The sequence below is a fragment of the Cajanus cajan genome, chromosome 10 (assembly GCF_000230855.2).
Source record: "Cajanus cajan strain Asha chromosome 10, NIPB_CcT2T_4, whole genome shotgun sequence".
NCBI classification, from domain to species: domain Eukaryota; kingdom Viridiplantae; phylum Streptophyta; class Magnoliopsida; order Fabales; family Fabaceae; genus Cajanus; species Cajanus cajan.
The window spans coordinates 46,391,170-46,457,658 of record NC_138526.1 but is presented as its reverse complement, the minus strand read 5'-3'; the positions used below and the strand labels follow the sequence as shown (position 1 = coordinate 46,457,658).

Below are 66,489 nucleotides of genomic sequence, written 5' to 3'. Positions count from 1 at the left end.
GGACCCGCGCGTCGAGGAAATACGACGTGGTTTCGAGGTCCAAGATGTCCGCTGAGGAGAAAGATAACTTGGCCGTGCTAGAGAAGTTACCGCGGTCGCTGCCGTGCCGAGATCTTGTTCGGCTACATAAATCTACACAACCTCTGAACAATTTAATTGGTATAGCATCTGTCTTTCGTTTGAATTCCTGCGTTAGCATTGATTTTGACTAGTGTTTGTGCAGGTATCATGGCGAACTACGCTGATGATTTGGATATTCACGCTTTGATCCAAGGCCGAACTGTAACAGCGCCAGCTCCTCAGGGAGAGACTCGGGCTCCGGCCCGCGAGACGGCTCAGCCACCTTCGCAGTCGAAGGGCAACCAGGATGCTCAGAGGGCGAAGGCTGCCAAGAGAAAAGCCGAGGCTGAGGCCGAGGCACGCAGGCGGAAGCAACAAAGGCTGCATATACTGGTGGCTCCCCAAGGGCTTGTAAGTCCTAGCTTCTTGGCCTCGAACGTCAGTGCTTAAGATTACCTGAGTCAAGATTTGACTTTAGAAATGGGACAGTCGATTCTGGGACAGATGACATCATCTCATAAGTGGACCTTTTTCTGCGAGTTGCAGGCTCGGTCTCTGGCCTTGGCTCAAAGTATCATGATGCATCCGAACGCCGAGGCCGACGCACTGCGCTGACAGCTGGCCGAATCTGAAAAATCCGTGCAGGAGACCTTGGCAGCTTTATCGGAAGCGCAAGGTCACGGGAAAAAATGCGAGGCCGAGCTGGACCGAAGGAGCCGCCAAAATGACGATCTTACTCTGAAGGTTCAACAGTTGGAGCATCTGTTGAAGGTCGAGGCTGAGAAGTCGGCCGCGCTGTTGAAGGAGCTGGAGGTCGAGAAGAGAGAGTTCGGCGCGTACAGGGAAAGGGCCAGGAGCAAGGTTTTCTCTCAGCATGAAGCCGGCTTCGCCCAAGCGACTCGACAGGCTCGATATTTTGGAAATCTTCCGTCAGACTTTCAATTTGACATGACCATGGATTTCCATCGGGGAAAATATGTCAATCTGACTCAGATTCTGCCGAACGAGCAGCCGGATACTAAGTTCCTGTTCGCCCTGCGGCCGAACCTATTAGCGATGGCCGTGTGCAGGAAGAAGTGGCCGAGGAGGAACCGGTGACTGAAAGGGAGCCCGAGGCGCAGGCTTAGGGCTGTTTTAATGAACTTTGTATGCTGGGGTCGGAAGTACCCTTTTTAATTCTGATTTCGGGCCATTGGAGCCCCTTTTAATTGTTATTCGGGGCTGTTAGAGCCCTTTTGCTTTTCAATTCCATCTACTTTGTTTTCCCCCATGTATTGTGTTTCGAAATAATCATTAATATAATTAATTGTTGAGTCACCTCCCTAGCCGAGAGATGTCTCGGGAGGGAAAACTTGTTACACAATTAAAGTCGCATCCTTGGCCGAGAGGAATCTCGGGAGGGAAGACTTGATGGAAGTCACATCCTTGGCCGAGAGAAATCTCGGGAGGGAAGACTTGATGGAAGTCACATCCTTGGCCGAGAGAAATCTCGGGAGGGAACACTTGATGGAAGTCACATCCTTGGCCGAGAGGAATCTCGGGAGGGAAGACTTGATGGAAGTCACATCCTTGGCCGAGAGGAATCTCGGGAGGGAAGACTTGATGGAAGTCACATCCTTGGCCGAGAGGGATCTCGGGAGGGAAGACTTGATGGAAGTCACATCCTTGGCCGAGAGGGATCTCGGGAGGGAAGACTTGATGGAAGTCACATCCTTGGCCGAGAGGAATCTCGGGAGGGAAGACTTGAGAGAACAGTTGCGTAAAAAATAAATTGGTCATAAATAATTGGAATAATTTGTCATTAATGATTAGATGCCTCGTTAAAAACCTTGCCAGCCAAAACCTCTTTTCCCAATTTTTTGAGAGGAGAAAAAACTGGTCTAAGGAAAAGAGTACATCTTAAGACATTTATACACGTATATAAAACAAAATCCTAGCTGTAATAGGTCTTCAGGTGGGTAGAATTCCATGTCCGAGGGATGACCTTGCCGGACAACTCTTCAAGTTTGTATGAGCCGTTATTGAGAGTGTGTCGGACTCTGAATGGACCGTCCCAATTTGCCGCTAGCTTCCCTTCTGTTGGGTTGCGTCGTGCTGAGCCGGCTGACCTCCAAACAAGATCGCCTTCCTGGAAGCTCCTTGGTTTTAGCTTGGAGTTGAATCGCCGAGTCATTCGTTGCTTACATGCTTCGGCAATGATTTGAGATTTCTCTCGGACTTCACCAACTACATCTAGTTCGGCCCGGATTGCGGCGTCGTTGGACTCTTCGTGGAAGTGTGTCCGGCGGAAAGAAGGTTCGCTGCCTTCAACTGGAATCATAGCATCTGTACCGTATGCTAATCGAAACGGGGTTTTCTTTGTACTAGATTGGGGTGTACACCGGTACGCCCAAAGAACTTCAGGAAGCTCTTCGGCCCAAGCTCCCTTGGCCGCGCCGAGCCTTTTCTTCAACTCAGTGAGGACAACCTTGTTGGCCGCTTCGGCCTGACCGTTCGATTGGGGGTGTTCAACGGATGTAAATCTGTGCCGAATGCCAAGGTTTTCCAAGAAGGTGTTGAATTTCCTATCCGTGAACTGAAGCCCATTATCGGAGATGATTGTGTAGGGGATGCCAAACCGAGTGATGATGTTCTTCCATACGAACTTTTGGACTGGCGGCCGTAATGGTGGCTAACGGCTCGGCTTCGATCCATTTGGTAAAATAATCAACGGCCACTACTAGGAACTTGCACTGGCCTTTGGCGAGCGGGAACGGGCCGAGAATGTCAATGCCCCACAAGGCGAACGGCCAAGGGGCGCTGATCGAGTGGAGCTGCTCGGTCGAGGCATGTATTAGGTTGCCGTGTTGTTGGCATTGCTTGCACTTCTTCACATATTCGGCACAATCGATCTTCAAGGTCGGCCAATAGTAGCCGGCCCTCAATACCTTAGCTGCTAACGTCCTTCCTCCCGAATGGGATCCACAGATGCCTTCGTGAATTTCTCTCATGACGTATTCGGCTTGCAGTTGGTCAATGCATTTTAGCAAGGGTGTAGAAAACCCTCGCCGATACAACTCTCCGGTTACCACGTAATAACGTGCCGCCTGGGTTCTGATTTTCTTTGCTTCTACTGGATCGGCCGGCTCCGAGCCGTTAATAATGAAATTCATGATATCGGTCATCCAAGAACCTGGAACTTCCTTAACTGGCATGCATTCTTGTGGGATGCTGGATGTGGGTAGTTCCAAATGGATAGTTGACCGAAGCTGTCCTGGTTTTTTGCTGCTGGCCAGTCGGGCTAGGTAATCCGCTCTTTCGTTGTTACATCGTGGTGTGTGTCGGACTTGTACATCATGAAATTGATTATTCATTCCCTTGTACAGATGGTAGTATTTCAATAGGTTCACATCTTTAACTTGAAAGTTGTCATTGACCTGTTCGGCCACCACTTTCGAGTCGGTCCAACATATGATTTTTGTGGCACCCATCTCAACAGCCAATCTCATGCCGGCAAGCAAAGCCTCATATTCTGCTTGATTGTTGGAGGTTTTGAAACCGAATCGCAGCGATTGCTCGAGGGTAATACCGGACGGGCTTTCCAGGATTATGCTGGCACCGCTTCCCTGCCGGTTGGATGATCCATCTACATGTACGGTCCAGGTATTATCTTCGAACTAGCTGAGTGGTGATAATTCGTTGACGAAGTCGGCCAAACTTTGTGCTTTGATGGCTCCCCGAGGTTCAAAACGGACGTCAAACTCAGACAGTTCAATCGACCATGCCATCATTCAGCCGGCCAGTTCTGGTTTTCGCAGTACTTTAGCGATCGGACAATCTGTTCGGACCACCACGGTATGACTCTAGAAGTACTGCCGAAGGCGCCTAGCCGCGTATATGAGTCCCAACGCTACCTTCTCCAACAGTTGGTATCGCCGCTCGGCATCTTGAAGCACTCGGCTTATAAAGTATATCGGTTGTTGTTGGCCTTCTTGTTCCTCTATCAGCCCGACACTTATGGCCTCGCCCGAGACCGCTAAATATAAGATTATCTCTCGGCCGGGTGTTGGCTTGGTCAACACTGGGGGAGTGCCGAGACACTTCTTGAAGAGTTGAAACGATGTTTCGCATTCATCCGTCCACTAAAATTGAGTTGCTTTTTTCAGAAGGCCGAGGATCGGCCTGGAGGTCTCGACCATACATGGTAAGAAACGAGACAACGCTGTTAGTCGTCCTGCCAACTTTTGGACTTCTTTTAAGTTGGACGGGCTTCTCATGTTGATGATGGCTTGGCATTTGTCTGGATTGGCCTCGATGCCTCGGCTTGACAGCATGAAACCTAAGAACTTGCCGCCTGAGACGCCGAATATGCACTTATCAGGATTAAGTCTCATCTGGTGTTTCCGAAGTGCATGGAAGACTTCGGCCAGGTCCGTTACGTGGGAAGATGTGTCGGCCGATTTGACCACCATATCATCTACATAAACTTCGATGTTTTTTCCAATCTGATTGCCGAAGATCTTATCCATAAGTCGTTGATATGTGGCGCCAACATTCTTCAGACCAAATGGCATTACTTGGTAGCAGTAATTGGCGGATTCTGTGACAAATGCCATCTTGTCCTCGTCCCGGGGATACATTCGGATTTGGTTTTAGCCTGAGTATGCATCGAGGAAATTTAGGAACTTATGTCCAGCCGCGCCGTCCACCAATCGGTCTATGTTCGGCAACGAGTAGGCATCCTTGGGGCAGGCCTTGTTCAAATCTGTGTAGTCAGTACACATTCGCCATTTGCCATTTGACTTCTTCACCATGACGACGTTGGCCAACCAGGTGGTGTACTGGATTTCTCGAATGAAACCCGCCTCTACGAGCTTGGATGCTTCTGCCTCCACTGCTTTTTTCCTTTCTTCCCCCATTTTTCTTTTTCGTTGGGCAACCGGTTTTGCTTCTCGGCACACGGATAGCCGATGGCACAAGAAGTTCGGGTCAATCCCCGACATGTCGGCTGGTCGCCATGCGAAGAGGTCTTTGTTTTTCCTATCGACGCTTTCGATTTCACGCCTTTCGGTATCAGACAGGTTAGACCCGAGATAGGTGACGTGTTGGTCGGTCGGTCCGATAACAATTGGATGTCGATCCTCAATCGGCAAGACCCTCTCATCCTGCTCCATTCGAGGGTCGAAGTCCACTATCGTTTCGAGGTCTTGGGGTACCGAGTGCACACGTTTGACTCTTCGTGGTTCGGTCGTTGTTAAGTCTCAATTTTACCTCTTTTTGGATGAGGCTTATTGAACAAATTCCACTCATCCTTTGAACCATTGCAATATAATTGTTCTCTTTTTGGTTCATTTTGTGTGCAGATATAACTAACCCAAATTTAGCTAACAATACCTTAATACATCTCATTTTTTGTGCAGGTATTGAGCTAGAGACTTGAGGATTGAAGACCCATAGGATTGGAAACCAAAGAGGCTAAGGAGCAGAGAAGAGGTGTTGCGCCGGGCGCAATAAGACCTGCGCCGGGCGAGCAAAGCAGAGTATTTCGTCTCTGGAAACCAATGCGCCGGGCGCAATATGAATTGCGCCGGGCGCGTGTCTTAAGGCAGAAAGTTTGTTGGGAAGGCTTCGCGCCGGGCGCCAAGACTTACGCGCCGGGCGCGGAACCCTAATCTGATCTCCCAGGCCCGTATTTGAAGCCATTTTCGGGGGAGAAACCTCCATTCTCACATTGGGCGCCTCCAGGAGCTGTGGAAGGGATTCCCAGGGCTTGGGATCGTCCGTGTGCGGATCTTTCCTTCGGTTCTTCACTTCCTCTTCCATCTCTATTTTGTATTTGCCCTCTTTGTTGAGTGGTTTCACCCATTTTGTGGGGTTAGATGTAACCAACGTACTCTATTGTAATCTTTACGGTTTTAATGATGTATATACATGTTGTTTTATTCGTTGTTGTGTTTGTTTCTATTCTTAATGCTTGCTTTGGATTGATCACCCTTTGCATGATTTAAGGTTCCATGGGTATTGGAAAATAACCTTTGAAACTAGTTCTGAAACATATGCCTAGTGGTGATTGTATCTAGGGATAGAGCTTGACCCATTAGTAGTCTTAAACCCTAGCCCGTAATGCGGGTGTAGATATTGGGTACTCAAGGGATTGATATTCAATATCCGCATCTAGGCTCTTTCTCTAAGGGATTAGGTTTGAGTAAACTTATGGGTTGACTAAGCAATGAATTCAACAAGAGATTAAGGATACATTAGTGTTACGTTTGGTGAAATCTGACCCCCACAACCTCACAAAACCATTACCATTTCTACCCTTTTCCACTCACAAACCATTATTTATTTATAGCTTTCATTCCAGTAGTCATGCTCTTCGATTCATATACATGACGAACTACAATTTGGAATCATTCTTTAGTCACGAATAGTCATTAAATGCTTATTTTACCTTCTAATCCCTGTGGATACGATATTTTTACTACTTGAACGGCCGGTATACTTGCCGTGTTTGAGACCGTTGATGGAATTAAACTAAATTTCAATTATAACAAAAGTACTTCAACGGAAATCTCAACAAGTTTTTGGCGCCGTTGCCGGGGATTAGAATGGCAATTTAGTATTTATAGCTATTTGTGATTTAATCCCTTACTATTTTTGTTATTCTTTGTTAGCAATGAATTGTTGGAGCTAACCTGTGTACTCTAGTCTTCAGCTTTCTCTTGTATGCAAGGTACTGCTCAAATTGGATTCACCAATCCTTCTGAGTCATTTGTTGAGCAATCATGAGATTGCACACGGGGCAAAAAGGAACAAGAGCAACAAGAGGAGAAGGAGAATCAGAGCACTTCAAGTTGGTCACCGTCAGGCTCGGGACAGTAAACAAGCGCTTCCTGGGAGGCAACCCAGAGATCTGACTTTGTTTATGTGTTTGTCCTTTCATTCTGTTGTAGATTTTAGTGTTAATGTTTGTTATGCATGATTGTTTTTTGTACACGTTGTTTGTGTTATATGTTGGTTTGTGGTATGTATTGTTTTGTGTTAGATGTTGATTGTTAGAATCATGCTTGAGTGGGTAAATATAGGGTACATCTTGTTGGGAGTGTGAGGAAGAGGTAACTCTGTATCTAGGTGGAAATCAGGCCTTATCTCAAAGTAAATTTAGGCAAAACTGACCATATCAGGGTTATGCGCCCGGCGCGCTTCACCTCGCGCCCAGCACAAGACTCGAATTGTGGTCTCTGGAACCCACCACGCCGGGCGCGTTTAACGCACGCCCGGCGAGATATCAGATTTTGAAACCTCGTTGATTTTTACTGATATTAAGCCCGGCGCATCTGTGTTAAGCCCGGCGCACCACATTCCTGACAGCCCATATTTATCTGTTTTCAATCATGTTTCTTTATGTTCTGTTGTATGTTGTATGTTTGTGTGCTTTATGTTGCATTGTTATAGTTCATTTCCGTGTGCATGCATGTTGTGCTTAATTTTGGTCTAAGGATATTCTCCATTTTTGCTATATTTGCTTGGTCATCACTGTGTATAATTTTTGTGCTCACCATGTTCTTTCATGAGTACACTCTGCAATCACTTCTGGTTACCAGGACTTTCAGGCGTATACTGGTTGGCCTGGGGACCAGGCTCCTAAGTTTGGGGGAGTGGAGCTGCTGAGGTTGATGGAGTTGATGATGGTGGAGCAGCTCTTGGAGATGATGATGACCAGACCCCATAGATGGAAGCAGACGGAGCCTACCTTAGTTTACCTTTGTTATTGCAATTTACTTTTCTGTCTTTTATTTTCAGTATTTAACTGTTTTTATATATAGTCTTTTTGATGATTACTCTGTTGGTTCTTTTTGTGAATAGTCTGCCTTAGCATGGTTTTTAATCTTGTTGATACTTGTTTTGCTTGTGGTCGATTCTGGATTATAGTTTGCTTGATGTTTATGGTGTGTGTACCTTAGACATTTTCAAGTCACATTAGATCTTTAGTTCATGACTAGTTGCATACGGGTTTCAATGTTGATCATAGAACTGAGCTGAGTTTGATAGTTTGTGGATGCATAGCCGGGTGAGGTTTGAGCCCAAACACCAATGAGTAAACTACACTTAAGTTGCATGATAGACTTTGCTTGAGTTTCCCTGGTGGTTTGCTTATGTTGTGCATTTATATGATCAAGGCATTTATATTTCCATATTTTGTTAACCTTCTAAGCCAAAAAGCCATATCCACTTTCCACTTGACCCATACCTTCCTAAGCCTAAACACCACACCTTCCACTTATCCCAAACCATAGAAAAATTAACCATAACCCTTGCTTTGGTTAAGAGAGCAAACTGATGACATCAAATAAGTTTGGGGGAGTTGAAGAATGGGAAATTTTGGGAAGAAGAAAGTATGTGGTCAGCCATTACAAAACAAAATAAAAAAAAAAAAAAAAAAAAAAGAGAAAAACAAAGCAAAACAAAAACAAAAATATTAAGATGCAAAAATGTAAATATGCATCTCATAAAGGCTAATGGCTTGGATCAGGTAAAGGGCATGTGCCAAATTGTTGTAATGGGGTATGGAGAGGGACATCATTGTAAAATCTTATTTGCTCTCTTAAGCTATAGCACCTTCAATCTTTGAAAAACCATAAAACTGCTACCGCTTGACCCTGCTTGACCCAGATTGCCCTAATAAAGACCTTGTGATAAGTGTCTGCATTTGTTTTACCACTGGTTTCATTTGGAAACGAAGAGCAAAGTTGAATTATGTGGCGTGAGTAGTAGACTAGAGAGAAACACTCACCCTGATACACTAGTGTGCATAGAGAGAAACATTTTCCTAGTGAGGATGCATACACAGATAGTCATTACTCTTCTCAGCTCTTTGATCTCTTTTGAAACCTTTGTTTGCACCTTGTCATGTTCTATTGCAATAATTGTGATTGGAAATTCATCTGGGGTTCATGCTTGCGAAAAGAAGATACAAGTGAACTAGGATGTAGAAATTGACTCACTTGCATTGTTTGTTATCTGCTAGATTAATTACCTTTTGCTTGAGGACAAGCAAGGTTCTAAGTTTGGGGGAGTTGTTAAGTCTCAATTTTACCTCTTTTTGGATGAGGCTTATTGAACAAATTCCACTCATCCTTTGAACCATTGCAATATAATTGTTCTCTTTTTGGTTCATTTTGTGTGCAGATATAACTAACCCAAATTTAGCTAACAATACCTTAATACATCTCATTTTTTGTGCAGGTATTGAGCTAGAGACTTGAGGATTGAAGACCCATAGGATTGGAAACCAAAGAGGCTAAGGAGCAGAGAAGAGGTGTTGCGCCGGGCGCAATAAGACCTGCGCCGGGCGAGCAAAGCAGAGTATTTCGTCTCTGGAAACCAATGCGCCGGGCGCAATATGAATTGCGCCGGGCGCGTGTCTTAAGGCAGAAAGTTTGTTGGGAAGGCTTCGCGCCGGGCGCCAAGACTTACGCGCCGGGCGCGGAACCCTAATCTGATCTCCCAGGCCCGTATTTGAAGCCATTTTCGGGGGAGAAACCTCCATTCTCACATTGGGCGCCTCCAGGAGCTGCGGAAGGGATTCCCAGGGCTTGGGATCGTCCGTGTGCGGATCTTTCCTTCGGTTCTTCACTTCCTCTTCCATCTCTATTTTGTATTTGCCCTCTTTGTTGAGTGGTTTCACCCATTTTGTGGGGTTAGATGTAACCAACGTACTCTATTGTAATCTTTACGGTTTTAATGATGTATATACATGTTGTTTTATTCGTTGTTGTGTTTGTTTCTATTCTTAATGCTTGCTTTGGATTGATCACCCTTTGCATGATTTAAGGTTCCATGGGTATTGGAAAATAACCTTTGAAACTAGTTCTGAAACATATGCCTAGTGGTGATTGTATCTAGGGATAGAGCTTGACCCATTAGTAGTCTTAAACCCTAGCCCGTAATGCGGGTGTAGATATTGGGTACTCAAGGGATTGATATTCAATATCCGCATCTAGGCTCTTTCTCTAAGGGATTAGGTTTGAGTAAACTTATGGGTTGACTAAGCAATGAATTCAACAAGAGATTAAGGATACATTAGTGTTACATTTGGTGAAATCTGACCCCCACAACCTCACAAAACCATTACCATTTCTACCCTTTTCCACTCACAAACCATTATTTATTTATAGCTTTCATTCCAGTAGTCATGCTCTTCGATTCATATACATGACGAACTACAATTTGGAATCATTCTTTAGTCACGAATAGTCATTAAATGCTTATTTTACCTTCTAATCCCTGTGGATACGATATTTTTACTACTTGAACGGCCGGTATACTTGCCGTGTTTGAGACCGTTGATGGAATTAAACTAAATTTCAATTATAACAAAAGTACTTCAACGGAAATCTCAACAAGTTTTTGGCGCCGTTGCCGGGGATTAGAATGGCAATTTAGTATTTATAGCTATTTGTGATTTAATCCCTTACTGTTTTTGTTATTCTTTGTTAGCAATGAATTGTTGGAGCTAACCTGTGTACTCTAGTCTTCAGCTTTCTCTTGTATGCAAGGTACTGCTCAAATTGGATTCACCAATCCTTCTGAGTCATTTGTTGAGCAATCATGAGATTGCACACGGGGCAAAAAGGAACAAGAGCAACAAGAGGAGAAGGAGAATCAGAGCACTTCAAGTTGGTCACCGTCAGGCTCGGGACAGTAAACAAGCGCTTCCTGGGAGGCAACCCAGAGATCTGACTTTGTTTATGTGTTTGTCCTTTCATTCTGTTGTAGATTTTAGTGTTAATGTTTGTTATGCATGATTGTTTTTTGTACACGTTGTTTGTGTTATATGTTGGTTTGTGGTATGTATTGTTTTGTGTTAGATGTTGATTGTTAGAATCATGCTTGAGTGGGTAAATATAGGGTACATCTTGTTGGGAGTGTGAGGAAGAGGTAACTCTGTATCTAGGTGGAAATCAGGCCTTATCTCAAAGTAAATTTAGGCAAAACTGACCATATCAGGGTTATGCGCCCGGCGCGCTTCACCTCGCGCCCAGCACAAGACTCGAATTGTGGTCTCTGGAACCCACCACGCCGGGCGCGTTTAACGCACGCCCGGCGAGATATCAGATTTTGAAACCTCGTTGATTTTTACTGATATTAAGCCCGGCGCATCTGTGTTAAGCCCGGCGCACCACATTCCTGACAGCCCATATTTATCTGTTTTCAATCATGTTTCTTTATGTTCTGTTGTATGTTGTATGTTTGTGTGCTTTATGTTGCATTGTTATAGTTCATTTCCGTGTGCATGCATGTTGTGCTTAATTTTGGTCTAAGGATATTCTCCATTTTTGCTATATTTGCTTGGTCATCACTGTGTATAATTTTTGTGCTCACCATGTTCTTTCATGAGTACACTCTGCAATCACTTCTGGTTACCAGGACTTTCAGGCGTATACTGGTTGGCCTGGGGACCAGGCTCCTAAGTTTGGGGGAGTGGAGCTGCTGAGGTTGATGGAGTTGATGATGGTGGAGCAGCTCTTGAGATGATGATGACCAGACCCCATAGATGGAAGCAGACGGAGCCTACCTTAGTTTACCTTTGTTATTGCAATTTACTTTTCTGTCTTTTATTTTCAGTATTTAACTGTTTTTATATATAGTCTTTTTGATGATTACTCTGTTGGTTCTTTTTGTGAATAGTCTGCCTTAGCATGGTTTTTAATCTTGTTGATACTTGTTTTGCTTGTGGTCGATTCTGGATTATAGTTTGCTTGATGTTTATGGTGTGTGTACCTTAGACATTTTCAAGTCACATTAGATCTTTAGTTCATGACTAGTTGCATACGGGTTTCAATGTTGATCATAGAACTGAGCTGAGTTTGATAGTTTGTGGATGCATAGCCGGGTGAGGTTTGAGCCCAAACACCAATGAGTAAACTACACTTAAGTTGCATGATAGACTTTGCTTGAGTTTCCCTGGTGGTTTGCTTATGTTGTGCATTTATATGATCAAGGCATTTATATTTCCATATTTTGTTAACCTTCTAAGCCAAAAAGCCATATCCACTTTCCACTTGACCCATACCTTCCTAAGCCTAAACACCACACCTTCCACTTATCCCAAACCATAGAAAAATTAACCATAACCCTTGCTTTGGTTAAGAGAGCAAACTGATGACATCAAATAAGTTTGGGGGAGTTGAAGAATGGGAAATTTTGGGAAGAAGAAAGTATGTGGTCAGCCATTACAAAACAAAATAAAAAAAAAAAAAAAAAAAAAAGAGAAAAACAAAGCAAAACAAAAACAAAAATATTAAGATGCAAAAATGTAAATATGCATCTCATAAAGGCTAATGGCTTGGATCAGGTAAAGGGCATGTGCCAAATTGTTGTAATGGGGTATGGAGAGGGACATCATTGTAAAATCTTATTTGCTCTCTTAAGCTATAGCACCTTCAATCTTTGAAAAACCATAAAACTGCTACCGCTTGACCCTGCTTGACCCAGATTGCCCTAATAAAGACCTTGTGATAAGTGTCTGCATTTGTTTTACCACTGGTTTCATTTGGAAACGAAGAGCAAAGTTGAATTATGTGGCGTGAGTAGTAGACTAGAGAGAAACACTCACCCTGATACACTAGTGTGCATAGAGAGAAACATTTTCCTAGTGAGGATGCATACACAGATAGTCATTACTCTTCTCAGCTCTTTGATCTCTTTTGAAACCTTTGTTTGCACCTTGTCATGTTCTATTGCAATAATTGTGATTGGAAATTCATCTGGGGTTCATGCTTGCGAAAAGAAGATACAAGTGAACTAGGATGTAGAAATTGACTCACTTGCATTGTTTGTTATCTGCTAGATTAATTACCTTTTGCTTGAGGACAAGCAAGGTTCTAAGTTTGGGGGAGTTGTTAAGTCTCAATTTTACCTCTTTTTGGATGAGGCTTATTGAACAAATTCCACTCATCCTTTGAACCATTGCAATATAATTGTTCTCTTTTTGGTTCATTTTGTGTGCAGATATAACTAACCCAAATTTAGCTAACAATACCTTAATACATCTCATTTTTTGTGCAGGTATTGAGCTAGAGACTTGAGGATTGAAGACCCATAGGATTGGAAACCAAAGAGGCTAAGGAGCAGAGAAGAGGTGTTGCGCCGGGCGCAATAAGACCTGCGCCGGGCGAGCAAAGCAGAGTATTTCGTCTCTGGAAACCAATGCGCCGGGCGCAATATGAATTGCGCCGGGCGCGTGTCTTAAGGCAGAAAGTTTGTTGGGAAGGCTTCGCGCCGGGCGCCAAGACTTACGCGCCGGGCGCGGAACCCTAATCTGATCTCCCAGGCCCGTATTTGAAGCCATTTTCGGGGGAGAAACCTCCATTCTCACATTGGGCGCCTCCAGGAGCTGCGGAAGGGATTCCCAGGGCTTGGGATCGTCCGTGTGCGGATCTTTCCTTCGGTTCTTCACTTCCTCTTCCATCTCTATTTTGTATTTGCCCTCTTTGTTGAGTGGTTTCACCCATTTTGTGGGGTTAGATGTAACCAACGTACTCTATTGTAATCTTTACGGTTTTAATGATGTATATACATGTTGTTTTATTTGTTGTTGTGTTTGTTTCTATTCTTAATGCTTGCTTTGGATTGATCACCCTTTGCATGATTTAAGGTTCCATGGGTATTGGAAAATAACCTTTGAAACTAGTTCTGAAACATATGCCTAGTGGTGATTGTATCTAGGGATAGAGCTTGACCCATTAGTAGTCTTAAACCCTAGCCCGTAATGCGGGTGTAGATATTGGGTACTCAAGGGATTGATATTCAATATCCGCATCTAGGCTCTTTCTCTAAGGGATTAGGTTTGAGTAAACTTATGGGTTGACTAAGCAATGAATTCAACAAGAGATTAAGGATACATTAGTGTTACGTTTGGTGAAATCTGACCCCCACAACCTCACAAAACCATTACCATTTCTACCCTTTTCCACTCACAAACCATTATTTATTTATAGCTTTCATTCCAGTAGTCATGCTCTTCGATTCATATACATGACGAACTACAATTTGGAATCATTCTTTAGTCACGAATAGTCATTAAATGCTTATTTTACCTTCTAATCCCTGTGGATACGATATTTTTACTACTTGAACGGCCGGTATACTTGCCGTGTTTGAGACCGTTGATGGAATTAAACTAAATTTCAATTATAACAAAAGTACTTCAACGGAAATCTCAACAGTCGTATCGAGACGGGGTAGCCGGAGGCTAGCAAAGTAACATTCCCTAGCCGCTTTCTGATCCGCATGGACCGTGATAATTCGGCCCGATTCAGAAGGAAATTTCATGGCTAAGTGCGAAGTCGACACGATAGCACCCAACCTGTTGAGGGACGGCCTTCCGAGAAGGATGTTGTATGACGTGTTGGCATGCACCACCACGTACTTGACCGGAATGTCTCGGGCTTCGGTACCGTCGAAGCAAAAACGAGTAGATAACTTGATATATCCTTTGGTTTGGACACGTTCACCTGAGAATCCAACCAAGGGCTCGTTGTAGGGGATTAGCTCAGCCTCCGGGATGCCAAGTTGCTTAAAGGTATTCCAGTAGAGGATATCGGCCGAGCTACCTTGATCGACCAACGTTTTCCGAACAATGCAGTTGTGGATTTCGACACTGATGACCATGGGATCGTCCTGGTCTGGATCAATACCTTTAAAGTCAGCTTCGGTGAAGGTGATGGTGGGCAGTCTCTGTCTTGTGCGTTCGACCGCGTGAACGGTCCGAACGGCTCGCAGATGTCTCTTTTGTGCTGAGGAGGTCGGGCCTCCGCCTGCAAATCCACCGGCGATAGTATTAATGACCCTTCGGGGTTGAGTTGTTGGTTCCTCTTCCTTTCGATCCCTTGACCGGCTTCGTTCCCTATAATGAAGCCTGTCGGATCTGTTTCGGTCGGACTGATCTTGGCGATGTCGACGATCGTCGTATCGGGGAGAACGAGGTCGATCGACAAATCGTTGGAGTTGCCCTTGTTTTATTAAATCTTCAATTTTGTCTTTCAGGGCTGCACATTCCTCAGTCGAATGACCCCGATTGCGGTGGTATCTGCAGGATTTGGTTGTGTCGGCACGCGGGGGAGTTGACGCTCGTTTTGGTACCGCCAGGACTTCCGCCGCAAGCGCTTGGTCCAGTACGGTCGATCGGCTGGCGTTCAAGGGAGTGTAGTGAGTGTATCTTGGTCCGCGAACGGGCTTTTCTCTTGGGACCAGGTCTTTGGGACGACTGCGGTAGGAGTTTTCGGTCGGCTTCTCGGCCTTGGGCGCTACCTCTGCCCTGGCTTGGTTGCGGAATTCCGCGAGCTCCTCCATTTGCATGTACTTGTCGGCGCGGCGTCTCAAATCATCCATGTCGGACGGGGGTTTTTTGCAGATGCTGTTGGCAAACGGTCCCGGCTTCAAAGCTGTAGTCAAATGATGAAGGGCGACGGCTGGATTGAGGTCTCGGATTTTAAGAGTCGCTTTGTTGAATTGGCTCATGAAGGTCCGAAGAGATTCCTTCTTCTCCTATCTTATACTCACCAACGCGAGGGAGGTCAAATGGTGGGGTCGGCTGGTGGCAAACTGGATGGTGAACTGAGATGCTAAGGTGTTGAAAGAGTCGATCGAGTTGGCCGGGAGACGAGTGAACCAACTCAATGCTCTTCCCTTCAACGATGTTGGGAAGATTCGGCATAAGGCAGCGTCGTCTGTGGTGCTGAGGGTGACTTGGGTGAGAAAAACGTCTACGTGCTCGTCGGGGTCGGTAGTCCCGTCATATTTATCTATCGGAAGGGACTTCCAGTGATCAAGAAGAGAGGATTGCATGATGTTAGAGGTAAAAGGATGTCGGTGTGCTCCAGCCGGCGGAGCATACGCAGGTCGGCCGGCTACTTGGGCAGCCGAACCATGGTTTCCTGGAGCTATAGTGGAAGTATGGTGGAGAGAAGTGTGGTGTTCGAGCGAGTGGAACGACCCCTGGGTGTGAGTCAGCTCGGAGGGCTTCCATGTGGGATCTTTTTGGTTTTTGAGGGTAGCATTCTCTTCCCTCAAGGCTGCCATCTCTCGGGCGTCTTTCTCTCGTTGCTGTTTCATGGCGGCCATTTCCTCCTTTAGTTGTCGTACCATCTCGGTCATGTTAGTCTCGTCAACCGTCTCGGCGTTGTCCGCCTCAGATTGGTGTTCATCTTCGGATCGGTGATCTTCGGTGTGCGTTTTTCTTGTCTTTGCCATATCTTGTGCTCAGTTCGTCTTCTTCAAAAGCTATCGGTTCAGCCCCACGGTGGGCGCCAAAATGTACCAGTCAAAGGGTACACTCGTAATCTTCAAGTGGGAATAGGGCCGAACGAGAACTCCAGATGGATGCTTCAGAGGGGGGAGGTACCTGCAAAAGGTACTCCGACGCTCAAGTCAGGACAAACACGAATATCTAGGATAATAATTTAACAGTGACATACCTCGCTACGTGTGACCTATTTATAACACCTGACATGGGCCTGAGCGTAGTGGGCCTTCTCTGACACTCACCAAATTAGGTAATACGATGTTAATCGGCGGGTTAGGCCTTAATTGTGCTTTGTCCCTTGTTAATCATGATCGCTATTCTAGTTACTCAATGTTGACTTTTGGCCGAGCCGGTACAAAACGACCGAAACATTTTCTCTCGGCTTCCGGCCGAGCCAATAGGGGTGGAGTACAACTTTCAATTCCTTGCCGAGCCGAATTGGTATCTAGGCTGCGTCGTGTTACGTGTCGATCCACGTGGCCGATCCACGTGGTCGATTCATGTGGTCGGGCCGAGGTGATGTTTGGGCCGCGTCAATATCTGATAGGTCATGACGTGCCGATCCACGTGGCCGAGAGGGTCCTTCCGGTACACACGACAAATGTTATTAATGGGTACTCAATAGGTCCCAATCCAAGTGTAAAGTTTTTATAACGTTTCATGTTCATTATATTAACTTGCATAATGTTTAATGGTTAATGCTCATTTGTTGCATCTTTAATTTTCAGTTGTACCAGTTATATTTGGGTGCTGATTTTCGGCTCTCAACGTTGGATGAACGTTCAAATTATAAATAAAAGTGGTTTTACAATTTACATTTTTTCTCATTACTTTTTTTCTTCTTCTCTAACGTTTTTCTTCCTAATGTTGGTGTGTCATTTTTTGTGTTGATGGATATACAATTTCTTAACTTTTACATCTAGTGTTCCGATTTCATTACTCTTAAGTTTATGTTTTGTGCTTTTAGATATAGTGTTTTTACACTTTCATCTTGTTTTTTTGCATTCTTATCAATTTCACTTGCTTCTTTGTATGTTATTTCCTTTAGTTTGATCCCATTTTTTTTCTATGGTTCAATTTCATTCATGTGTTTTGTGATTGTTGTTTCTATTTATTTATTTTTTCCACTTTTGGCTATCATTGGGTTTTGATCTTGGTTGATGCATATTTTGAATTATTGCAATTAAAGAGTGTTATGCAGTTGCTTAGCTTATTAAATTTGACAATCGGTGTCAAAAGTTTATAGATACATATATTTTGAAGCTTTTTAAGTGATTCAAGTAGTCTAAAGTCTAAACAAGTTGTTGGATATTGAAAAATATATTATAATTTGGTTCAACTAGATGTCAAAAGAATATCACTTATTTATTGGTTTTTAAAGACTATTCAAGCTATTAAAAATAATGTTACATATCTTGATAAAAAAAAGTTTGTTTTGATAAATTTTTACATTAAAGATAAATTAGTTTGTGAAACATAGATAACAATGATAAATTAAATTATAATGTACAAAATTTATTCCAACAAATTTAATATTGATTCTCACTAAACCAAAATCTAAGTTGACGTGTTAAAGATTTTATATGTTGTTCCTTTATATTTACATTCCAAATAATAAGAGGTTTATTTAAACCTATAACAGTTAATTGGTAAAATCCTTAACTCCCTACTTGATAGAGGGGATGAAATGGAGAGAATGGCAAGGAATAGGTGAGAATTATTTTGATAAAAAATAGGTAGAAAACAGAGTATAATATAATAAAATTATAATTGATTGGTAGAGTAAAATTATGTGAGAAATAAAGATTAATTGGTATTTTAAATTTGTACTTTATTGAGTTAAAATTTTATATAAAAATAAATAATATATAAAATTACCATTTTAACCTTTGATGTATTAATGTACGTTTTTTTTTTTATGTAGACAACACGTGAGGATAATAACATATTAGAATATAGTGTCATACACAACATATTTAAATATGAGATATCTATAATGAAATATAGTCTTATATATTCAATTACGATATACCATAACGAAAGTAAAAACTAGTAAATAGTCATAAGAAGTTGAACAAAAGAGAAGAATATTAATATTTTTAAATATAATTTTACTCAAATCCTCTAATTTTTTTAGGTAATTACTGTTAATATGGATATTACATAAATTTCACTTAAAATCTCCCTTTTCTTTTCTTTACTAAGCAAGATTGTCTTTTTATTGTTTCCCTCAAATCCACTCCCCTTCCCACTCATCCCCTCAAATTCATTTGTATTAAGCAAATAGTAAAACATATATGTCGATATGTCAATTGTCAAAAACATGAAATAAGTCAATTAGGTTTCAAAATATAATTTTACAAAACAAAGAATTTGTATTGCATTTTGTCAAAATTACAAATATTCAAACAAGTATAAATTTTGACTTTGAATATGTAGCCTCCTTCTTCAAAGTTTATATACTACGTATTTGAACTTGTACACATCTGAATAAAAAAAAAACTGTTAAGGAAAAAAAAAGTAATATTTTATCTGTGTGAATCCCATATATAATGTTTGTATTTCAATCAGTAAAATTAACAAATAATATTAAATTTGTAAAAAAAAAATAGAATTTAATTAATGTTAAGGGAATGCTAATAAAATCGATTAATTATAAATCTAATATATACATATTATAAAGAAAATATATTTTGGTAATCATTATTTGGTTTTCACTTTTTAATGAATGATTATACTCCTTAAATGTAGAAAAAAAATCTTATATATTCATTAAATATTTATGTATAACTTTTAATATTTGTTTGTGTGTAATTATTAGAGACAAAAATGTCTCGATCTCTCTAATAAAAAATAATATACATGATATTGTCATGGCTAAAAATAATCATTTAATTATCATATTTACTTTGAATATTAGTTTTTGTATGTTATATTACATTAAGATTAATTTCTATATAAAAAATGCAAATTTCAGTCCTATTATTATTTTTATTAATACATAATATTCCTTGTCATTGTATGAAAACCTTCTTCAAATTATCTTCATAATAACTAAATTCATGAATTGACCTCCAACAATGATTGAAAATAGTCGCTAATCTACAAAAAGTAACTATTAACAAGTGCGTGGAAGGAAATAAAACACAAATGAAGAAAGTCATATAGTAATGGTTGAAAAACTTGCTTTCTTTAGATAGTTCATATTGTTTGCAAGTATCATTGTCACAAATCACGTAGGTGAGTTTAATTTTGCCAGAGGTTGTGTTGAATACCTCTTTGTCTAGATGCACACCTTGGTTCCTTTAATCACCAAATTCGCCCATGGGTCATGCTATCACACACACTTTTGTGACTGTGTTAACATCTCAATAACTTTTATCAAAACAAATTATGACAACATTTGCTTCTTTGTTTCACTTTTTTTTTTAATAAACTTTTATTTATTTAATAATAATATATACATATAATTTGATACATGAATGAAACTTATATTAGTATACATTATTTAAATCAAATGTAACTATAACCATTATTATTTACGACTCAACTTTTTTTTTCACGTGAAACTGTTATGCATGACTCCATTTTCTTTTTCCTTAGTTTATAAAATTATATTATCATATTATTATTATTTTCTAAAATAAAATAAAAAGAGTTACAAAATAATTTTTCTCACTAGTTATTTTATTTATTTATTTAAGGTCACTATTTTATATAACAAGAGAAATGTGATAAATGAAACAGGAGATATTAGATATGGCGGGAAGGCAAGGCAATGACCACGTGCGTCTCGCGTGGACTCCCGCCAAGTAAGTGTAGAAACGGAGACTCGTTCGTTAATCACTATCACTCATCCTCGCGCCTCTCTCGTAATTTATGAATTTCACACTTTTTCTTCTTCCCTTTCAATTTTCCAAACCCTTGGCGCCAAACTAGCAGGTTAGGGTTAGGGTTAGGGTTCCAATGGGAAGCAAAGACAGCGACCACCACTTGTCCACCGTCCGATCCATCGTCGGTTCCGAATTCACCGACATGGAAATCATCAGAGCCCTACACATGGCCAAAAACGACGTCACTGCAGCAATCAATATCATCTTCGACACGCTCACACCCTCAAAATTCAAACCCACTCGCCCCAGCAATCCGCAGCCGGTTTCTCCTCCAACACCCTCCTCTCCCGCCGTCACCGTCGCCGCCAACTCCAACCATAGTGACGGCGAAGGACGCAGCGTTAATAACCGCGATGATTGGTGGTTCGTGGGTTGCGGCGAAATGACGGGTTTGTCCACGTGTAAAGGGAGGACTTTAAACTGCGGCGAAACGGTGGTTTTCAAATTTCCGACGAAGACGCTCTCGGCTTCGCCTAAGGGGTTCGGACGTGCAGCGACTTGTTCGGAGATAGTTCGATTCTCCTCCGAAAGAGCTGGGGAGGTATTACGCAACGACGTCGTAACGTAGCTAGCGGTTGTTCAATTCAAATTGTGGTTTGAATAACGGTGTTTTGGTTTCGCAGATTGGTAGAATACCGAACGAATGGGCTCGGTGTCTTTTGCCTCTTGTGCGGGATCGTAAGGTTAGAATTGAGGGGCAGTGTAAATTCGCACCTAATGTTTTGGGCATCATGGACTCCATTATTTTGTCGGTGAGGTATACTTCGCATTGTTTATGGATGAAATTTTATGGTTTGCAGTGAATTTTTTTGATGGTGAAAACTGAATTCGGCTTTGTTTATGGGATCTGTGTCAGTGTATTTATCAACAGTTCGCTGTTTGGCAAGCATCACCAGGTTTCTCTCAAGGATGCTGCCAACTCCACGGATGAGTCAGTGTTTCATCCGCTTCCAACTTTGTTTCGGTTGCTTGGCCTAAACCCTTTTAAGAAGGTGGTTGTTGGTCCTGTGTCACCTGTTTTTCTTTGCTATTTTTCCTGAACATATTTAATGTAATTGGTATATTCAGTTTGAAGCTATATTTTCTTACTGCCTGTGTGGAGTTAACTTATGTTGTTGGATAAGGTAACTCTCTAGTAAGTCAGCAGAAAGTTTTACTTAGTTATTGACTTGCATCATCACTTGGTTTTTAGGCAGAGTTAACTCCTGGTGATTTCTATTCCAACAAGCGTCCTCTCAGCCAAAGGGTACAAAACTGTGGATTTAATTGCTTTGTGACTATTTCTGCAATCAATTTTCATGGTGCCTTTGTTTAATAGGAGAGATATTCTCTTCAGGTCCCATCACTACGTGCCAAGTCTGAGTATCCTTCTCAAAATGGTCACGAGAATGACAATGAAGATTCCATTTCAGAAATTGATGTTGAGAACATTGTTGGTGTTGGATCAAACTCAGAGTTAGAGGTGCTGTATTCTGATGGCAACATGCACTGTTCTACTTATTCTTATAAATGGTGGTGCAATAATCTTTAACAAGATATTGTTGTTCAGGAAATGGATCCCCCTAGTAATCTTCTGTGTGAACTGAGGCCCTATCAAAAGCAAGCGCTTTATTGGATGATACACATGGAGAAGGGACAAGCTATGGATGAGACAACAACAACCCTCCATCCATGTTGGGAGGCATATCACCTGGCTGACAAGTATGTCTGTGTTTATCTGATATCATGGTTTTAAATTGTAGTTGCATTGTGACTACCAAATTGTGGACAAATGCATTAGATGTGGCCGTTATTGCGGTTGTGAACCCCAATTTAAAACCATGTTTAACACACACACACACACACACAGATAATCAATGAGTGATTTTGATTAAGTATTTGTGCTTGTACTTGTTAGGAGGGAGCTTGTTGTTTATTTGAATGCATTTTCTGGTGAAGCCACAATAGAATTTCCTAGCACCCTTCAAATGGCCAGAGGAGGAGTATGTTTCTTAAGGAGTTAACCCTGGAATTTTTTCTTGCTTTTGCATGTAGTTCAATGTTTGTAATGTATTATTTTATTGTGGATATGAAGATTTTGGCAGATGCTATGGGGCTTGGAAAGACCATCATGACCATATCCCTTCTCCTTGCCCATTCAGGAAAGGGTGGACAAATAGGAAGTCAACCCATAACCCAGACCTTTATTGAAAGCAGTGATGTTAGTGATACAGTGCACAATTTTTCAAGCATAGCCAAGAAGGCAAACAAGTTTGCTGGTTTTGATAAACTGGGGAAGCAAAAGAATGCTCTAACAAGTGGTGGCAACTTGATAATATGTCCTATGACTCTTCTTGGGCAATGGAAGGTATTTGAGCTGTCAACTTTTGCATATTTAGCTGTCTGGTTACAGCATTTCTTTACTTGAAAGTTAGTATCACACTATATTCAGTTAAGGGATGTATAGAGTTAGTCAAATACTTTATAGTTCTGAACATTTCACATTTCTCCAGGCAGAGATTGAAACTCATGCACACCCCGGGTCTCTGTCTCTATATGTTCACTATGGACAAAGTAGGCCAAAAGATGCAAAAAGTCTTGCTCAAAGTGATGTTGTAATTACTACATATGGAATCTTGGCCTCTGAATTTTCTAGTGAGGTAGTTGAAACTTGTTTGTCATCTATTTGCTTCATTTCTTAAGACTTATCAACTGCTGCATCTTTCTATCTATCTGATGTACAGAATGCAGAGGATAATGGTGGGCTCTTCTCAATTCGGTGGTTTAGAGTGGTTCTTGATGAAGCACATACCATAAAATCTTCTAAAAGCCAAATTTCTATGGCAGCTGCTGCTCTAATTGCTGACAGACGTTGGTGTCTAACAGGCACTCCTATCCAGGTGAACTATAATTATTTCTTACTCTTATTTCATGGCTGACAACTTTCTTTTTGGTATTTGTGGATTTATTAGCTAATTGATTTACCAAGAAATGGAGAATAAGAAATTTCACTCTAATCCTAAAATTTTACAGAAAATCACTACAAAATGCATTAACTTGATATGCTAGAAATCTTTGATTGCTCTAATATTATTTTGTATGATTAAGCTTATGAAATCATTAATTAGCTTTGACAGTGCCTTATGTGGTTTCCATCTTTGAGTTGTACAATTAGAATCTGTCCACGACATTGTAGTATCATAATTGATGAGGTTTTGCTCCTTCATGGTATGAGTCATCTTGCATCCTGGCTCAGTTGCATATTAATTTATTATTCATGTTTATATCAGTGTTGAATTGGACATGGTGTTTAAGCATGATAACCCTTGGTCTGTATTTCACATGTACCTTTCAATGCTGTCAAACCTTTAGTTTCTGTTTGGATAAACTTTGACTCTATTTAGATAAACTTCTCCATAAGCATTTCTAGGATATGAAATTTAAAAGAAAAAATGATATAAAGTTCTCCATAAGCTAAAATTAGCTTATATATAAGTTAACAAATATATTTTGGAGAAACTAATATGATTGAGCTTATAGAAATTAGTTTATGCACAAATTAATGTGAAAAGCTTTCTCCTTTAAGTTAAAAATCAGTTTTGGGATTTTTTCAGCAATTTCCAAGAGAGTACGTACTTCAGTTTTTTCTTGCAACCTGCTGTTCATGTATTTGTATTGGTGGCCTATTTTGGACTAGTCACGAGTCTCATGACAGATGTAGTTTTTATGCTTCCTGACATGGAGCCCTTTTTAATCTACAGAACAGCCTTGAGGATATTTATAGTCTTCTGCGGTTTCTGAGAATAGAGCCTTGGGGTCATTGGGCCTGGTAAGTTTATGTCTTTCTTTGTGTTGGATATGATATCTCTTTTGGATTATGTCCAATGTTTTCTTCTATTTCCCCCTTTTTCTCATCATTTTTTTTATTTAACTTCTGAAGGTCATTTTTGGATGGTGATGGTGAATAATGCTAGGTTTTGATTTTGATTTTTTTTTTTGGGGGGGGGGGGGGTGGATATGGTTTTAAACTCTACTTTTGATTCCATGTATCTAACAGCATTTAGAAAATTCTACAATTTAGGGAAGCAGCTTTCAGATATTTCCTTCTGAGGATTGTAACAAATAACAATGATAACAAGACTTGTACATGAAGTTTATAATTTTGTAGCATAAATCTTGTATAAGCTTAAGACAAGTGGTCTGACTGTCCTTTTTTACTTTGCTTTCCAAATTTCTGTTGGTTGATGATAGAATCAACTGGTAAAAAGAGAGATCGTGAAAGAAAGAAACAGAGAAAAAAATGTCTGCAAGGTTTTTATTGACCCCCTCGTTGAGCCACGCCAATGTTCAATCAAATTCAGTACACAAGGCAATTTCGAGAGTGCCCTCTCTCCCTGATTACAATCCTCTGTCCCCTCTCTCTTCCCTTATGTCTTCCTATTTATACAGTATAACAGTCCCTACAGAACTGTTATCAGTTAATTATTAAAAATAACTAACTGCCTCCCTTTTCCCTCCTAACATAGACTTGTTTAACCATAGGTCTCCTATCAGTTGATTACAATGGTATCTGTTGGTGAAGAATTCTATTTATGATTTGATTGGGTTTTTTAGAATAATTTTTCTAGTCAAAATCTGTGTAACATAATTGGAGTATGAAACCAAGTTGGATATCATGAATGTTTAGCGTAGTCATCTAATGCAAAATATTTGTTGTGGGTAGACATTTTATTTTAAGTAACTGTGATTCTGTTTATTACTTTGATTGTTTACTCTTTTTGTGTATGTGGATGGAGTACTGGACTGTGAAGATTTGTTTTATATGATTCAGGTGGAACAAACTTATTCAGAAACCATTTGAGGGCGGTGATGAAAGAGGGCTGAAGTTAGTTCAATCAATTTTGAAGCCAATCATGTTGAGGAGAACCAAACATAGCACAGATCGAGAGGGAAAGTCAGTAAACTGGTCAAAGACCTTTGCTATTTTAACATACAATTTATTCTATTAACTTATAATTTCTTGCAGGCCCATCCTAGTTCTCCCTCCAGCTGATATGCAGGTAATTTACTGTGAACCCACAGAAGCTGAAAAAGACTTTTATGAAGCCCTATTCAAAAGATCTAAGGTATTCTGGATTTCTAATCTAAATTTAATAATTTCACCTTACATTTTGGCACTGAAACAGTCACATTGATCCAACCTTTTTATGAAATTTATGCAGGTAAAGTTCGACCAGTTTGTTGAGCAAGGGCGTGTTCTTCATAATTATGCTTCAATATTGGAGTTACTTTTACGTCTTCGGCAATGTTGTGATCATCCATTTCTTGTAATGAGGTATGATGTCATACATTCCTGTTGGTATACATGATTATTGTACCAAAATTCTGCTGCCAGAACAACTTACTGTAATTGGAAGCATCTTGTCTGGTCATTTTTTGGTCTGGTTTGGTTAATTTTCAATTTCAGGAGAAATTTCAGTAGAAGAGACCTAAAATTTATATATGAACTCTGGCCTCTGAATTATATTGTATAGTAGTTACAATTTCCAAGTTGAATTTAGGAGTGGTAAGCTTTAGCATACTAAAATTGATCAGGATGATAATCCAATGATGAGATGTTGGATGATGGCAACATTGTGGAGGCCGGAAAGTGAAAACCAAAATCAATAACTCGAAAGTCGTTTTACATAATAGGTGTAATTGTAAAATTTTCTTTCTGACTTCACCTAAATTTTATTAATTTCTGAAACTGAAGACTATTAAGGAGAGAAAAATAAAATTTATCTGTACTAATCGAATTTGGAGGGGCATGGATTTTTAGAATGGAACATTAAGTCAGTACTTTGGTTGGTAATAGAATTGAAACTAACAGGTCTGTTTTTATAAGACTTTCTAAAGTTGGTGGCCCCTGCTCATTTAATTTTCGGGCTGTGGGTTCATCACAAACTTGTTTTATTTCTTGATATCCATATATATAAGATTTTTTTTTACTTTGTAATAGTTTGGTGTCTTTGATTGCATCAGAACAATATGCTGCATAGAAATGAGTTTGTTGTTGCATAGGATGGTTTTCTTAGCTTTGCTTGATGTTTGTTGGGAAGTTTGTTTGATGTAATGTGATTGAACTTTGAAAAACACTCGTGATTATGTTTTCTTTGTCGCTTGTACCTTTAAGTTGTCTTCTCTTCAAAAGCCTTAGCTTATTATCATGGTAACAATTGATTCATTTAGTCGAGGTGATACCCAAGAATTTGCCGATCTGAACAAACTAGCTAAGCGCTTCCTTAGAGGAACCTATAATGCTTCAGAAGGTGAAATAAAAGACGGACCTTCACGGGCTTATGTTCAGGAAGTTGTTGAAGAGCTACGCAAAGGGGAGCAAGGAGAGTGTCCAATATGTCTTGAAGCATTTGAAGATGCAGTGTTGACACCTTGTGCTCACCGCTTATGCCGGGAATGCCTCTTGGCAAGTTGGCGAAATGCTACTTCTGGTTTATGTCCTGTTTGTAGGTATTATCAAGCTAACCTATTAGAATATTGGATACCTTCTATTTAACTTTGACTGAAGAAGTTTAAAATTGTCTTTATTGCAGCAGTTATGTTACAAATTCTAAACAATATTGTTTCTTTTTACAGGAAAACGATTGGCAGGCAGGATCTTATCACTGCCCCTACTGAGAATCGGTTTCAGGTGGATATTGAGAAGAACTGGATAGAGTCGTGCAAGGTGACTGTTCTTTTGAATGAACTTGAAAATCTCCGCTCATCTGGCTCCAAAAGCATTGTTTTCAGCCAGTGGACTGCTTTTCTCGACCTCTTGCAGATTCCCTTCACTAGGTAAGATTTGTTGCTGGTGGAATCATATCATATCATATTCTAGGAAAGATGCTGTTGTTGTGGGAGAGAATCTGCGTGAATGTGAATTCTTCATTGTGTTGCAATATTACAATTCTTTCTAAGTTGATGTCTGCTTTGACGATTGCTATGATCTTGCAGCATGCTTCATCTGTTCCTTTAAAACCGTTAATGCCATTATGAGTGTAAATGTGTGATTACCTTTTTATTGGTTTAACACATTTTTGCAATGAACAATACCGATGAGGTTTGTTTCTTTGTGACTTTACACGTACAGGAGTAACATTTCATTTGTTCGTCTTGATGGGACTTTGAATCTGCAGCAGCGGGAAAAAGTAATCAAGCAATTCTCAGAAGACAGCAACACCCTGGTCTTGACATACTTCCTCATGCATTTGTTTCAGATCTAGACAGTTTAGTGAAACTGGTTCAATGCATTAACTATTTATAACCATCAGTACTTATTTCTTGCATCAGGTCTTGTTAATGTCATTAAAAGCTGGTGGAGTGGGTATAAACCTAACAGCCGCTTCTAATGCTTTTGTCATGGTAGGTGCAAACTGTTTTTTAACCAAATCACACGGGGATAAAGTGTAATAAATTTGAATTCGGATAATTGGATTTCTATTAATATTGGGTATGATCCGCATGATGTGAGTTAATCAAATTGATTGTGCAAAAAACTCATCCTCGACAAAGTTATTATTACCAGCATTGGGTGCATCTAAGAAGTCAAAAAGTGACCAAAATCACATGATCTTTAGTGGAGTGTATAATATATGCTCTCCCTACATTATTAAAATAAAAATCTTCATTACCCACTACCCAGACAATTACAACTTACCAAATGTGTACTTTTGTTGCTTTTATACAGCATTTTAAAATTTTAGGAACAAACACATTACATTACCTTGTCTCAAGTTATCATTGAGGATTAATTAGTCAGAGCAAAATATTTGCATCACGTTGTAATTTAAAGATTCAAGATTTAAAAACATCTTGTTTAGGGTGACACTATTCAAATTTAAATTATTACTGCTCAGCATTCACTAATTCTTTTACTGACTTCTGTATAAATTTATAACAATTATTATTTTGTATTCTACAGTAATTAGTTGTTTTAGATTAAAAAATTAATCTATACAATATATAGGAGTAAATAATTGTCATGCATATAGATTTCAGATAGCCGCATCAGAATGTTTTATGAATAACCTATCCAATATACAGTGACATTATTATTGACATTTGGAAAATATTTTTTAATTTTTCACTTTGGACAGGACCCATGGTGGAATCCGGCTGTTGAGGAACAAGCTGTCATGCGTATACATCGCATTGGACAAACAAAGAAGGTGGCTATTAAAAGGTTTATTGTGAAGGTACATTTAATATCCCATTTTTTGAAAAACTTGCGCATATTTAATCTGGTCCAGTTAATTGCTTCACTTAGTACAAGAAACCTGGTAGCGAACTGGTGAAGTTTTTGTGACGAAGCTTCTGGCTGAACCGGACTGCTACCTTTTTATGAAAATATTTGTTCTATAATATTTTTTTTAAAGGAAGTGCTAAAAATTTAATTAGGGCAATGCTTGCTGTATGAGATTGCTTTGTTGAAGAGAGTTAATTTGGATAATTACGTATCACTTGTCAGCACGTCTGTTTGGTGTCTATCACCAAATTATGTGAATTTTCACCTTGGTATCACTATCAAGTATTAACTTATTGTTGACTTGAATGTGGCATTTGTTCTCATGTTTAACACTGCAGGGGACAGTTGAGGAGAGAATGGAGGCAGTGCAAGCACGTAAACAACGAATGATTTCTGGTGCCTTGACTGATCAAGAAGTTCGAACTGCTCGGATTGAGGAGTTAAAGATGCTTTTTACTTAGACCATTGAGGCAGTACAAAAAGACATGTTTGCTTGCTGTTAGGTGCACCATCACTTCCACATTTTTTGCTTCTCCTGGTTTTCTTTTGTTCTCAAGGGCTGGTGATCTGCAAGGTAATTGTGACTTGTAACATGAAGGTGCTTCTTAGGCAGCATGTGTGCCAGGGACTCGTTATAGCTTGCAACTTACATAGCAAGATCAAGTTTAGTGCATGTCTTGATCAACACAATGCTCGAGACAGGCTGTTTGGAAGGGGAGGGGCAATTTAGATGAACATCTTTGATGTATATGGAGATATGCTATTGTTATGCTATGCTATGTTTGAGAGAGGGGAACGAGTGGAAAGAGAAGAAATGGAGGGACTTATTTCCCCTAGTTTGATATTTAAGTTAAAAAAATAAGGGGAATTCCCTTCATGTTTGGGACTTAAAAGTTAAAATGGAGGGAAGGATAAGTTATAAATTTAGATTTACAATACGGTTTTGTCAATCTTAAATTATGTCGAGTGTATATATGTAATTCAACAACTGTTTAATTAAAAATGAATTCTTTCGTCTAACCCCAATTCGGAGGTGAAGAATTTTTGGGTAGACATATTTGCTCTGTATCCTTTCTTCCCATAAAAAAAAAAAGAAAAAAGAAAAGAGCAACCGTTACACGCTTACAATACATCTTCCATGTGTACTTTTTATTTTAATATGGAAATATCTCCATAGTTATACATAAATTATCTCCATATTTAAACTTTTATATTTTAATTAACCAAGTTATAATGGTGTTAACGCGTGAGAATTCAATTACAAGATCTTTAAAACTCAATAAGATTCGTTATAAACAACTACTCGTTATACTTTTATCAATTAATTTTATTTGATTTAATTATTTTTTTATTTTTATAATTTTATAATTTTTATCTTTTAGTCCTATTAATTAAAAAGGTTCTATTTTTAGCTTTTTATATATATAATTTTTTTTTTGTCTCTGTTAACCTCTGCCTTCTACTTTTATAGGAATTAAAAAGGAAAGTTTATGTAATTATATTAACTAAAAGGAAACAAAAAATTTTGTATGTATAAATTAAAATGAAATATTTTTAATTAAAAGGACTAATAAGTAAAATTCATGAAACTATAAAGATTAAACGAGTAATTAAATCATTTTATTCTAACTCAATTATTTATAATTCAAATATTACTGTAATAGTTATGACAATTTAAAAGGAAAAAAAAGTTAAAATATTGTTACATAGTAAAGTATACTTGGAGTCAATTTAGTATTCTTAAGATTAATTTTTGCCCATTTAAAAATAATATTTAATTAATAAAAAATTATGTTTTACGAACACAAATTAATCTTTAAATTTCAACTTTAAACCCTAATACTTGATCATGAATAAAAAAAAAGTACAAACTTAAATATAACATACAACATACTCAAGGATGGTGACATAGACCAATCCGATTATACATTAGCGAATAATTGATAAGTTTTGGCATCAAGAACTATCTGCCTAACTGCTGCAACTGCTGCTATAGCTGCCAATATTGAGAAAGCAATAACAATAGTTACGTTCAACCAGAAAATGGGGCTTCGCTTGGATGGCTTAAATGTCACATTAAAGAAAATCATTGGCAAAATGAAGTCAAGTGGCATATAACAAAATGCTCCTATTAGCGAGTTTATGTCCCCAAAAAAGGGAAACATTGCTGCTATAGTAGTTGCAGTAACTACAGCTAATGATCGAGAAATCAATCTTGGAATTATATTGCGAGGAGAAAACTCGGGGCTTTCTGCGTCTCCAAATATTTGCTCTAGTATTACATTTGTTGGCTGCAAATACTCCTGCACCAAATGTTACAGTTCAATGGTGAACTAAATCCTATTTGAGGTAAAGAATGAGCATTTACTGTTTTTGGATTATGATTTAAAATTCATGGTTTGAGATCCAAAATTATGTTCAAAAACAACATAAAAATGATTTGTCAAACATGTTATTGAGTATTAAATTCAGTCTACACTCTCTTAACTCATGTTTGGTGTGTGTAAACTGTGACCAAAACATGCACTGAGGAGTGCTATAATGGGAATTAGGATGTTACTTACCACACCATTAGCTGATAGTTGGGCTATTGTGCAAATGTTGGGCATATAAATTAACCACTTAGGAGCCAAAGACTTGTTATTATCTATGAAGTTGCTAAAAATGAGGCCCTCAGCTTGATTTCCAAATGCCCAATAGCCAGAGATGGCTACGCTAAAGAAACTGAATGCAAGTACAGCATAACAAACACATAGTCCTTTCAGCATTTTCCCTTTAATTGGTGGTGCTAATGTTGCCTGTAGCCAAAGAAAGCGCAAACACATACTTTGATGGCATGCATATATTAAGAAGTTTTATATATAAGAGGGAACTCATCTGGCTGTTTCAAACCTGAATTTCTGGAATTATTCCGCTGCCACAAGTGTTGGCAATGATGGCAATGGCATTAGAGATTCCGAATAACCGATTTGCTGTATCACCTTTTACAGAATAATCCTTTTCTGGTCCATTTGATGAGTTTCCTAAATAAATAAACATTTGGAAAATTCAGAGAAAAGAGCACTCAATTGTAAGCATAGGTGCTAATTATTTAACTGGATTAATAATGAGGGAAAGGAAATACCAATATATATGGAAGCTGCAGTAGCACAAAGGCTATAGATTAAGCACATGACCAAAGACACCACATTAATATGTCTCAATGAGTGGAAAGATGGAATTTGTGCCAAAATCAGCATGAAGCATCCAAATATCACTACAAACTCATAAAGCTTCATAGTCCCATTTGGATTTGACAGCAGATAAATTGTCTGTAGTTGATGATACCATTAGGAAAAGCTATGCAGAATCAGTACATATTGGTCCATGTCTACATACTCATGCATTGAACATTTTTTTTCCTTTTGAAATTATGAAATTTTCATTTTTAATAAATATTCACTAACTTATTTTTCTAAAATGTAAAAAATAATTTGATATATTAATAGAAAGTTATTTTCCTTTTTTTTTTATACATTTTATAAATAGTAAATAACTCTTATTATTATTATTTTCATGCAAAATCTTACCCTCAAACATATGTTCAAAATCACATTTTTAAACTTAAGATCAAATAAAAGTGAGATGATATATACAGACTATACATATCCTAACAAAAGTTGTTCATTTCTTGATACAAGAGGGTGTAAATTATTTAACTATAAATGAAATGTTAGCAAGACATTCTCTAACACATTTATCTTAATACATTCTCTTATTAGTTATTGGTTAGAATTTATTGAAAATCATAAAAGAGTGTATTTAAAAGAGTGTGTCATAGAGTGTTTTTAGAGTTCTAGTATTTCTCTTAATTGTAATATCTAAATTAACAATGCTCACACCGTCAAACTTTTAAAACTTTATTTTCTGAATAAAATTCATCATGCATATTTGTTTGGTACTCTTTATTCTGATATAATTTTAAGAAAATATGAAATAATTTTTAAAAACACAAATAAAAATTAATTGAGTTTAATTCAAATAATTGAGTAAAATGCATGAATTGTTATAATCTCCTAATACGAAATTTGACTTTAATGGATAAAAAATAAAAAATGTATTTAAGTATTATACAATAAACTTTAGTTTAATATATTAGAAATAAAGGGATAAAAAATGTATAGTGATATGCACTAACCTTCATGCATTGTCCCCCAAGAATAGCACAAAGCACTTCATTATTATAGCACATTGCAAATTGAATTGGCCCCACAAAAAATCGACCCCAACGTGGACCTTCCAAGGTTAATAATATTGATACATCAGTTCTGAGCCCATTTGGTCAAACATGAGTATGAGTTGGTCCTAAAACTTAATAAACGTAGAAAAAGTTTTCAGATCAATCAGCTAGTGAGATGAGGAGTGAGGACCACCATGTTTGTATAGACTTCATCTTGAATTTCAAATACAGTGGATTCTAACTGTCTATCCAGTGATCGATGTTTCTTGTACCAAACATGAAAAATGCTTTTTACTCGCTTGTTTCTTTAAGCATTTGTCACATAGGCAGGTTATCCATCGATTTAGAGTAAGTGGTTTAAGACTAAAAGAACCTTGAAAGAGAAAGAATTGTTTAGATTTTTGGGTAAATTAAAACGTGGTAAAATGGTTCATATAAAATAGAAATTAAGATAATTATTAAAAGGAGTATAACTTTTATATAATATATAGATATTTATATTTATTATAAATGAAATATCAATATGCGTAACTTTTTTTTTTCACTATTTAGTAAATCATTATATCCCTTAAATATTGAAAAGTAATAACTTTTCATATTCTCTCCAAATAATTAATGATAATCATTTATTTCATTATCTTTTTTATTTTATTTTTAAAAATTTAAAGGTATGAAATGTCTCCTTTTTTCACTAATCTATATTTACATTATATATAAAATGAATGCTCTTTTTAATAGTCGTCTTGATCTCTACATTTAGTAGATCATTATATCTTTTTATTATTAAAATAATTAAAAAATCAAAATTTTTATCAAATCTAAAACTTGAATTCATGACTTTAGGGTTTAAAGACAAACTATAACACCAGTTAAACTAACATGCTTAATAGAGATATAAAATATCTAGATTCTATTAGTATATATAAAAAGGATAGTTTTAGTAACCACCCTTTTAATTTTCATTTTTTTATTGGACACTATTACCTTCAAATTTATACTACACAACATTTTAACAATTATTTTATCCCAAAATCCTCTAAAAAATAAATATATAGAGAGGTAAGAAGTGATTTTTTCCCTTACTAGTATATGACAATATGAATATAACTAGCCATGAGTCTATGATTAGAAAATAAAATGTTAGAATTGCACTTTTGGTCTCTTTGTAATATCAAGTTCATAATTTTGGTTTCTTTATTTTTAAATTTATAATTTTAGTTATCTCATTGAATATTCATCTATTGATCATTAAAATTACCAACACTCGTTGTGATCTATCATTATTTAAATGATACAATAAATAATATTTAATAATATTTAAACTAAATTACACTTTTAATTCTCATTTTTATATCATTTTACTACTTTTATAAGATAAAAATGAGAACTAAAAATATAATTTCACATAAATATTATTAAATATTAATTGTTATACCAACTACTTCATATCAAATTATAACTAAAAATACAATTTTAATGATTAACAAATAAACATTTGTTGGAAAAATAATTCAAATTTTTAAATATAACATTTCACCTAAATACAAATACTAATAAAGAAGCGTTTCTAATGTAATAATAATAATAATAATAATAATAATAATAATAATAATAATTATTATTATTATTATTATTATTATTATTATTATTATTTTATGATTAACCATATTATAATCACTTTTTTCTTCTTCTAAATTATAGTATTATTTTATTTTAATAAAAGAGTTGAATATATCCTTCCAGAACTAGCATGTTAATAATGGGGGAAGAAGTGTAGTATACCTAAAATGTCACGAGCCATGTCTCTGTATAGAAGCTGTCGATTTCCCAAATGAGCATTGTGCTCAAGGACCAGAGATATCAGATTAAATGAATAGAAACTGACCAAACCTCCAATTACCAAACAAAATATTCCACCCTTCCATCCTAGGAAGGTGAAAGTACAAGGAAGACTTAGTAATGATGGAGACACAATTGAAGTTATCAAGTGGTAACCACAGTGCATCCATGAACCTACAAGAAGTCATAAATGAATCGCATGTATAATCATTTTTTTTCAATTAAATTGCAGAATGTATGATACCCTTTTGTTTTTCATCCAGGAAAATGAAAATCTTGTTGCTTACTCCTTGTGTGCTCCAATTACAGAAACAATGAAATGCATGCAATCACAAAAAGACACTTAACAAAGTTACGTAACCATGTGTGAAATAGTTATACTAACGTAAAAGATTATTGTTTATCCTTTTCTATAATCTTCGTGACACTATACTTGTGGTCATTATTCTTGGAGAATACCAATAATGAAATTAACATTAATACACCACATATTGAACCCTACAAGATGACAGAAGTAATGAACTACTAAACATAAGAATGAAAAAAATAAAACTAAAAATGATTACTACCTTTTGATTTGAGGACAAAGAGAGTGCCTGCATCTTTTGGGTGGTGAAGTTGTTGCGAAGCATTATGGTTCTCTGTTTCATTAACTGTTGTTGAGGTTGGAAACATCCTACTCATTTCTCTATACACGCACATGTGATTGCAGGCACAAACAAATTAATGAACACAACAATATAAGTGAAGCAATTAATTAATTATCAGAGTCGTTAAATGGTGAAATATATATTAAAAAAAATAAACCTTAACCCTAAACATTTTATCACCTAAATACTTCATTGATATTTATTTTTTATAATAGAAACAAAGTGATGGTGACTGTTTTTAATGGCTCAAAACTCATTATTTATAGTCTGTATATATAATTATTACGACCACGATAATATTTTTTTATTAACATTTCTTTAAATTATTTTGTCTCTTAGATAATTCTATAATTTGCATCACTATTATGTTTTATAAGTTATTATGATTGCTAAATAAATATACACAAACTTATTAATTTATCAAATCTACATAAGATTATTTTTGTGGAAGATACTTGTAGTTTTGTAAAAAATAAAAATAAAATTCAAGCATCATTTAAGCAATTAATCTAGTTATTTTTATGAAATAATTTTCTTTTAGTAATTGTTTTATTTTATTCCTAACCTCTTCGTATACGTTCATATGATTTTTTTAAAAATAAATTCTTAGCTCAAATTCACTGTCTACATAAAATTCTCACAATAAAAACCTTTACCATGTTATGAATGAATTTAAAAGAAAGACTATTTTTGAAAGAAAAATGCAATAAAAAAAAAATCAATATACCGACAAAGTTGCAATTTTGCAATATATCACAAAAGTAATAGAGATGATACTTAACCGGTTAATCCCGTGTATTATTTCACTCTCAGCACTTTCACATTTTTTTTCTCTCTCACTTCTAAAGCTTTTTAGTTATGCTTTTGGATGATGTTCTTCATGTCTCACAGTTTCTATTTATAAAAGAAAAAAGTAACAATGTGGCAATTATTTCTCCGAAAATTTTTGCACCGCAAGCTATGCCTCTAGTTGATACTATTGAAAACTTTTAACCATTGTGCATTAAATTTATTGGTTGAACTTTCAAGCTTGTTTGGTCACACGGTACCTCTAGAAAAAGATATCGTGTTCATTTCCATGTTATATCCGAAATATCCAATATCTTGTTAGTTACTTCATAAATTAAACTAATATACTGTTAAGGTAATAATGTGTAACGTCCAATTTATATAATAATAAATATTTTTTTATATGATATTATCATAATTATAAAATTTTGAGAACTCATTACATGACATATCATTCTAAAAATATTTATAATTACGTATTATTTTATACATGTTTCATTTCTTCCATCTCTATTACAATAATTACATTGATAGTGAAAATAAATTTACAATTTGACTAGTATGATTGGCAAAAAGAAAAATATATGAATATAATCATATATCTTCAAAACGTAACAGAATTGGAAACAACATCCACAGCCCAGTTCCATTTAAGGTAGACAACAATAATAACAATTGTAAAATGTCCTCGAATTGTAGGTAGATCCATCTATTTGGTAATAAATTTAATTTTAAAAAACAAAGAAAAGTGAGGAGTGAGAACAATATCCAATAAATACAATAATTCAAAAGAATGTACAAAATTATTTATAATCAATATTGAACATATATATATATATATATATCATATATCAATTTTTCATGTTATAATAAAATTTGAATTATAATTGTAGTGACTAGTCAGGATAAATGAACACATCATAATATCAACCAACAAAAGGATATTTCACTTTAACCAACAAGAGGATATTTCACCTTCATTCCTTACTCATTTAAATTTTCAAGGTCAAACCTCCAACTACAAATAATTCAAACTTTATCTTCTATGGCCATAGAATAATATTTATCTTCATAAATACATGAAGAAATACCAACAAGACGAGTCAAAGATATGAAAATTATATTATAGTTGATGATAAAATATATTTACGTAAAAAGAATATATTAAATGTACCAGTCATATAAATAAAAATGACAATCATTGTAAAATAATTAAACAACATAAAATATGAACACCTTAATAATTATTATGGATAAAAATAATCATAGATTAAACAAATAAATGAGGTTAGGGACGTCTCACTAAATAAATATACATAAAATATAATATAAATAAATATTAAAGATAAAAAAATACCTTTAAATTTTAGAGGAATAAAAATAAAAATAAAATTATTTTATATATAAGAATCAAAATCAAAAATTTTTCATATTTTAGAAACTATAAACAATGATTCTAAATTTTAGAGGACTAAAAAACAAATTTTTTTTTATAAAGACTAAAATTAAAATGCGTTTATTTCATAGAAGTAAAAATATATTTAAATCTAAATGTAATTTGGTAAAATTATCAAACTTCAATTTGATGATTATAAAAGGATAAGTTTGAATAATGAAAAAAATAATAAATATCAATTAATTATTTTATGTGGAAATTATCATAATTTCATATTAAAATGTTATATGACTCACATTAACATATTTATATTATAGAGAACACCGGCTGAGTTGGTTCAAGGTGAGCCAGATAATAATGATATGGTGTGTTCAACTTGCAATGCAAAAGAAGAATGAATGACACACATATTTTTCTAGTTCAAAACATGTGTAACTGTAGATAGCTTGTTTTGGATGGTGAGGAATTCATGCATCTTTGCATGGTTTGATAAAAGAAAATTTGTTGCTGTTTAAAGGCTTAATATAAAATGCAAAAAAGGGACGCATGTTGTATGATTTACAATTATGAGTTATTTGGAAAGACAATACTTTCTTACGAAAAAATAAGATTTTTCTAAGATGTTGAAGATGTTGAAGATGTTGAAGGTCTTATCAACGAGATGGATTAAGAGCAAACAGAGTATTTCACATCCTCTATGATGGTAGTCAAATCACCCTATATCATGCGTTGGAATAGGTTCTTGATTTTTTAATCATGGATTTGATGTAATTTGTTTCGTCACATGTTTTTCTTTTGAGAAAAATGGTACATCGTGATGACTCTTCATGGATGGTTTTTGGTCGGCGTAAAGTCCCATCAAGAATCGAAATTTATTAACTCGTAAGGTCCCCCCATCAAGGATTGAAATTTATCTACTGGTGAAACCAAACCCGTCCAAATATACTTTTCAAAGATTTTGAAATTCTACATCCACCATCAACTTTTCACAGAAAAGATGAAATTTCCATTTCTATCATAATTAATTGTTTTCAGTACAAGTATACTTTTACCAGAAAACTAAACAAACCAATGTCAGTACAATCCTATTTTATGAAGTAAAACAATATTATAAAAAAAAAAATCATTTACCATGAGATCCTATTCGTATAGATTTAGTTTATAAAAATAGTATGATCATTTGTAAAAGTATTTTAATAACTGATCGTTGTTTTTTATAAGTTTATGAAAATGACAGATTTTCAAAATTATCTTAATGTGATGATTTCGGTGAACAAATTCATCATATTGTTCATTGGTGAACATGTGAAAAATAATTATTTTTATTTTTATTTTTTAAGAAGTTTCATAGACTAAACTCTAGTGATTCCTGCTTGATCTTCACTCCAACAATAACACACTTCCACAAACTCACTTGTTGAGGATGGTAACCTGTCGACTGCACTATGACTGCGGCCAAACTCGATGTAGGCAAGGTGGAAGCTGCATTTGTAGATGTTGCAGAGGACGAGTTGGTGGTGGTTACCCTGCATGCTTGATCTTATAATAGTGAATTTGAGTTTAACTCAACTCTACAAAATTGACTTGTAAAATGATGATTGTTTTTTACTTATATACTATTTAATTGACTAATCTCTAGTCGACGTAAGACTTGAATTTTTTTCAATACATTCCTTCACGTCTAACACTATTGGGCTTGGTACGTATTTAAATGGTTAATGACTCTTTTGAATGATTTAGGATAAGTAACCCATTTTAAAGATCTAGGATAGTCCTGATATCATTTTAGAATAGTGAATTTGAGTTTAATTCAATCCTATAAAATCGGCTTGTAAGGTGAGGATTGTTTTCCATTTATATACTATTTAATTGTCTAATCTCTAGTCGATATGCGACTTGAATTTTTTCCCATATTAGTGCAACCGACGTAGGGAGCCAGGCTGTGGGGGAGAGCAATGAGCCTTCTCTATGGTGGCACGGGGTTCTTGTGATAGACGATGTCGATGACGAAGTCTAATAGGGTTTTAGTGAAGGAAAAGGAAAGCCAAGGAATCTCATTCATGCAGCTTCCTTGTCAAAGTCAAAGTTTAATGTTGTTGTTGAAGTGGGCGTTCACCGAAAAGAAGTGTTACGGGTTTGAGGCTTACGTTTTCTCCTTAGTACTTGTGCTTTCTTCTTCTTTATCATGTACCTTCTCCTTCTTTGCCCCAGACCCAAATCATGTCTCCTTCATCTTGGCTCTTGGAGGGTTAAAGGTTATGTTATTGTTAGTGTTAATGTAGCCAAAAAAGGAGATTGGGATTGACAAAGTCGAAGAAAGAGATTAGGATTGACAAGTTTAAGAAGAGGTTTAAGGTTGACTGAGATGGCATTGGCGGTGATGAGGTTTTTTTGGACAAAATGATCAATAAAAAATAAAATTAACACATTAATATAATTTTTATCAAGAACAACATATGTTCCACCAGAGGATGTCACTGCTGCAGTAACTGATGCACCACTCGAGAATGCTCCTCCTACAACTATGGATCTTTCCTAGAAGCTTTGATTGTCTTGCTTCTTCCCTTCTATTTTTTGGGAAGGGAAGTTAACAATTTCTCCACTTCATGATACATTTTGTTGTCTTGTATTTCTCTAAATGATGCTTCATTTTTATTGAAGCAGATGAAATGTGTTACATCGTCAATGACAATCTTAAATGAGTTCCTTGTTTCAAGATTTTAATCAAATTGAGAAACTATGATTTTGACTCATATTTGTGTCATCAACTAAAAATTAATGATATACAATAGAATCAAGAATAAAACTCGAAATAAAATTGACTGTCAAACAAGTACTAAGCTATATCATCATCCATTATTTTCATCCGGACTCAATTTTCATATTTCTGAAGTTAGATATTTATTAAAGAAATAATGATGACAATGGTTTATAGAAAAAACTTAGAATATCGTTATGCGGTAAGCAAGAACAAAATTAGATATAAAATCTGACACACTCAAGGCTCGGGACTTAGCCAAATGTGACTATACATCTGCCAATAATCGAAAAGTTTTGGCATCAAGAACTATCTGCCTAACTGCTGCAACTATTGCTATAGCTCCCAATGTTGAGAAAGCAAGAACAATAGTTACATTCAACCAGAAAATGGGACTTCGCTTGGATGGCTTAAATGTCACATTGAAGAAAATCATTGGTAAAATGAAGTCAAGTGGAATATAACCAAATGCCCCTATAAACGAGTTTATGCCCCCAAAAAAGGGAAGCATTGCTGCTATAGTAGTGGCAGTAATTATAGCTAATGACCGAGAAATCAATCTTGGAATCAAATTGCGAGGAGAAAACTCAGGGCTTTCTGGGTCTCCAAATATTTGCTCTTGTAATACATTTGTAGGCTGCAAGAACGGTGAACTAGATCCTACTTGAGGTGAGGAAGATTAAGCAATTAGTGGTTTTCGATTATGATTTAAAAACCATGGAATTTGCCCATAAGAAAGCAAATTTTTTTGGAAGTTTAACTAAAATCATGGTTTGAGATCCAAATTTATGTTCAAACACAACATAAAGATGATCTTCAAACATGTTACTGAGTATTAATTATTAAATTTATCTAGACTCTCTAAACTAATGTTTGGTGTGCGCAAACTATGATCCAAACTTGCACTAAGTAGTGTTGCAGTGGGAATGGGGATGTTAATTTCTTACCACACCATTAGCAGATAATTGGGCTATGTGCAAATGTTGGGCATGTAAATAAGCCACTTGGGAGCCAAAGGCTTGTTATTATCTACGAAGTTGCTAAAAATGAGGCCCGTGGCTTGATTTCCAAATGCTCAATAGCCAGAGATAGCTACGCCAAAGAAACTGAATGCAAATACAACATAACAAACACACAATCCTTTGAACATCTTTCCTTTAATTGGTGGTGCTAATGTTGCCTGTAGCCAAAGAAAGTGCAAGCATGTGTATTTTTCTTAGAAGTTTAAACAAATACTTTGAGGGCATGCGTAGTATTGAGAAGTTTTATGTATAAGAGTGAACTCGTGTAGTTGTTTCAAACCTGAATTTCTGGAATTATTCCGCTACCATAAGTTGTGGCAATGATGGGAATGGCATTAAATACTCCAAATAAGCGATTTGTTGCATCACCTTTTACAGAATAATCCTTTTTTGACCCATTTGATTAAGTAGACATTGGGAAAATTGATTGCAAGAACATGTGCTAATAAATTAACTTGGATTATTAATGGCAGAAAGGAAATACCAATGTATATGGAAGCTGCAGTAGCACATGCACTATAGGCTAAGCACATGACTAAAGACACCATATTTAATGTCTCAATGAGTGGAAAGACGGGATTTTGACCCAAAATCAACATGAAGCATCCAAATATCACTACAAACTCATAAAGCTTCATAGTCCCATTTGGGTTCGACAACACGTAAATTGCCTATAGGAAAAGGTATATATGAAAAATTATTATCTGCTAAATATCTATGCACTCATGCATGCATCAAACGTGTTTTCTTTTTTAAATTTTGAAGCAGAAGAAAAGGGGGATAAAATTTCATTTCTAACAAATATTCCCTAACTTGATAATTTTTAAAATGTAAAAAATAAAATGATATGTTAAAATAAATTTAATGTCCTAAATTTTTGTGCATTTTCTTTAACATTATACAACTTTTAATTTTTTAAAAATAATCTCTTTTCTTTCCATGTAAATCTTATCCTCAACGAGATCCTCAAGATCACGTTTTTAAACTAATGATCCCCTATGGAAATAAAAGTAAAAGGTTATGATATATACGTAGATTACATTTTTGTTTACTAATAAAAAAATCCACACATATTTGTTTTTGGTACATTTATTCTGAAAAAACATGGAATAATTTTTAAAAAGAATAAAATCAAAATACCCATAATTATTTTAATATAGTAAACTCTAATTTAATATATATAAAAAATAAAGGGATAAAAAAATATATAGTAAGTAATATTTTTTCTCACCTTCATGCATTGTCCACCCAGAAGAGCACAGAGCACTTCATTATTGTAGCACACTGCAAATTGAATAGACCCCACCAAAAACCGACCCCAACGTGAACCTTCCAATGTTAATAATATTGATTCATTAATTCTAGGCCCATGAATTGGTCCTAAAACTTACTACTACACCATAGTAGTAGCAAAAATTTCAGATCAATCAGCTGGTTAACCATAAAATAATGATGAGTAAAATAAAGTATTATTTTACTTTAAAAAATGAATGAAATCCTTAACTAGCGTGTTAATATTAATAATATAAAGGAGTACCTAGAATGTGAAGAGCCATGTGTCTATATAGCAGCTGACGATTACCCAAATGAGCATGGCGTTCAAGAACCAGAGATATCAAATTGAATGAATAGAAACTGGCCACAGCTCCAATTACCAAACAAAATATTCCATCCTTCCATCCGAGGAAGGTGAGAGCATAAGGAAGACTTAGCAATGATGGAGATACGTACAATTGAAGTTATCAAGTGGTAATTAACTACAGTGCACCCATGAACCTACAAAATATCATATATTCTTGTTTCCTTGCTCTTCACATTCTGTCCACATTTTAATGGAAGATATAACCGAATTGGATTGGACGAGACCTATTGTCTTGTGTGCTAAAGAAATTGACAAATGCATAACTTCATTTCATAATTTATTTCCTCTTATCTTCACTCAAAATCTGAAAGGCACCTCTGACTCAATGTTTACTAGAATTGCTCCTTCCTGTTAACAGTGTCCAAAAGATGCATGAACTGAAGCAAGAATTTCAAGAAGTGAAGAGTTAATTTAGAGACATGGTGTTGAGCTCTCCCGCAGAATTGAAGACAAAAATTATGCTTTGTAGTTCTGACAGATCATGCTAAGTTATGTCACTGCTTGTTGTACATGTGTTGGAGGATATGGATTTTGATAGTGTTTTTTTTTTTTAATCATTGATTGATAGCATTTTAGACTTCAAGCAGTATTAAATCTGCATATGGTAGCTGATTTTGAATAGCTAAATCTGGTGATAAATCTTTTTTATACAAATCTCACGGGGTAGTGGCCTAGATTAAACAAATGGGATTTTATATGATCAAGTTATTCTTTGGTTCATTTTGGGGCAGTTCAGATTGGAATTGAAAATGAAAAATGTTAAAAGGGGGCATTCCGAGAATTGAACTCGGGACCTCTCGCACCCTAAGCGAGAATCATACCACTAGACCAAATGCCCGGTGTTGCTAATTGGGTAATTTTTCTAAACTTAATTTTTAAACTCGAACATATTAGTAATAAGAGTGGCTCATTTAACTCAAACGAGGTTAATATTTAGGGCTTATTTTTCTTGATTTGTAAATGGTAAGTGAAAAAAAAATGAAATAGTTGAGCGGAGGAAAATAATCTTTATTCTAGTCGTGATCTATCACTCAAATCAAAATTAACACTTTGTATTTTATTTACATTTTAATAGTAGAAGAATATTAGGAACCATGGCTTTATAATTATGTTAATTATGATTATGATATTAATTTTTCTTTATAATTACCACATAATTGTTAAAAGGCGTTCGGTTCTACAACTAATGCACTCACCTAACCATCAACATTATTTTAGTTGTAAAAACGCATAATTATATTAATTATAAGTTATGATAATTAAAATAGAAGTATAATGTGATGTGAATTAATTGCTGCAATGATTTTTTTTATAAGAAAGGTATAACTTTGGTACTACAATTACAACTTTATGTCTAAAGTAAAGATTGAACTTAGACTTTAATTAAGAAAATATATAGGTATCGTAATATTAAGCTAACAATTTTTAATAATTAATTTAGAAAAGATTGAGTATAGTACAATAATTTAGGTGATGAAAATTATTTTAATAAAGTAGTAGTAATTAAAATTTACTAAAATATTGGTGTAGAATATATTATAATAATTAAATAATATATAATCTGAATAAAGATAATACAAGTCATAAAAAAAATCGACTGATACACAATTTTTTTTTAAAAAAAATATGTAAATTGACATTATATAAATTTCATATTAATTTACTTTTGTAAAATATTATCTTATTTAAATATATTTTCAATTTATTATTTTTCATAAATAAATGAACATTCTTATTTAATTTTATATTATTTATCTTTTAATGTGAATTACTTCCAAAACAATATTACATTAAATTATATTTTTCAAATTATTCTTTTATATTTTAAAATTGGAATAATTTGTGTTAAATAAATAAATTTAAATTTATTAATTTTATTTATTTGAAAATTGTTACAAATCTTTTCTTGAAATTTAAAATTTTTAAAATATGTTTAAATATTTTTTTGAAATTGACAATAGTTGTATTAAACTAGTAATTTCAAATTTAATCTTTTCAATTGTTTTTAAAATTATAACTTTTTTCTTAAAATTTAAACTTTTAAAAATATAAAGAATGCTTTCATGTAACTGGAATAGTTAGAGCATTAGTGATATTAAATTAATAACTTCACTGTTAATTTTTTTTATATAAATGATACTTTTAAATTTTAAAATTATTATAAATATTTTGTTTTATAAAAATTTTGAGAATAGTTAGTGTTAAATTATTAATTTAAAATTTTGAAATTTTTATAAATGTTTTTCATAAATAAGGGCTTTTTTTTGAAAGAAAAAAAATGTATTAATCAGTGAAATTTGATGGTATTAGAAGGTGAGTTTTAAATGCACATTTATTCTCATAGCATTTAATATATAAGGGTTCAATTGTATTTTCAAATATTAATATTTTATATTATAAAATGTAAATAAAGAAAATTTGGCTCTTTATTATTTATTTTTATGCCCAAAATAAGGGAAATTTATATTTTATTTATTTATTTAATAAAAATTAAATTACATTTTTTTTAACGGAAAATTCTTCTTCTTTTTTAAAATACAAATATTGCATCGTCTTCCTCTCTTAAATTAAAAAAATAGTCTCTTCTTTTTTATAAATTTTAATATATAACACTTTATTACTTTTTAAATTGCCCATTATAAAAAAAAATATTATCAAAACATTCTTTACATTAATATTTTTTTTGTCCTATCAATCTTTTGAAGTCTAAATAATTTTTTTTTCTGTAAATTATTTGGATAGAGAACTGTTTTGATAAAAAACTTAAGATAATGGATGCAATTAAAAAAAAATTGTAATTAGTTGTTAATGGAGTTAAAATCACTAAATTTTATAGTTAGTTGTTAAACAGTGCTTATAGAGAAAAAAAAAACATCAAAAAGGAAGTTGAATAATGTCACTTGAACACTCACTTTTTGAAAATAATAAAATAGTAACTTTGTGAAAAAAGTGTATACAAAGAGATAAAAAACTGAGCATAAGGTATTCTTATATTATTTTGTCTTAATTATTGAGACTATGCATAGTTCTTGATTCAACCATATCAAGTTTCACTATCTTATGCAAAGAAATATGTATTCTCTTAATTACCAAACTACTTTTAGCTCAAATCTAAGTATTTTTTTATCTTCAAGCAACTATCCAAATATTCTTTCAACATAAAGTCTCTCAAAACATTAATAACCAAGTAATTTTTTATAGACAAACAAGTTTTTTTTTTATTTTTACAATTAAGTCTCTTCAGACTTAAAGCAATAAATACCTTTTTTTTACAATCAAATCTCTTTAGACTCCAAATAATAACACAAAGTTAAAGTTGGGTAAGTTAACTATGTTGTTTCATCTTATATATTAAAGACTTTTTAAAGAAAGAATATATTTTTTACAAAAATTGATCTCTCTATTTTTCGTTGTGTTGTCATCTCTTTCTTTTTGAGCTTCAAGCTCCCTTTTATAGGACTTTAATGAAGACGATCGTCACAAACTTTTGAGTGTCTCTCATAGGTTTGTTTCGTTTGTCTTTATCTTCATTCCTTGTAGAAAAAAGTATCTGATGATACATTAAATGCTTTAATCAAATAGTCACTTCTTATCTGATCAAAGAAACTAATTATCATCTTTTAGGTATTAGAAAGGTGGTCTCATGCGTGTCACAATTCAAAACAACTTTTTTTTGAAGATTTTTTTGATTCACGAGATCTACTTGTCTTTTTTTTGACACAAAGTATGTCTTTCTTTTCTTTTTGTCATTGTTGGTACCAAGAAAGTTGCTTTGCATTGATTTGTTAAGAAATATTTGGCATAAAGATTAAGTTAGTTATCAGATATCATAAATGATATTAATTCAAAGTAAATGTCTCGTAGATGAATCATTTCTCTACTAAATACTCATATCAAGATAACAGATCATCTTAGTGTATTCGTTTTACAAAGATCATTCGTCTTATTGAATAGTTTTAAAAAAATTATAAAACAAAGCATATATATTCGTTATCATTAAAATATTATAGTTAAGAGATCTAAATTCATTTTTTCGAGTGGAGCTAACTTAAGATAATGGAGTTGAGCTCACAATATAACTAATTGTTAATGGAGTCAAGGTCACCAAATTATATATATATATATATATATATATATATATATATATATGTGTGTATATATATATATATCTATATATATATATGTATATAATATATTACATAATTTTTTATTTTTATTTTAATTTTAATAACTCACGTTATACTTAATTATGCATTTTTATAATTTCTTACGAATTAAGTGAATGATAATTTAATAAAATAAAAACATTTTTAAAATTTTAATTAAAATATATTTTAATTTTTCACAATAAAAATATTTATTGATCTTAAGTTAAATACTCTAAATTATATATTTTAATACAATAGAAGAATGACAATATAATACTCGTATCTCTGAAAAGAGAAAAATGTAATTTATTTTATATTTTTACATAAAGGAAATGTAGTGTAATACTCACATGAAGTGTAATTTACATTTAACAATGCTAACTCGAATATACTAAGTTGTAATATATTTTAACATATAAGAGGAGACAATATAATATATACTCTTTTATTTTAGGAGAGAGTAATGTAATTACTCTTAATAGATTGTACTCTCTTTGTTAGATATAAGCAAAATAAAAAAAAATTAATATTTAACTAAAAGTTATATAACATCGTTTAATTTACTAATCACATTATAACAACTTTTTTTCTTAAACTACTCTTTTTAAATCTTTATATATAAAAAAACAAAAAAATATTAAAAATATAATTTCAATTAAATGAAAAGATATTTAAAGATGATATTATTAAATAAAGTAAAATTAGATTAAATTTACTTATATTTAAAACTAAAATAATGTTAATATAAAATATCTTTTCGTCTCACAATAACTATATTTTAAATTTTTTACAGATTAAAGACTACAATAAATGTATCATTTTTTTTATACTTCTACTAACTTAGTAAAATAATGCATTTTTTATCAATGAATGCATTACCTTTAATTATGATGGTTAAATAGTTTATATAAAAATAAATTAGAAAAAAGTTGATTAATATTACATTAAAGGAAAAAGGAAGTATTTTACACAGAATGAATTTTAAATGTAATTTTATTATATAGAGTTAATCACTTATATATTGTCAGTGTAAAGTTTTTTTACACTGTCAAATAATTATATTTCTTAATTGTGCCATGTCAGTGTTAAAAGTAAATATGTTTACAGTGACATAGCATAATTAAGAGATATAATTGGTTGCTAGTATAAAAAAATTTTATACTGACAATGTACAGGTGATTAACTCTATTATCTATAGCATTTAACAAGGTTCAATTATATGCTCGTTACAATACAATTTTCAAATTCCAACACTAACTTTTTTCAAACAGTGCTTTTACTACATTTAATAGAGGAGCACGCACCTTTGTAAATAAATCCAAACTATTCAATCAAGTTAGACATCTTAGTAAATAAATGCTATTTGAACTATTCATCGTTTTGTTTGCATCTCCATAAAATGTAGCATTTAGGAAGACTCTTTATTATACACCTTGTTCCTCATATATAGGAAAATGAATAGTGAACAACTTGACAATACATTAAAAAACTCAGCACACCTCCTTTAGGTGAGGTTATATTTGAAGCTTAATTCATATGTAAGTATCAAATATACAATATTTTCCCCTCATCTTCCTTTGTGAAAAATTACTTTATTTTTATTTTTGTTTCATTCAATCTTCATTTTCTATAAAAATATAACATTTTCTTGTTTTGCAATTGGCATTGTTGTCCGTAATAAGGAGTGAGACAACTGTGGGATATACATTTCTATTAGCATATTTGCTTGTACGTTCATCACACGTTTTTTTTTTTTTTTAATGATTTTTCATGTCAAATTGAAATTTGTAGAGAAACTATAATATAATGTGTTGTTTCAAGATTGACGTGAAAAATTATGACTAAAAACGTGACCAAATATGCGCTATATCAGTTACAACGTGTTCCATTCTCTCTGTATTTTTTTTTCTTAACATAATTTTGCATAATTTAGATTTTATTTTATGGTAGCAACATAAGAAACAAACACATCTCCATTTCTCCTATTTGTTGCAACACAGGAGAAATCTCCCCCCCCCCTCCCCCCCATCCCCCACTCCCTCATTTTTTTTCCTCTCCTTAGTGCACAAAATTATCTTTTTGTTAATTAAGATGAGAAAATCTTCCTTATTTTTTAGTTATGTTGTATAGACCAAGCTTTTGAATTTGATAATAGAAACACATTAATAAAAACCAGTGTGGAAAGAATTTGAATTTGATTGAGATTATTTTTTAAAGAGATATAAAAACTAAAAATTTAACTCTTCTAAAGTGAGAAAATGTATTTTAAAAAATAAAATACACTTATAATTGTTGATTATAATATTATAATTAAAATTTGTGATAAAATAAAATATAAAATTAAATATAATATATCAATGAATTCTTATTATACTTTATTTTTTAAAGGGCAATTTTCTCACTTTAAAAATGTTAAATTCAAAAATCGAAGTTATTATCAACTTATTCTCAACAATCTTCCTCATATATAGAGAAAAATTATTGTAATATTCTCTTAACATATATGACAGATATTATATAAATAGCTATATATGTTGAACTAACCTTTCATTTCTAAAAAAAAATATGTATCATAATACACTCTTTTATTATTTTTTTAATATTTTGATCTTGTATGTTTTATTTTTTATTTTTTTCATAGATTAATTTCTTTGACCCAAAAATAAGGCATAACCAAAAATTCTTACTTTATGATTTTGGAGTGTCACACTTAAAGAAAAATTATGGGGCCATACCATACCAGATGAAATCACGTAAATATTTTTTGTAATATAAAAGAGCAGAAGTTTTAAATCATGATTATTTATTTTTATTTTCGGAAAAGAATTTTAGATCTGTTAGAGACATATATAGTAAAAAGATTATAGAACCAAAATAAGAAGATACATTGATTTTTTCTTCTTCTCATTATTAAAGAGTATATTCCCTTGTAAAATATAAGGACTGATCTTAGAGTTTGAGTAGGCGAACAGCTTTTCTGCATAATACATAATTAATTTGACGTTAATTTAACTAAGGATTAAATTCAATTTTTGGAACGACAAAAATAAATATTCTCTGAAAAGAAAAAAAAAAATAACGGGAGTGGATCTTTTCCCTTGGATTTTCACTTAGATTTTATTCTCCCAAAATCTGCAGCACGAAAACTTGATATTATTAACTTTTTTCCATTATTTAATTATTCTCTTATGGTTAATTAAACGCGGAGATTTGAGCGTAAATAAGAGAATCCAAACCCTGACTCGGTTGAGTTAGATAGAGTCCACTAACACGAAGCAGTAATTTATTTAATTATTTAAATTCCTTTGGGTTGTAGTAGTAGTAGTAGTTAAAGAGAAATGGAGGAAGCGAATCCGAACTTGTTGATTTCGAAGTTGAGCGAGGAAGTGAGCGGTCACGTGCAGGTGGTATGGGAAATGGTGAAGGTGCCGTTGGTGGTGCCTCTGTTGAAGCTTTGGGTGTACGTGTGCATGGGAATGGCCATCATGCTCTTCGTGGAGAGGGTGTACATGGGCGTCGTAATCGTGCTCGTCAAACTCTTCTGGAAGAAACCCGAACACCGTTACAACTACAACCCCCTCCAAGACGACGTCGAATCGGGCTCCTCCAATTACCCCATCGTTCTCATCCAAATCCCAATGTTCAACGAAAAAGAGGTCACACTCACACCTACATATAACAATAATAATAATTCTGTGTTTCTCTTTGTTGCTTCGCTTCTGGGCTAATCATTGTTTGTGGGCCAGGTTTACAAGGTGTCCATTGGAGCAGCTTGTGGGCTTTCGTGGCCCACTGACCGTCTCGTTATCCAAGTCCTCGACGATTCTACTGATCCTGTCGTTAAGGTAAATGAAATGGTTTTATTTACTTTCGGTTTAGTGTTAATTAAGTAGTAGTAATAAGTAATAATAATTAGTGAATGGGATTTGATTGCAGGAAATGGTGGAGCGAGAGTGTGAGAGATGGGCGAGTAAAGGCATAAACATAACGTACCAGGTAAGGGAGAACAGAACGGGGTACAAAGCGGGTGCGTTGAAAGAAGGATTGAAACGAAGCTATGTGAAGCAATGCGAGTACGTGGCCATTTTCGATGCCGATTTCAGGCCCGACCCAAACTTCCTCAGGCGAGGCATTCCCTTCTTGGAGGGTAACCCTCAGATTGCTCTCGTTCAAGGTCGTTGGAGATTTGGTCAGTCACTCCATTACTACTCTTTAATTTCTATATATCGTAAGACTACGTTTGGTTTCAGCTCAAACAAGGCAAACTTCCCAACATTTGGAAACTTTCCTCCCACGTATTTCTCCATTTAGTTAGCTAGGAATGTGCTACCAATAAAATAAAGACACACTTAATGTTTGGACTTCAAATAAATTTGATATCATTAAGATATATTAATTAATAAGAAAACAAAATAGTTTTTATTTTCAAAAGGGCTAGTTTTGTCATTTTGAGTGGAAGGTTTGCAACATTGCCAATTTGCTTTATTTGGAAGATTTGTAGCCTTGTAGGATGAATCAATGAATTTTTTCTTGAACGGAAGATATTAAATATTTGACATAAGTACATAATAGCTACTGCTATTTTGTATGAAAGGATTGGTAAAAAAAAGTCAAATAACTTGTTTGACCAATCACAATGTATACGGCTACAATATAGAGTTATCGTTAAAAAAAAAAAATAAAAAATAAAAACTCATTTTCAATTACACGTGAATTCGTTGATTACGTCATTTTTTGTACTAGTCTTTTTGTATATTGACAAGGAAGAAGTACTAATCGTAGGTCGTACCATGTGGCTATGGTTCTCGACACTTAACCTGTCATCCTTCTTTCAGTTCTTTGCATCCACTACGTGACATATTTCTGATTGAGTCACGTGAGGACAACATAACTAATGTGTTTTTAATATACTTTTAGGAAGGATTGTGTTTTCCTCACATATATATATTTTTAATTGTGACCATTTTATACTTATTTAATAATTGGAAAATGATGCTTGAAGAATCCATGCTATAAACAAAAAGAAAGAAGAGAAATATGATGTTTAAAAAATGTAATATCGGTATCAAATGAGGGTTTGTATTGTTTGAGGGTTTAAAAAATGTTTCACATGCTTTGGTTAGACTATACATTTGGAGACTTTAAATTAAGCACTTAAAATTCTACATCATTTTTTTCTTAACCCTTTGAGCATTATAAAAACTATTAAAATTTGATCATGGTGTGGTTGATTTGTGACAGTTAATGCAGATGAGTGCTTGTTGACAAGAATGCAAGAGATGTCACTGGATTATCATTTCACAGTAGAGCAAGAAGTTGGGTCAGCCACTCATGCTTTCTTTGGTTTCAATGGTAATTCTTTTCGCACAACCTTCCAAACATGTTGACCTGTAGCACCCATGAGATAACAAGATAATGCAGCATGCATATCGTACTCACTGATCATTAACACCATTGCTGTTCCATGCATAACCTTAATTCAGGGACAGCGGGTATATGGAGAATTGCTGCTATTGACGAAGCTGGTGGGTGGAAAGATAGAACAACGGTGGAGGACATGGATCTCGCTGTTCGTGCCAGTCTTAGGGGCTGGAAATTTGTTTACCTTGGAGACCTCCAGGTATACATTCTTTTATACCCAAGCACCCTTATTAATTAATTCCAATCAATTTTATATACACACATATACATATATATATATATGATACATGGTTGTCCTTGATGTGCAAGTGTGCCTCAAATGAGGATCTCACATTAGATCCGGATAAATGTGTTGAGTAACATAAAAGTGATAAGAAGTTACAAACATCATGTCTTAAGATTGTTTGGATTAAGATATGGCGTTGAGTCCCCATTACGAGGTTTGCATATAAGTCATTGATGAAGTACTTCTCTCCTATATTTAATCCCCTCGTATTCATGTTTACAATTTGTTTTAGTAATGGTGTGTGTTTCTCATTAGTCATTTACAAAAACCGATGTATAGGCAAAAAGTGAGCTTCCCAGTACTCTTAGAGCCTTCCGCTTCCAGCAGCATCGATGGTCTTGTGGTCCTGCTAATCTATTCCGCAAAATGGTGATGGAGATAGCAAGGAACAAGGTTAGCTTTTATAATGCATGATATACTACTTCAAATTGAAAGGGAAAAGGAGTGTGAAAAACTAAAAGAAAGGAATTTCCTGACTTTTCATGTTTAATTTTTGCAGAACGTAAACTTTTGGAAGAAAGTTTATGTTATATACAGCTTCTTCTTAGTTCGAAAAATCGTAGCCCACATGGTCACCTTCATCTTCTACTGTGTCGTTCTTCCCTTAACAATTTTGGTCCCTGAGGTGCATGTTCCAATATGGGCTGCTGTTTATATTCCTTCCATCATCACCACCCTCAATTCAGTTGGAACTCCAAGGTGTGATTTGATCTTTCTGTATTTGCCATATTATACATCTTGGTTGTACCCCTTCATTTGTTCTAAATGCTACTTGATTTGAAACTTTGACAGGTCCATTCACCTGTTGTTCTACTGGATCCTCTTTGAGAATGTGATGTCATTGCACCGTACAAAGGCAACCTTGATCGGTCTGCTAGAAGCCGGGAGCGCCAATGAGTGGATCGTTACTGAAAAACTTGGCGACTCTGTCAATAATAGTAAGACCAAGAACAAGACCAATTTCATCAAAGCAATCAGAAAAACTCGATCCAAATTTGGTGAAAGGTCATTTTTCTTTTCAAACATGATAATTCATAATTCTATCTTTAATTGGCGTTATAATTTCAACTTCTCAATCACTTTGCTTAGTGTATCTGTCTCCCACTTTTGTCTCTTGTTTGGAAGTTCGGATTTACTCTCTGGCACTATGAAGGGGACAGGTTCTAGATGGCCACTCAAATAAGTTATTGAATACGAAATATGTCATTCTTTCCACTTATAGTATGACTAATTTCTTTTTAGCTTTATCGTAGTGATCAAGATTTCAAGATTCTTTGAGTAGGTTAATTATTGATTTATGTTTCTGTCACTTGCACATCACATAATATTTTAGAAGATCATGTGATTAAGTTATTAATAGCGAAGACCAAATTTTATGGCAGAAAGTTAGAAATGAGGAAATGCCAGGATAAAGTTTATTGTATTAGGATTCTAAGTTCTGACGAACATAACCACTGTTTTCTGTATTTAATACTCCCAATATATTCAGATGCAATTGATAAAGAAAAAAAAATCCTTTATCTGGTTTTGTTTGGCTGATGTGTAAGTTTTCTGTTACTTGTTGTTGAACATGAACAGACTTAATCTATTGGAGCTTGGATTTGCTGCCTTCCTCTTCCTCTGTGGATGCTATGACTTCATGTACGGCAAGAACAACTACTTTGTGTACCTCTTCCTTCAGACCATAACCTTCTTAGTCGTAGGATTTGGCTATATTGGCACCATTGTCTAGTACTTGTTGTGACAAAATCTTCAGCGATTTAAGTTTCAGACTGTTGAGTACATAACTAGTTTCTCTTCTCAATAAAATTTATTAAGATTTCTTCAAGCAATATAGTGTTGTTCCAAATCTAGAACAACTTAGAGCAGATTATTTTCATGTTGAGGATAAATGTATGATATGTAATTTGCATTGTTCTCCTTTAATCATAACCCAATCACAACCTTTACAACTTTAAGTATGCTGATATTCTTTGGTGGCAAAGTACCATTAGTTGTTATAACGTTTTATGAGAACATTTTATGTTTTTTTTATACCCGCTACACTCCTTTTTACTTGTCATAATTTCGGAACATTTTTTTCCTATTTAGATGTCATTTTTAAATTTCACCATAACCTTAATTACTCTCTTACCAATTATACCCTTCTCATATTTATTAAGAAAGTTAAAATATAAAAATTAATATAAGTTTATTATAGAGTTGAAATATAAAGGATCAAATTGAAAATTTGATAACTATTTTATTAAGATAAAAAAATATTATTTTCTTGATTTCTGCGCATAAATCTTCAAAGACAAACAAAAATAAATGGAAGTAGTGACGTTTTTAATCACGTTTTTTTTTTCTTTCTATAGCTTAATGTCCAATACATATTTACAATTTTTACATATATCTTATTTTCATTGTCTCTATTTCTATTCTCTTTTCTCGCATAAACTTTAAAAAATATATTTTGTAATTTATTTTTTACTGTCTACATATTTTTAAGCGCAATGTTATATACTTTATATCAAACACATATATCTTTCATTAGACTTTATTCAACATTATTTTACAATTAATTATTGAACACATATCTTTTGTTAAGTTTTATTAAACATTTTTATATTACAATTCATTAGTGATTTATCCCTTAATCAAATTATTTAAAATTCAAATTTTGGTTTAAGTCACTGTTTTTGATAATAAAATTTCTGTACTAATGTCGTAGTTACGTAAAAAGAATGTTACAATTCATTTATTTACTATACATCATTCTCAAAAAAAAAAATATTTATACCTTTTGATTTTAATCAAATTACATATAGTTTCTAATTTAATTAATCATTATAATTTACACTCGATATAAAAAGCTCTATACAATATATGAATAAAAAAATATCTCTCTATTCTATTTCATTTCATGTTTTAGTAAAAAAAAAGTGTTATTTTATTTTAATATTTATTTTTCAATATTAATCAAACATTAAATATAATTTTTTCTATAATAATTTTAACTATTTATTATGGAGTTAAAAAATATAAAAAGATAAAAGATAAAAAAAAAATCTAATTAAAATGAAAAATAAAAAATATTAAAAATTTCAAAATAGATTTTATGAAATATAAGATATTAATTATGTTGATGAATACTGTACAAAAAACTTTTAACATCAAACAATTAAAATAATTTAAGTGAAGAATAGAGTCAAAACATTTTAATTCAGAAATGAATTAATAGAGAATAAAAAATCACATATTTTCATCCTATCTATTTATAATATATATATATATATATAAAGGAACAATTTCTACTGTACCTTTTTTGTTCCGATAATTTTCTTCAATAAATTTTTATATGTAAATTTTATAAATTAAAATTAAAATTCTATTAATTATATAATATAATAAATCATTAATATAAGAAAATATAACAACATCATAAAATATCAATTGCATTAATTTTAAATTATTATAGTTTTAAAATAAAAATATTTGTGGACATTTATATGAATATATTTTGATATAAATATAATAGATAATTATATCATCTTTTAAAATTTTAAAAAATAATAAATTTATTATCAACACACAAAAAAATAATAATAAAATTACGAGACACAGATGATGCAACTAGTTAACTAAACTGGTAGAACCTGGGAGTTTGGAAGCCACTGAAAGTCACGTGCAGAAGAACTTAACCTTTTGGGCAAATCAACCAATTATCCATATGGAATTAATTTACATAATAGAAAGACCGTACCCGTCCCTGCACTATAAGTCTATAAATTCCCAATTCCTGAAACCCTAGGCAAGGAAGAGAAATGAAATGGAGTTGCGGCGTCGTCTCTCACTGTAACTTGTAATTCGTAATCGTAAGTCTCTCTCTCTCTCTCTCTTCTCTTGCACTCTCAATTGCTCATAGATAGATGAATCATCCCAATGACGAAAATTTTAGTAATCTGAAGGGGGCGTGGCGTTGAAAATCAAGAGTGGGACTCCCTTGTTGCTACAAAGGTTGAGAAACTCCTTTCATTTTCATGCCATGCCTACTCCCTAGTCGATACTTGGCATTCCGAGGGATTTCCTTTCCAACCCTACTTTACAACAACTAACTCAAACAAAAATAATCATTCCTCCTTCAAATGCCTTTCTTTATTATTAATCAACACTAATTTATTAATACTTTCTTTATTATTAATCAAATTTTATTTAAAATTGTAAATTTTGTGAGTCGCATTTTATTTATCAAGTCTTTTCTAATTTTATGATTCGGTTCATCAAAATTTGTAATTTTTAATTAATAATAAAAAAAAAGTATTAAGAAGAGAATATTAGAGTGAATGTCGTCGATTCTTCTCAAATATTTAAGTGAACATTTTGAAAATAAAAAAATCAAACAAATCAACTTTTGTAATTATAATCCAACGCAAATCAACCTATTTTAAAATTTAATTTCTTTAAGCCTAGACATTCATATACTTGTCACACATTTTTCAAATGACTAGTAAAAAACACTTGAAGCAAATTAAAGTTTAATTCAATATTTGTTGTCTCGCTTTCTTTTAGAAATTTTTAGCTAGGTCTCCAAACTAAAAATTTACAATTAGATCCTTCATTTTTTAATTTTTGCAATTTGGTTTTTAGAGTTATTTTTGTAAAGTATTTTTATAAATGTGAATAATGACACTAAATTAAAAAAGAAAAATGATGGAACTATTTACGAATTATTTTAATTTAAAACCTAATTTAAAAAATCTTGAAAAGTTTTGAGACCAAATAATGTATTAAACCTAGAATGAAAATGCATATGAATAATTTTACATAATTTTTCCAACAACAATTATTTTAGAAAAATTTGCAATGACCTAATCTTTTTAAATTATATTTTTAGTTTTTCAAGTAAGTACTAACATCTTTTGTTTATTATTTAAGTGACACTCTTATATAAAATAACATCATATATATATTATTAAAAGATAACATATTAATGTAAGTGTCAATAATTTAATGAGACTTGATATCTTAATTAATTTTAACTTATAAATTATATCTTAATTATAATGATTACTATGGTTTAAAAAATATACAACTTTAAGGAATAATTTTAAAAAATGAGCTAATAAATCTTTTTTTTGTTAAATTAAAGAATAATGAAAATTTTCATTAAAAAAACATAAAATTGTAAGTGATTCATAAATGAATAATAGACTGTGTATATGATTGTAAAATTGAATTTTTTATTTATTTTTATTTCTCTGACTTTAATTAATGAACTTATTTTAAGGAAGATGAAGGATTTTTAAAAATAAAATAAAAGATTTGTATCATTTAAATATATTTCAAAAAAGTTAAATAGAATTTTTTAATTATTTTAAGTAATCAATAGTATAAAATTTTCATCTTCATAAAAATAAAAAAAAATAAAAAAACCTCAAAACACTGCATTAGAAATAAACATTTAAATAAAAATAATAGCATATATTTTCAGGCTTATTAAGGACAAAAGTGCTGGCTGTGGGGTTCGAACCCACGCGCACTTATGTGCAGAAGATCTTAAGTCTTCCCCCTTAACCTCTCGGGCAAACCAGCTAACTGTTGTCATTTTGAAAGGTATTACTATAAATATAGGTCCCCAATAGTACTAGCAACATCAGAAGTCTCTAGAAATCAGAAAGAGCATAACCCTGAGCCTGAGGCTGAGCGTAGAAATCCGGAATTTGGGAAACCCTAAGGAGAGGTGGAAGAAGAGAAGTGAGATCACATCAATGGCGGAGCACTTGGCATCGATATTCGGGACAGAGAAGGACCGTGTGAATTGCCCGTTCTACTTCAAGATCGGCGCCTGCAGGCACGGCGATCGGTGCTCGCGTCTGCACACGAAGCCCAGCATAAGCCCAACGATTCTTCTGTCCAACATGTACCAGCGCCCCGACATGATAACCCCCGGCGTCGACGCCCACGGCCTCCCCATCGACCCCCGCAAGATCCAGGACCACTTCGAGGAGTTCTACGAAGACCTCTTCGACGAGCTCTCCAAGTACGGCGAAATCGAAAGCCTCAACGTCTGCGATAACCTCGCCGACCACATGGTCCTTTTCCCTAACCCTAACCTCTTTTTTCAATTCGTTTTTGCCTCCTTTTAAACGCCGTCGTTTTGCAGGTTGGGAATGTCTACGTTCAGTTCAGAGAGGAGGAGCATGCCGCTAATGCTGTTAGGAACCTCACTGGGAGGTTTTATGCCGGTTAGTTGTCTTCTTTGCTTGTTTCTTATGCGAATTTAATTGTTTCATAATCGATGACAAGAGAAAGTCGACAAGTAGAGATGGCAGCCATGTCCCTTAAGCTCTTTGGCTGTGTGTATGAAAGAGTATTCGTTAGGAGAAGTCAGTTCCTTAGACGAATCTTGGTGTGCAAGGAATGGTATCTGTTAGGAGAACTCAGAGCCTTTGATGAATCTCAGTATTTCAAAAGATTGGTCCTTGGCTTCTGGCTGGGATATTCTTGGGTTCATCCAGAGAGATGGGTAGGAGGTTGATGAATGGCAAAATTCTGTGCTTGTATTATCTGCTGAGCTGTGATGTTGAATCATTTTGAAGATTGAACACTGAATGTTGGTTTGTATGCTTTCAGGTCGGCCAATTATTGTGGATTTCTCACCCGTCACAGATTTTCGAGAAGCTACATGCAGGCAGTACGAGGAGAATACTTGCAACCGCGGTGGTTATTGCAACTTCATGCATTTGAAAAGAATTAGCAGGTAAGGTGGTGGTTTATTCAACTCATTCAGTTTTGGACTTGATTAATTCCACAAGGTTGAACTAAACATGTGAAGTACACTATAAAACTTAAAGCATAAATTTGTGTAATCAATGTAATGTGCAGGGAATTGAGGCGTCAGTTGTTTGGGAAGTATCATGGAAGGCGCAGCAGAAGCAGGAGCAGGAGTCCTTACAGGCATCGGAGCCATGAGGATCGGTCTCACCGCAGTCATAGCAGAAAGTATGATGACAGGGACCATCATCATGAGAGTCGAAGTAAGAGACGCAGGAGCTCAAGTCCTGGACGTAGGAGAGGACGAAGTCCTGGAGGAAGGAGGAACCATAGTCCGGTCAGAGATGGCAGTGAGGAGAGGCGTGCTAGAATTGAGCAGTGGAATAGGGAGAGGGAAGAGCAAGAACCTGGAAATAAGTCTAATGCTGAGGAAATCAACAATGGTGACAGCGGTAACACACAAAAAGCTAGCAAATTTCATGGGCATCAGCAGCAAGCACAGGAACAGCAGCCTTCTCATGAGGAATATTGATCTGTTTATTTGTTATGGTTTGTGTTCTCTCCCTTTTGTTTGCCTATTCATTTAGACCTCGGCAAGATATTTTATTCTAGCATAGACCACCCACAGCATAAATACAGCTCACCACCCATTTTCCACTGTGCAGGTGGTGCAGGTGCACTGCTCTAAGATATGGAATGTGTTTCCTTCTTTCTCCCTCCCCCCCTTATCATTTGGGATTTTTCTATTTATTTTTATCAATGATGTTTGGTTGTTTGTGTGCGGATGCTTGTGCTAATTATGCCGAATTATTTCACTGCTTTGAACCAGTTTTTGACACTCTTCGATGCTAGTTTTGTTGTGTATACACTCTCTAGTGTGATAGAATGTATTAAAAATGCTGAGCAGCTGACCCTTTTTTGTTTTCTACTGTGTATGAAGTTCAGCTTAAAATGTGTAAAGATGTTTTTTTTTCCTGCTCTGTGCTGTTCCTATATGTTTCTAATAATCCTCTAGCCAAGAATTCTTGTAGGTTCTATCTTTCAAAATATTTCTTTTTTGTTGTCATTTTCTGTTGATTACTTCAAAGGTGGTGTCAGTATTTTGCACTTCCCTGTCGTTGTCAGATTGCCAAATAGCCTTACGACATCCTTGCTGTGTAGTCCTTAGAAAAATAGCCTCCTCTCTGATGATTAGAGGCTCGTAAATTTTTTTCCATGACCTTAACAGGGGTGTCCCTTTTCACAATTGGCTAATTATTAACATTCAATGGGTCTTGCATGCTTGTTGCTGTGCTTGATTTGCAGTTGGTGAATGTATGCATTATTTTACAGTCAGGTACACTGATCACCGTCATACACGAAGACTAATGAACGACAAGTTGCAACACTTTTTATAGGGGTTTTTGTTTTCAATGAGCTCTGTTCTATAATCCCTTTTGGAATTTGAAATAGCATAATCTTACGTTGTAATGAGTTTTGCAGGTTCAGGTTTCCCTGCTTCTAAGAAACGAGCCCTTTAGTTAATTGCAGTTTACCGTGGAATTTGTGTACAGGTTCATGGTACGCTCTTGGAGGATGTTTTAACGGATCTTTCAGGTTTTGTTTGGGATTCAACTTCCAAGCAACCAATCGTGTAGGGGAAGCCTTTTCTTGCATTTGCAGGCAGAAGAAGGTGGCTTTCTTTTTTTCTTTTTCCTTTTCCATATATTAGGATGTATTGTTAGTGAGTAAGCTTTACATGTTTATTGGCAACCGACCTTCAAACCTAGTTATTCGCGCGCTTGTAAAATTGTTATTGATGATGCACCTTTCTGATCGCTTAAATTATCGTCCTGTTTGTATTTTCTTTACGCTGCGTTTGGATATCACCAGTGGGAGAGGTAGCTACATTTTTTTTGGCTTTTTGATCATTGTGGGGTGTTTTCTCGAACTAATTACTTAAATGTGACTGGTTTGAAATTATTTATAGCTTTCGGACTGCTTGTTATAATATTGTTATTGGCCATATCGATTCAAGTGACATAGGATAATTATTGTTTTAATCAATTTTATTTTAATTGGTGGAGCTGTTTTCGTCGTCTTGAATTGTTATAGTTGGTATTGACTTCACTAGTATTATTATTGACTATAATGAATTGTTAAACGGTGTCATGCGTTGATAAAATAATTTTTTTAATATTTATTCTGTGTTACTATGATTTATAGTAACACTTTTTTTATAAAAAAAAATTAACACGTATTCCAGTTAAGGCATATATGTGGTGCTACGGCCCATAGAGATTTGAAGTTATGTGTCAAAGCTGGACTTTTTTTTTTTAACACGTGATTCGTTCCAGAAGAGTTACATGTGGCCACAATGTGTGGCGTTATTTCTATAGGCCATAGCTCTACTTTCAAGAAAAACCCTAAATTTTTTATTATTTTTAAAAAAATTATATTTATCAGATTAATTATTATAATTGTTATTTAGTTATTTATTTATATTATATAATTTTTTAAAAAATAAATCCTGGTAACAATTTTTTTAGAAAATATCTATAACTTGTTTTAAATTATTTGTTTCTGATAATAATTTATTGATACTATTACAAAAAAATTTACAAGAAAAATTCTTATTATTTATTTTTAAAAAATAATATTTATCAGTTTAATTATTAAAATTGAATTATTACCGACTATAGTGACTTTTTCTTTATGACTTGTTAGAAAAAAATTGTCATGTGTCACTTAGATTACTGTGGGTCATAACTTAAGACATTGTTGTAAATAACTTTAAAGTCATAAAAATAGTTTGAAAAGAACTCTATTTGCACACAATGTTTGACAAACAAGCCAATTTTTTTTGGGTAGTGGGGTAGGACTACAAAAACATGACCTTTTCAATTAAATATTCACATAACGTAAAATAATAAACATTTATAGTTATAGTTATATATTTAAATCTGTATGCAACTTAAATTGAGGAAAGTTGAGGTTTCCATTGTTAAAGAGGTTAGCCCAGTATTTACTGCACAGGAGCATGAAAGGAAATGGTTCAATTCATCTATATAATTCTCTGTAGTAAAAAAAAAAAAAAGTTAAAACAGCTTGGGTGACTATTAAGAATACGTAGGAAATCTTAAGAACAAAAAGAAAAGATTTTTTTGTTGTTGTTAGTATCGTAATAAAGTTATCTCAAACATTTTAAGTATTTACTCACTAAAGTAAAAATTACGGAAAATCTAATATAAATAACACTATTAACGTCTTAAAATTAAATTATAAACTAAAATTTGAAGTGGGGTAATAATATTATTAAAATTAATAGAGATAATTTTTGAAATCGTACATTATCAATCAATATAATCTCAATTATAATAAATGGTTAAATTGGCCTCATAAAATATTAAGTCAGTTAAAGAAATTGTAAATGATCTATTATTTTATTTTCTATATTGATTTGGTTAAATTGGTATTTAATGTTTTAAAAAATTATTTATACTCCTATCATTGGTCCAACTTTGAAGATTTTGCAAATTATGTATCGAAAGTTTGTTTGTCACATTTTAACCTTAAATTTAAATAAATTTTTAATCAATAAGGTTGGCTTAGAGGTTAAATGCTAGAATAATGTGTAAAATATTTTAAGTTTATAGGTCCAATTTTCGTTGTCACTAATTTTTCAACGGATTAAAAAAATCATATAATTTCTAAAATTTTATCCAAACTTTAAAACTATCCAAAATTTTGCTCCCATTCAAAATTTAACATGTAAAATTTAAATTTTCTCGAAAATAATATAATTTCTCGAAATTTATCCAAACTTTAAAACTATAAAAAAAATTTGGTTCTTTTAAAAATTTAACAAGTTTTTTCCTTATACATGTAATTATTTTTTAAAAAATAATTAAAGTGTTGAATATGAGATTCCTTTTCTATAAGAGTAAAAATAAGTTAAATAACTTATCAAGAACTTTCACTTGCAAAGGCTCTCAATAAATATTAGTTAATAGTCACTATTTTTTGTGATTGATACTTTATATCAAAATCATAATTGTCCCAAAAAATATATATTATGTATAAGTACATTTTGTACTTTACTGAGTATGATTTAATAAAAACTTTGTTTTGCTCTTAAAAAAAATTAACAAGAATATTATGATTTGATTAAAGCTTAACCTAGTCAAGTCAATTAAATGTAAAGGCAAGTTAAAATAGTATCAATCGAATTTAAATATAACTAGATAGTATCAAAAATTAGATAAACATATGTATGTGGTTCAAGAATTCTTACTCTATGTATTAGAAAATTATATATCTCAACAAGTTTGAGGAACATTGGTGCAATTTTAAACAGTGCTATATTCGTGTAAAGTTTTGTGTATTTGATTATGTATGAGATAAACTCATAATTTAGTGGAATTTTTAATAAAGAATTAAATTTAGAATTTGAATAAAATTTTAAAATTATTTGATGTCATAAATAAATACAATTCAATATGTAACATTAGTAATAATAAAGTTAAATATTTATTGTTGGTGTAAAAGATTTAACACTATTGACTATTTTAAAAAAATTGTGATATTTAAAGTGATTATTATTAAAGTCAAAATCATTGGATGACAACGTTTAACACCGTCAATAAATATCTTTTTATTTACTCTATAGTAACATTCTATGAAAAATATAAATATCTATTATAAATTTGATTGATGGTATTAACAATTTTCAAAAAGACAATAAAATTAGAGTTGAATTATAATATAAATTTACCTAAAGATGTTAAAATAAGGCTAATTATAAAAATTTGACCAGGTATGATTGACAATAAATAATGAAAAAAAAAAACTAAAAAGAATGAGAAAGAACTACTACATCAAAAAAATATAGATTTGCTATTAATTATGTTGATTATAATTAGAATCATAAGTAATATTATCTTAGTACTTGTTTATAAGAAATATAGATTTGCTGTTAATTATGTTAATTGGATTCTTATGATATTCTTAATTTATTATAACTAATAGGGATGACAATGGAGATTCGTGGGATGGGTAGTAAAATATTCATAATTGTCTTATCAGTTAAAAATCTTTTTCATACTCGCCTCATACCTGTTTAGATATCTATTAAGTATATATATGTAAATTTTATAAATACTTGTATCTATGAATATTTATAAATTTTATAAAAATAAAAAAAATATTATATTATAAATAATTTTAAGCTTATATTTGATGTTAAGTATATTAAAATATTAAAAATAAATAATTGATATTGATTTTTTGAGCTTGTAATTAACGATATATTTTTTAAATATTAAAAATAATACAAAAATGTAAGATAAAAATATAAATATTTAAATAATATTATTTAGTGGATATCCAATGATATGGATACTATCATATTCGCCACCGTCCCATTTATAAACAAATAAAAAATATTTGTATATGTTACTTGCAGATATTCATTTAAATTATCTATTTATTATCTATGATAGATTTTATCTATGGATACCTACCGGATAACTTTGCCATCTCTAATTATTAATGATTTATTCACTCATTTCTCATGAAAAATACATTTATTGCATCACTAATAAATCACTTATTGTATACTTCTTCTTTTTTTATTTATTATAAGAAAAAATATATTTTTTAAATATATGTAAATTTTAATTACTCTTATCTAATTTAATTATACTCCCCCTAAAATATCTATCCTTTAAAGTATAACTTTTCAGTTACAATAAATAAATATATATACATATATATATATATTACATTTATAACAAATATAATTTAAGAAAAATATTATAAAATTATTAAAATTTAATATAAATAATTAATTTTCTTAATATGTGCAAATCAAATTTTTTTCCCGTATAATAGATAAAGAGAAAGGGAATATATGTTTAGAGACATTAAATAAAGTTAAATCACCTATACACAGTCAGTGTAGAGTTTTTTTACATTAGCAACTAATTATATCTTTTAATAATATCATATCAGTTGCTTATTTAATGAAATAAAAATAAAATAAAATAATTTAAAAGATATAATTAGTCGTCAATGTAAAAAACTTTACACTGTCAGTATATGGATAATTAACTCTTAAATATAATACTAATAGTACATTTATTGCATCACTTTTACAATATAATTATAAGTAATTTTGAAAAAAAATATGCCAGCTAATTAACATTTTCTCTAGATTTATTGTTAACTAATACCATACTTATATTTATATAGGTAAATTTCAACTAATGTTAACAATAACGCTAGAGAAGATGTTGCCATCTAACTAGCCTACCTTGTTAATTTTTTAAGAGTCACAAATTTTATGATTTTGTATTTCATTATGGTAATAAAAAAATATTAATGAGAATATCATCAATTTTTGTCAATATTAAAATTATGACTTTAATTAAAATTAACTAATTTAATTACTTTTACTAACTTTAATAATTATATATTTGTTTCTGTACAAGACTGAAAATAAATTATGCATGTTTACTATTTTTTACCTATTTTTATTACCTATATTTCTCATTCCCGATTGCCCTCATTCTATTTCAACATATTTCTTTCACGAGACACCAAACAAGACCCTTACCACCACAACTATCAACAGTAATGAAAATGCACTCACATAAATGATCACTTTTCTTTAAGCATTGATAATAAAAAAAGTATGTTAAGATGTTATGTCAAGAACGTGACATTAAAATTTTCCCAATTAAAATTCTATCATTGACAAAATTGCCAAGATTTGCCACCTTTTCAGCTGATAGTCCATGTAAAACGACATTTACTGAGCATAAAAATTGAAATGCACAATTTATATAGGAGAACCGCCTCAAGTAAATGTGATTCTAAAATGATTTTTTTAAACGCAATGTTCTATTTTACATCGTACAAAATTTGAAAAATAATAAAGTAGCCATCAATATTTAAAAAACTTCAAGCAAAATAGAAAAACCAACTCAATTATTAATTAAACATTTCGAAATTCAAATTTGAACTGATGACATTAAACTACCAAAACAAATATTTGAAATAAAGCTACTTATATTC

At 33.6% G+C, this 66,489-nt stretch overlaps 5 protein-coding genes, 2 non-coding genes and 1 pseudogene across 10 annotated transcripts; 3 read left to right on the top strand and 5 right to left on the bottom strand.

The window, feature by feature from the left end:
* Nucleotides 1-14,057: 14,057 nt before the first annotated feature.
* On the bottom strand, nt 14,058-15,564 carry LOC109811645 (uncharacterized). The gene is made up of 2 exons (XM_083064893.1): nt 14,251-15,564; nt 14,058-14,087 (listed from the first exon to the last, which is right to left on the bottom strand). Exons 1-2 carry the CDS (start codon nt 15,562-15,564, stop codon nt 14,058-14,060), a joined length of 1,344 nt encoding a protein of 447 aa, XP_082921019.1.
* A 4,541-nt stretch (nt 15,565-20,105) lies between these two features.
* RAD5 (DNA/RNA helicase protein) lies at nt 20,106-29,562 on the top strand. Its single transcript, XM_020375382.3, has 20 exons — nt 20,106-20,782; nt 20,865-20,998; nt 21,098-21,233; nt 21,434-21,487; nt 21,578-21,703; nt 21,791-21,942; nt 22,139-22,223; nt 22,316-22,588; nt 22,734-22,880; nt 22,965-23,120; nt 23,982-24,049; nt 25,052-25,174; nt 25,247-25,346; nt 25,443-25,555; nt 26,452-26,730; nt 26,857-27,057; nt 27,353-27,446; nt 27,553-27,624; nt 28,359-28,457; nt 28,846-29,562. The coding sequence occupies exons 1-20, from the start codon at nt 20,315-20,317 to the stop codon at nt 28,966-28,968; spliced, it is 3,003 nt and encodes a 1,000-aa protein (XP_020230971.2). The 5' UTR covers nt 20,106-20,314; the 3' UTR covers nt 28,969-29,562.
* Nucleotides 29,563-29,694: 132 nt separating this feature from the next.
* On the bottom strand, nt 29,695-31,785 carry LOC109811585 (GABA transporter 1). Its single transcript, XM_020375367.2, has 4 exons — nt 31,632-31,785; nt 31,400-31,530; nt 31,072-31,305; nt 29,695-30,810 (listed from the first exon to the last, which is right to left on the bottom strand). The coding sequence occupies exons 1-4, from the start codon at nt 31,783-31,785 to the stop codon at nt 30,430-30,432; spliced, it is 900 nt and encodes a 299-aa protein (XP_020230956.2). The 3' UTR covers nt 29,695-30,429.
* Nucleotides 31,786-39,918: 8,133 nt separating this feature from the next.
* Nucleotides 39,919-41,818, bottom strand: LOC109811589 (GABA transporter 1-like; annotated as a pseudogene).
* Nucleotides 41,819-43,588: 1,770 nt separating this feature from the next.
* Nucleotides 43,589-43,660, bottom strand: TRNAP-AGG (transfer RNA proline (anticodon AGG)). The gene has a single exon. It is a non-coding gene; the product is annotated as a tRNA-Pro (tRNA).
* Nucleotides 43,661-50,319: 6,659 nt separating this feature from the next.
* LOC109811622 (glucomannan 4-beta-mannosyltransferase 2) lies at nt 50,320-56,325 on the top strand. The gene is made up of 9 exons (XM_029274040.2): nt 50,320-50,626; nt 50,717-50,815; nt 50,907-51,159; nt 52,212-52,322; nt 52,454-52,590; nt 52,957-53,070; nt 53,177-53,376; nt 53,470-53,682; nt 54,256-56,325. The coding sequence occupies exons 1-9, from the start codon at nt 50,387-50,389 to the stop codon at nt 54,407-54,409; spliced, it is 1,521 nt and encodes a 506-aa protein (XP_029129873.2). The 5' UTR covers nt 50,320-50,386; the 3' UTR covers nt 54,410-56,325.
* Nucleotides 56,326-58,168: 1,843 nt separating this feature from the next.
* On the bottom strand, nt 58,169-58,251 carry TRNAL-UAA (transfer RNA leucine (anticodon UAA)). The gene has a single exon. It is a non-coding gene; the product is annotated as a tRNA-Leu (tRNA).
* Nucleotides 58,252-58,306: 55 nt separating this feature from the next.
* Nucleotides 58,307-61,146, top strand: LOC109811600 (splicing factor U2af small subunit B). 4 transcript variants are annotated; one of them, XM_020375385.3, is made up of 5 exons: nt 58,307-58,751; nt 58,823-58,904; nt 59,293-59,419; nt 59,545-59,982; nt 60,099-61,146. In XM_020375385.3, the coding sequence occupies exons 1-4, from the start codon at nt 58,428-58,430 to the stop codon at nt 59,963-59,965; spliced, it is 954 nt and encodes a 317-aa protein (XP_020230974.1). In that variant the 5' UTR covers nt 58,307-58,427; the 3' UTR covers nt 59,966-59,982; nt 60,099-61,146. The 4 variants fall into 4 exon arrangements, with proteins under 4 accessions (XP_020230974.1, XP_020230973.1, XP_082921120.1 ...); XM_020375384.3 differs by having other exon boundaries at nt 58,309-58,751; nt 60,987-61,146; XM_083064994.1 differs by having other exon boundaries at nt 58,314-58,751; nt 59,545-61,146.
* Nucleotides 61,147-66,489: the final 5,343 nt, after the last annotated feature.

Coding starts and splice junctions, on each gene's coding strand:
- LOC109811645 (XM_083064893.1), bottom strand. CDS start 15,564: ATGAGCCAATTCAACAAAGCGACTCTTAAAATCCGAGACCTCAATCCA. Junction 14,088..14,250: donor CTGTTGAGATTTCCGTTGAA/GTACTTTTGTTA, acceptor TCCAAATTGTAG/TTCGTCATGTATATGAATCG.
- LOC109811585 (XM_020375367.2), bottom strand. CDS start 31,785: ATGAAGCTTTATGAGTTTGTAGTGATATTTGGATGCTTCATGCTGATT. Junction 31,531..31,631: donor TGCAGCTTCCATATATATTG/GTATTTCCTTTC, acceptor TTATTTATTTAG/GAAACTCATCAAATGGACCA. Junction 30,811..31,071: donor AACTATCAGCTAATGGTGTG/GTAAGTAACATC, acceptor CATTTGGTGCAG/GAGTATTTGCAGCCAACAAA.
- LOC109811600 (XM_020375385.3), top strand. CDS start 58,428: ATGGCGGAGCACTTGGCATCGATATTCGGGACAGAGAAGGACCGTGTG. Junction 58,752..58,822: donor ATAACCTCGCCGACCACATG/GTCCTTTTCCCT, acceptor GTCGTTTTGCAG/GTTGGGAATGTCTACGTTCA. Junction 58,905..59,292: donor CACTGGGAGGTTTTATGCCG/GTTAGTTGTCTT, acceptor GTATGCTTTCAG/GTCGGCCAATTATTGTGGAT.
- RAD5 (XM_020375382.3), top strand. CDS start 20,315: ATGGGAAGCAAAGACAGCGACCACCACTTGTCCACCGTCCGATCCATC. Junction 27,625..28,358: donor CTTCTAATGCTTTTGTCATG/GTAGGTGCAAAC, acceptor CACTTTGGACAG/GACCCATGGTGGAATCCGGC. Junction 28,458..28,845: donor TTAAAAGGTTTATTGTGAAG/GTACATTTAATA, acceptor TTAACACTGCAG/GGGACAGTTGAGGAGAGAAT.
- LOC109811622 (XM_029274040.2), top strand. CDS start 50,387: ATGGTGAAGGTGCCGTTGGTGGTGCCTCTGTTGAAGCTTTGGGTGTAC. Junction 52,323..52,453: donor TGCTTTCTTTGGTTTCAATG/GTAATTCTTTTC, acceptor ACCTTAATTCAG/GGACAGCGGGTATATGGAGA. Junction 53,683..54,255: donor CGATCCAAATTTGGTGAAAG/GTCATTTTTCTT, acceptor GAACATGAACAG/ACTTAATCTATTGGAGCTTG.